Raw genomic sequence first — 72,089 nt, forward strand, 5'->3', positions numbered from 1 at the left:
GTTATCATAAGCAGAGCTGTCTCCAAGTCTGTCCGAAAGAAATAATTTATCCTCTGTGGGAAAAAAAAAAACAAACAAACCAACAGATATTGAACAGAAATCTGAGCCTTCTTCCAGATTATTCTGGACTGAAGTCTTTGGTCATGTGCCTTATGTAGCTGCTCTGGGTCATTTGCAGCTTCACAAAGAGTGGTCCAGCATTAACCTGCTAAGCAGAAATGCAGATAAGGTTGGGTCCAGCTATCAGAACGATTAATCTGCACACTTGCCTGCTAGAGAGTCTCACCTTCTGATTTTCAAATCTTGAATACAATGAAGGAAGAGATTTTTTTTAAAATCCTCCCCAGCCTTCCCTTGTTTATGAGGCTAGCTAGACTCTACAGAAAACAAGTGAAAAAGCAAATTTCCTCTCTATTTTTAAATACAAGTAGCTAAACCAGTTGAGTCCTGGGATGGAGTCGTCCACGAAGAAAGGATTGGGCCAGATGCCTGTTTGGGAGCTGTTGGGGGGTTGTGCTGAGGGGCACTGGGTGCTCACAGCCTTGACTTTGTTTAGAGAGCACATGCAGTCCTTATGGGTTGACTTAAAAACAAATAAAATACAAAACGCAACATCACAGGACCAGACACAAGAAAGTCTGGGTAGTTTAGCCACAACTTACAGGTCAGGTCATAACTGACCATAGCAAACCCAACAAATTCTTTAATGCTGTTACGTGTTACTTAAATTAATTAAACACTGGGAAACCTAAATCATAGCCCAGGTCTCTCCTGGGGTAGTAATTACAAAAACTGCTTTGGCAGGGCCATATGTAGCTATAAATGGTTGTTGGTTGTTTTTCTTTCTTTTTCTTTTTTCCTCTTTCCTTTTCTTTTTCCTTTTCTAACTTTTTTCTTTTTTTTTTTTTTCCCCAGTGAGAAAAGTTTTGTAAATTATTATTTCCTTTCAAAAATTTTTGAAGAAAAAATAAAAGGGCTTGGCATTTTCCCACCCACCCATCTTGGATTTCATTCGGAAATGCTGTGATCATGATAGTATTTTGGCTTTGACAAGTGGGAAGCTTTTGGACGCCAGTATGGAATATAGGCGTGCCTTGTCTCTTCCTTCTGCTAAGGACGTGCCCTATGTTTTTTTGCTAATGGTGTTGTTCCTGTTTCGGGCTTTTCTGGTGTCCTATTAGCAATACACCACGGAATGTTTTAACTAACAGTGTTAGTTACAGGCGGTATGCAAACATACTGTTTCTCAGGCTCCTAAAAGCGTTGCTTCTAATATATAACAAAAAAAATATATTAAATGGATAAAAACTCCCAATTCCTGCAGCATGCAAACTAAACCCCGGGTGCTTACTTTACAGCAGGAACTTTACCCTATATGTCATTCCAACAGCAACAGTGCAGTTGAAAAGGAATGGAAATTTCAGCTTTATTTGCTTATATGATATAGGGAAAACTCGTGTGGCATCACCAGTTTGAATTTAATAGCATGGGCTTGGTTGATGGGGTGTTTCATTGCTCTTTACTGACCTCTGAGCAGGCGTTTCCTCCATCTCTCCACTCTCAGAGAAAGGAAAAGCATTTGCCAAGGTGACCTGCTCTTAGAAAAAAATGCACTTGTGAAATTAGCCTCTCTTTGGGAACATCTTTGGTACAAATGTAACCCTTATTTTTAGTGGAGAAGGTACATTGCCCCAAGTTACATGAAAGCAGGACAACATGCAGATCCTTACACTTCCTGGGGACTCTGCATAAGCTGCATCAGCAACTTTATTGCATTTTTCCATGCTTTCCCATGAAGTTGTGGCTGAGTGCCCCTGGCACCCCAGCTGCCTCTGAGGTCATGAGATGTTCTGGAGGGATGGGTGGTCACTAGGTGAACAGACTGCAAATAAATATATAAATAAATGCCTGGAGGGCATATCAGGTTCAGGTCGCCTTGTGTGACAGGGAAGAGCACGATGTCCAGAATGGATGGGAACAGATTTTGTTTAAATTTAGCAGCAGTGTTGTGGCTGGAAAACGCTGATGGGAACTTGGCACCTAACTCCTCACCTCACACTGCTCCCCACGGTGGGGTTGTTGGCCTCCAAACAGAGCATTGCTGTGCATAGCCTGGGCAAGCACACTTTAAATAGCCTGTTCCCTTCTGTGGACTGTTTTGCTGAGCCATTCTCATTTCTTAGTGTCCTCAACAGCCTTTATGTGCCAGTGCTCCAGTGTGCGGAGGGGTCTCAGTCCCACACCAGGAGCAAGTGAATCACGAACCAGTGCGAACCCCCCCCATCAGGCCACCATCACCTGCATTTTTGAGTATGTGCCATGACCCCTCTCCCACCTCGTGGTCCAGGTAGCAGATACATCTGGTTGGGCTGATCTGTCACCTCTTGAAGTCAATACCTCCAGGTACCACAAGGCCACTCTGTGATGCAGAGGAGTTGGTCCCACCTTCCTCTTCTCCTCGCTCTCCCACAGCCTTCTCCCTGAACGAGGCAGGTGGGATCTGGGCTTATTGTCTCCATCTGTTCATCAGCCCAACACCACTTCTAGACTCATCCCTCCCATACCAAGCCCCACCGTTTGTCCTCTGGGATGTGGTGCCTCCAAGCTGCCCTAGTGCAACCATAGGTCAGGGGACAGATCCCATGCAGGTCTGTGAACTTTCTTAACTCAGAGCAGGTAAGGGAGCTCACTGGACATTTTGCTGCCATCAGCTTCCTCTCTGTAGGGAAATTGGATGGGTATTTTGCCAGAAAGTTACAATGAAAATGGTTTTCCCTTCCCCAAAACTAGGAGAGTGCCATGCTTGCTGGTAGGTCCTGCTAGGCAGCTGGGAAGCCAGTAAAGAGAAAAACTTTATGCCCCATCCATCCTTCCCACCCCAAAGGAAATAGTCCTGTGCATTTTCTTATGTTGGCACGTCATGAAAACCAATGCTGTCATGTTTTCTAGTTGCATCTTGAGACTCGGACTTTCCACCATGAAGACACCAGAGCTGTCCTTGTCACCAGCTCCTGGTGCTGTGAACATGCTGAATATGGCTGATGTCCCCATTGCTAGGGTGGGCATGGGGGTATCCACATTATATAGCCCTACAGAAAACACATGCTCTCTTCAGTGAAAACAAGAAATAGGTTTCACTGGGGAGTTCTGCAGACTCTGTCAGCTCATCACAGGTCTTTTCAGTGCTGCTATGTTTGCTTTATTTTGGGTGGCAGAGTTAATGACCCCTTAAATGATCATTTACCGCTGCCTTAATTGGAAAAAAAAGAAGTCTTTTCAAAAAGCTGAGTGCCCCTGTGTGAAGCAACAACCTGGCTTTCCCTCCGCGCCCCCCCGCCCCATCCTTCCAGATTACATACACCAGGCTCAATGTTTGTTTTCTACCCTTGGGATTTAATTGCAGAGTGTGTTAAGCACGCTGAAAAAAGAACCCTCGCTCAGTATCCATCTGCTTAGCTCAGGTCAGCAGGGCTTGTAATTGAGATGGACTTTGAATGCCCTTAGTGCTGCAGGTATCTTTGGACTCTTTTCCAAGAATAGAAAGAGAAAGCTTGGTCTCTCTGTGCTAATACAAAATCAAAATGGTGTGCTGAAAAACCCAGAGAGGCTTCCAGACAGAAGTTTTCAGAAGGCTCATGCTGAAAATATGACTGTTCTGGCCAGTGTTTTTCTGCACACTGCAGTGGCCAGGAACTGTGTCCCCACTGAGGCTGCAGGACTGAACACCAGTAAAGTGTGTGCTATGGGCGTTGGATGGAGCTGGGTATGTTTCTACACTCGTGTTTTAAGGTCCTTTTCTCTGTCCTCCTCCCTACACAAGAGACAAGGCCAGGCTGCCTGGGGAGACCACCTTTGTCAACTCACAGTCAAATGAAAGCCCCCTGCACTGAGATTAGGAGGGACTTTCTGGTTAAAGGAACCTTTAGACAAGGTTCTATGAGCCTCCTGCTCCTGCCCTGACAGTCACCCCAGCTCCAATCCCAGTCCTGCAGTGTGCAACCATGACTGGGGCAGCTGTGACTCCTCTTGGCCTTGGAGCTCAGAGGCCATAAGGGCAAAATGTAAGGATGGGGTTCCCTTGTGTGGTGGCCTTGGGGAACGTAAGGTGAACATAAGCATAAGTGCTTGATGAACAAAGCTGCTGGAGCATACTCATGCCATGTGTCTGTCAAGGAGCAGCATCATGGTGCAGTGCCTTGGCGTGTTGGGGAATGGAGTCAAGACCTGTTGGCCACCAGAAAGGGGACAAACAAAAGGTGGCCTTCCAGCAGCAGGCTACAAAAATGAGTAGGGGCCTAGAGCACCTTTCTTATGAGGAGATACTGAGAGAGCTGGATCTGTTCAGCCTGGAGAAGAGAAGCTGAGAGGGGGTCTCATCAATGTTTATAAATATCTTCAGGGTGGGTGTCAAGAGGATGGACCAGACTCCTTTCAGTGGTGCCCACCGATAGGATAGGATGGGGGGCAATGGGCACAGATTGAAACGTAAGAGGTTACATCTGAATATGAGGAAAAACTTTACTTTGAGAGTACCCGAGCCCTGGAACAGGTTGCCCAGAGAGGTTGTGGAGTCTCCTTCTCTGGAGACATTCAAACCTGCCTGTACACATTCCTGTGCAATCTACTCTAGGTGTACCTGCTTCAGCAGGTGGGTTGGACTAGATGATCTCCAGAGGTCCCTTACAACCCTGACCATTCTGTGATTCTGACATGAAGTGTGTTGCCACTGCCTGGGGAGCTGCCTTGGAAAGCGGTGTGGTATGTGTGTGTGGGGAGACAAAAAAAAAGGCAAAAATAATAGCATAATTGGCTTGCTGGCAGGCGAAAACTTCAGCAGAGGCTGTGATTATACTTGTCACTCTCTGCTAACCTCCAAAACAGGTGTTGTGGGTTTGAAGTGCCAAAATGCTGCTCAGGCTGCAATCTGTGTGTGTACAGATTGGGGCGACAGGAGCAGGGGCTGGGGGAAGGGCCAGGGGAGTCCTTGCCAAATGGGCATGGGCACAGAAAAGGGACGGTCCTGGGAAAGCAGCGCGTGTGACGCGAATGGACTTGGCCGGGTGTGAAAGGGGGAGCAGCTCCCGGCGGTGCTGGGACCCAGCAGGACATGTCCTCGGCTGATGGCAGACGGTGCTCCAGTGAGGAGCCCGGGGAAGGGACTCCTTTTGTAGGCTAATTTAACTGCTGAAGGGTTTGGTCCAGGTTTATTAAAGGTCTCAGGTTACTGAAATCCAACTGGAGTAACCTCGACTCCTGCCAAGATCCTGAATTTTTACTTGATTTTTGGAATTAGGACTATAATGCTTTGTTGCACTCTTGGTCCGTCTCAGTGCCTTTCATATATTTAGGGTTTGTTTCCTTTCTATAAAAGTCATTAAAAGTGTAAAACTTTTGGTTTTAATAACTGTTTTGGGTAATAAAGTAAGCATGTAATATTTCAGTGGGTGGAAATTAAAAAAAAAGTGCTTTCTGTTTTCTTCCAGGGAGTTTTTACATTATCAAACATTGCGACGACAAGTGTCTTGGGATCTTGCAAGGCTGAATTGTTAAGTAAGTCAACAGGCAATGTAACACTTGGCATGTGTGGAAGGTGAGTGAACCATGTTCAAATGGGAAGATTAGGCAGAGCTCTGAAGAATACCTAAAAATCTGAAATAAATGGCTTTGGAGAAAAACGTCAGGGGTGAAGATCAGAAGATTGTAAGGTGCTAATAATCAGCAACTCGCATGTTGCAAAGCAAAAAGACTGTCAGCACAGTTAAAAATCTCCTCTTTTTGTCTAACTAAATGTAATTGGCTTTACAATCCAAACTCAAACTGGGGTGAAAATGTGCTTATACCATATGTATGAATAAGATAATGTCACATCTGAGTTCCACTGTGAAATTTCTTTTATGCAATCCATAATTTAGACTATCTGATTACTTTTTAAAATTAGTATACACCTTTATCGTGGCCTTGTCCCAAATGAGCACAGCTGAGAAACACATCTCATCTGGATGTGCGTGACAGTCATCAAGCAGAAATAGCTGATTGTTGACATACTAACAGGTTTTCTATACTTGTTGATGAAACTGCGGAGTCAGTATTTTTTTCTCCACCTAGTGTTTGTTAAACAGATGTTGGTTTGGGTGTGAAATTGGCAGGTGTGGAAAATTTATTTCTATCATCAGAGGTGGTGCTGCAGGGTATGTCTCGGTTTGGGCTCTTTGTTGTTTTTTTTTTACATATACTTTGGAATATTGCAAATCATGATGTGATAGCGCAGTACCTGTAAACAGTCCCTTGGCAGCATATCTTGATTATCAGAGATGTGATGCAAATGTATCTCCATACCATAGGCGTTCTCACAATGTGTGCCTCCCAACATATTCCTGCAAGTGGGGGATTTTGTACCAAAGGTTGTGGCCTAGAATGACCTGAGCAAAATTGCTGGTCGTTTCTTAGAGACAGAGATGGGGAGGACAGGCTTGGCACGAGGGATTTAGATCCCCTGCAAGCCTGGCTTGGATGCAGTGTTATTTCCCAGCTGGGGCTGGAAGGACACACACAGTATTTGGGAAAATGCTGTTATTTTCCTTCCCTCAGAAGAGTCAACAGGCGCATCCAGAAGTGAGGAAGAATAAATTCTCAAAGAAAACAAAATCAAAGAGAAATCAATGCAAAGCTTTGGTTTGTACTTATTCTTGAAAACAGGCATGGTGTTTGTGAAAATCTGAGGGTAGCTGCACCTTCAGACATTGTCCATTATGAGGACAGAGCTGTGAAGCAGAAAAGTTTCCATAAAGTTGAGCAACAATGGGGTCTTTGAAAGAACATTTGCTTTAAATCAGTAAGCAGTGCTTTCTGTATAGTCCTGAGGAGAAATTTTATTACAGAGAGAAATGTGTATTGAAGTATTTCATTGGAAAAAAGAGCTCTGTTTTCCTGCTGCAAAGCATTGGATCCATTTCTCTGAAAAAAAAAGATGTTAAAGGGGTTTGTGTGGGGTTTAACCTGCTGATCAAAGTGGGTGTCTTCTTCAGGGAAATTGCTCTCCAGATCTCACTGACTGCCTAGACTGCGTTTGCACTGACCTCAGCGGGAATCTGGACACCTCCTGTGTCCTAATTTGGAATTGCAGTCCCACCTCTCAAATAACGGACAATTTTAAAGCAAGAGTGACGCTTTGGGGATTGAAAGTGAGTTTTGTCTCCATATGGTAAAAGGGCTGTTGGAAAATGCAGAAATAACTGCACAAAGCAACCAGCAACGTGAACCCCCGTCATTGCCTGAACTCGGTAACCTGCCATTGCCTGCTCCATCTGGGAGTGGTGAATTATTTCAGAAAGTGGGATTATTTCAGAAAGTTCCGGGCTAAAAGGGAATTTGTCTCTTCACCCAAAGGAATTTGATGTGCCTCATTTCAGCAAAAAAATGACAGATTTTTTTAAAAAATGCTTCATTTATTGACAGAGACCATGCTTCATGCCTGTTTCTGACTTGGGTGGAGACTAGATGAAGTTGCTGTTACTCTTCTTTCACATATACTTTATTTCTTTACATTGGAGGTTAGCTACTGAAGTGTATATAAAAACAGAGGGGAGAAGAGTATGTCATATAATCTATGGATTCCTGCAGCTGTTCTGGATCACACTGCTATGAAGCTTTATACCATTGCTAAAATATGACACTTACAAAAGACTATTACTAGATCACCACAACTCACTAAAAAATTTACAGCTTTCAGCCGGTAATTTTCAATGAAAAATTATATCAAATTGTACCAGCCTAATTAGGACCTCCTCTATCCTTCTACGTTTGATAACAAATGTGTTTTTGAGGAATATAAGTCTGAATTTTGTGTCATGTTTTCCTAACCCCCAAATATTTCTTACCTGGAGGATAAAGTGAATATTTTGCATCTTTTGTGGAGTGGGAACAATTGAGAGCAGTGAGTCCTTTTTGTCTTTGTCTTTCACAGTGATTACATTAGTAACTTCAGAAGCTATGTTTTCTATAAATTCTTGCAAAATGTTATTATTTAGAGTACTTGCTTGGATTCTTTAGCAGTCAAATCTTGTATCAAATTTGCTGTTATTGTTACCCTCAGTAAGTGTCAGGCTAACAGACTTATTTGATCGTTTTCTTTGCTGTGTCCAAACATTGCTGTAATATTTACTTCCTCTAAAGCTTCTGCCCCTTCTGGACCTGCATTACTAAAGTCAGCATCTAGAGGAGCTTCCTAACCTGCTCTTTTAGTAATCCTGGTGCAAGGTATCTGCTTGTACTGACATTGAATAGTTACTTTGGTAGTGACTGTTTGATTTTAGTTTGATTATGGCTAGAGTAAAAAATAGACATCCTTTCCTTATGATATGAACACAATGTCTGGTTTACTCCTGGCAAGGAATGGATATTTTTGTTAAATACTTCTGACTTTCTGCATTATTACTGGCTATTCTCATGGTCTTACTATTTATGGGTTTATAGTATTGGTAGGGTTACTCTTGGTCCCAATGGACTCAAACATCTGCTTCTTGCTGTCCTTTTCTCTGGCCATATGTATTTCCTTGCAGCCCTTTTCTTATTAATTTTATATAGCTTCAGGATGTATTTTCAATGTTTACAACATCTGCCTTCTAAACATCCATCCATTCATCATTATTATTGTTTGTCTTCTCTAACCTGGATTGTTTTTTGAACAATGCTTTCTTACTTACTATTCTAGTTTGGTTTTTTTGTTGTTCTTTGGTTCTTTTTACATCTAGCTAGATAATTTTAAACTATTCATTACATGCATCACATTTAGTCTTCAGTCCTTCTTTATAGCTGGCTTGTACTTGATTCAGCTTTGTGAAACTGGCTGTCTTGACATACCATGTGTTTTTAACTGGCTTGGACAGGAATCAAACATAATCACTTCCACCTTAGTCACCGTTAACTTTTACTTCTTTGTTAGAAAACTGTCATCCATGATTTGTAGAAATTCCAGAGAAGTTAGTACTGCTAGCAGGAGATTTTTATATATATCATTCAGAGTTACGTTTCCCATGACAGTCCTGCACCCATGGTAGATAAATGGCTTTTGAGCTGCCCCACCTGATTTTCAGGGTGGTTTAGTGTTTTGGGGCAGGCAGCTATTAAAACCTCATTTTGTACTTTACCAATCTGAACAAAATCCATACACAGTCAAAATAATTTGCTCCAGAGCCATCACTGCTATGGAAGAAATTAAAGCCAGCCTAGGTCTTTTCACACCTGATACGCCTCTGGAAGGTTATGGCCACTACCCCCACCCCACTCATGAAAGCAGATGTTTTCTCTGGGTTTCACTAGCACAAATCAAAAGTAGCAATTTGACAATTAATTTTGAGAAATATTTCACAAATGTAGATGAACATTTTAAATTGTTCTTCAAAGGTTAAAGTTTTGAACCTAAACCCTATGTTTCCCCATCCCCAAAACATCACTTTGTTCTCTCACCAGCTTTAGTTATAAGGCCTGCAAAATGCCTTATCTAATGTAAGTTTTCTTTTAAAAGTTGTGAATGAGGGAAATAAAAGTCCATTGCTTTCAGAAGGCTATTTTCTGAACTGCGCTCTTGCAGACCTCAACAAAAACACATGGTAAAAATGGAAGCAATGATAAGAACTTCAGAGGCTAAGTCACTGTTGGTGTGACTTTTGTGTTCATCAGCAAGGGCAAGAAAAAACTCCCTCTGTAATCAGAAAAATTGTATTAAGAAATTCAAATGATCCAGAACACATCCTCATACGTTCTGTCTGTGGTTATTTGTGAACTTAGGCTCTTGCAGTCTTGGGGTTCAGTAGACCTCACACAGAAGAATTCCCAGCATTTCGGTGTCAATTATCAGCACTGAAAACTGCTGGTCCAGAAGGGGATACATGGGAGAGCGGGGACATCCTTGGGGTAGGAGGCCCCATGGAGACAGCGCTGCCGTCAGGGTGGTCTCTCCCAAGTCAGTGCAGGGCCTACATGTGCCTGAAAGACAAATATTGACCTCTGACAGAGTCTGAACAAATTCATTTGGGTGTTTCTGAGAGTTTATGAAATAGCCAGAAATGGAGATAAGTCCAAGGTTATCTATTTCATCAGCTAAGAAACTGTTGACTGAAGCCTAGCGTGAGCCAAGTACCTACATGTGCAGTGTTTGAAAGAATTAATCATGTCTTCAGATGTGGAACCTGGTAGTTAGTTTAATTACTGTCCTCTTTTTTTTTCCTTTCAGTAGCTAAATGGATCCAGTGACAATGAATCTTATTTTATTTTTTAATAGACGAAAGAGAAGCAAGCTTCAAAACAGATAATGAATTTCTTCTAACTCATCTGGAGACTGAGAGCCATAATTCTGATTGATCAGATATGGCCTGCTTTGGAGAGGCACCAGATGTGATCCAGATTTTAAATAGATGCTGCTACTGTCAAAATGCATTTGCTCCCTCCTGGTATAACAAAGTAAAGTCCATCTGTCTGGAGTTGTGCACTTTTTTTAGTGGTAATAACAGTTAACATCAACAATAAGCTTTGTTTCATTAGTATCACATAATCCCTACTACCAAGTCCCCAGTTTCTGGTCCTCATATTATCTGCCATGGAAAAAATAAAGACCACAGCAGGAGCTAAGAAGGTCAGTGCATTCTCAGGGTAATCAGCTGTAGTAAATTCAATTCTGACAAGACAAGACTTGCAAATGTCTGGGGAATTAAGGGATCATCTATAATTTCATATGTTGAGTGGGAAAGTGTCCTTCCAAACATTTATTAATTACAGATGAGGATGCTTATAGTGGTCATCCTCAGAGAGACTTCATCTGAAGCAAAGCAAGAAAATAGATTTAACTGTTTGATGCTGCTTCTAAAGAAAAACTACTGATCTTAACAATTGGCCTTGCAATAGTTTCAGTCAGTATTCTTTCTCTCCCAGTTTTTATTGCTCTGTCTTAGCAACTGGTGCCTGTCACCCTTTTTGAAACTTCTTGCATAACAGTTACACGCTGTAATTGATGGGGAAGCACTGGCTTTAGTCTGGGACAGTGTCATCTCTCCAGGCTTTGCACTCCTTAAGAAGTAACAAGTAGAGAACAACAGACAAAAGAGCTTTTCATTTAGAATTGAACTCTTCACTTGAATATCTTGGGCATTTTAGAAACCTTAATTACTCCTCTCTGAGGTCTGTATTGTCCTTTCTGTTTTATAGATGAGGAAATTAAAGCACGGGAAGGTTAAAAGCTAATGTTTTCCAGCTTGAACAACTGGAGGTAAGAGCTTACATCCACACCTTTCTTCCTCAAGAGGAAGTCCTCAACAATTTAAAACTATTTTTTACACCTTTTTTTAGCACGTGGGCTACAAGCTTCCCAAGCTCACCAAAAGCCACCAAAATTGCTGACAAGGCCATTAAAATGTCTTAAGAAAAAGAGAGATCCAAAGTGTGTGGCTTTTTTATTTCCCTTAGTGAAACCAAGGCTGAGGAGGAGAAATGAATGCTAAATTTATCACGGGGCTAAACATCCATGGAAGAAAAGAGCTATTTAAGACAAAGAATAAAACTGGTGTGAAAGAAGATTTATTTCAATTAATCAGAAACAAGCATGGGTTGGAAATTAGAAGGAGGTTTGTAACCATCAGAGGAGTAATATCTGGGGAAAAATGGGGGCAAATACTGTCACTGGGGTTGAGATGGAGTTGGATCAGTGTCCAGAAGCGATAAGGGGATGCTGTACCAGCACCTCAAAGGGACTGGATTTGGTGGTCCAGTGTGTCCTTCCCTATGTTGTGCTCACAGGATTGCAAATCAGTTTCCTAACCCCTGGACACATATAAATGTGGGGAAAAACTGGTCTTCCTCCCTGCAGGAGACCCTGGGTAATTCTTGTTGACCGTTTGGGTCATTTGGGTGGGAAAACGCTATTGCTGCTACAGGAAGAAAATTAATACCTGGTAATACCAAATACCGCTCTCCTTTTTAGACCTACAGTGCCTCGCATGCCAGATTGCAGCTATTGTATGAAGAATTTTCAGTTCCTTTTTGTGTCTGATGGCTGATTGAAAGTTCATATTATTTATGGCAGAAAACAGCAGTGTACTTTTGAGTCAGAGGAAGCTGGGAAAGTGCAGTGAGTGTCAATCAATTAAGCCATTCAACTTATTTATGAAACATGACAAAACAATGTCTAGGATATGAATTCCCATCTCAATAGGATCTTCCCTGATATAAAATGTCAGAGCTCAAAAAGGGTCATCTTGTGACCCCTGAATATTCTTTTAAACTATTTGCAAATCAATACCTCTTCTCTGGGTTTGTTCAGGGACCATCGTTCCCTTTTATTGTAAGTCACAGGGCATAGACGGCTTATCAGCAAGTATGGAGACAGATCATTGCACTAAAGGAGCAGCTGGCTTTGGAGACTGGGTCTGACTCTCATTTATAAGTTGGGCTCAGTTCACACCATTCTGGCAGCGCAAAGAGTTTTAAAGTTAGTATAATTATGTTTTTTGCTGACTCTTGGGCTCCTTTATATCTGCTGAAAGAGCAAAGAAGTCCTTCACTGCGCACAGGATTCATTTAGGATTATCTCTGTTTTACTGGTGCCTTTATCAGCCATGAACATCATCTCCCATTTTCTCTTCCACATGCTTCATGTCAGAAGGTCCTTCTGTGTCCCCATGTAGCTGGGTTTTGGGTTTGCAGTCCCCTCTCTCTCTCAACAGTTCTGCTAGCCATAACCTGTTTGGTACAGGTAGGGCTTGAGTAGACAGATGGCCTGCTCCTCAGCTGAGCATCTGGCCTATTAAGCTGTCTAAAAATGCATCATCTTTACAAATCCTGGTCTTAATCTCATTGCCCACTGTGTGACCCGTGGGGGTTTCAGATCAGTGCCAAAGAGGGGAAGAGAAGGAGGAGGAGGGTGGCAGCTGGAGGATCCACCAAGTCAGGGGAGGGAGGTGCTTGCAGGGCAATTTGGCTGGGCTGAGTGTTGGGGACGTGCTTGATTCTTATGATGAGGAGATGGAGAGGGACAACAGTTCTGGCTGGACCAAAGAGTCTACCTCAAGCTCTCCTGCAACAAGGACATACACAAAAAACATCTTTGAAATAACTGGGCCAGGCCTTTGGGTAGGTTTGTCTAAGGGTCATAGCATTGCATCTCCTTGTGATATCTTCTTTCTCCATGTGAAAATGTGGCATCATCCTAATACTTTCCGGTAGTGTTTGGGCAAGCTCAAGTCCTAGCAGGTGAACTGAGGATAGAACAGAAGAAATGCTCAGTTGTCTACTGAGTTAGATCAATAAGAAGAGAACTTTTTGCAAAAGGGAGGCAAGGAAGACAATGGTTTGTAAGGAAGCGAGTTGTTCACATCAGTGGTCCTGTCTAACAGCATGGCATTCCTCAGAGAAAACCAAGGTTACATATTTTTTGGCTAGATGGCCAGCAATGTGGTATACCCATAAAACACCTGTGAGAAAGGGACTTTTCCTCTCATTTATCCCTGTTATAAAGTGAATTTTGAGACAGATATTTGGTAAAGGTAATCACTTGAGAAGTGAAGAATTAAGAAAAAAATAAAATTAAACTTGCATAGTGCTGAGTGACCTGGAAAAAGTCTTGAATTTGGCTCTGATCCCTCCAGCTATGGACTGATTTTGAGGTAGATCCAAATTTTATGGATTTGTGATGGACTACCCCAAAAGCCCAGCCCCAAATATAAAATAATTTGAAGTGGGCTTCGATCAGATAATTTTTGAATTAAATCTATTAAGTTGACTGTGTTCCCTGAGATTTTCCCTCACAAAATTCAAAAGGATTCTTTAAAAATAAATAAACACAGATAAATTAAGTTCTTTATGGTAAAAAAGTGTAGAGATGGTCCCCTTTCTGATTTTCAAATATGAAATATTTTTTAAAATGTATCTTTAAAAAGTCAAGCTAGAAGTCTTTTTTTTTCTTCAACTCACTTCAATATGTGAAAAGGTGAGTAGTTCTGATGCGTGGAATTTGTGCTGCTGGAAAGAAAGTATCAGTGAAAGTCTCCCCCGTGTTTGTAAAAGAAAACTTGGACACAGCTTCATGTGCAAATTTGTTCACACTCATTAATTTTGGTGCAGGCCTGTACTGATGTCTGCACAGGTAGAAAATGTGAAACAACCCCCCCGCCAGGGTTTTACAGGGTTTTCCCTTAATTAGGGAATCTTGGAGAAATTGCTGTTCACTTGAATGTAAGATGTGCAACGAATTCTTACATCAAGACGAAAGGGTCAAAAGCAAAATGAACCCCTAAGCATGAGGCGGACTGTAGCACACGCTTTCTGTAGTTGTTGTAGAGAACCACTCTTCTAACTTTAAGACAGTGTGCCAGATTTTTGGTTCAAGCCTCCACCTAGTAAAGTTATTCAGGGACATTCTTAATTTTATGCACATAGAGTACTACAAAATACCATTCAAAAAGGACTGTGCACAGATACAGCATAAATTTGATACGTGTAGGGAGGTGTTACAAACATTATGTTTGCCCCTAAGTAATCAATCGAAAATGTTTACGATCACAATAAAAGCCAAGCAGCTCATGTGCTGCCAATTTGCAGCGAAGGTAAAGAAGGGCAGTCAGAAACCAAGAAAGAAACATCTAATTTCTAATTATAGGCATGAAAGAAATATATTTAATACAGCATTTACCAGAAAACTTTCTAGACAGCTCTGTCATTGAATAGTGAAAAAAAAAAGGGTAAAAACTTTTTGAAGAATGAAATATGAATGTTGAAAAAGGAAACTTCCAGTCAGCTCAAGGTTTGTTATTAAGAGACTTTTGCTGCACAGGGCTTCTTAGAAATAGATTTGGAGTTGGAAGTTCACCATGAATGTGGCTATAACAACAACAACAAAAAAGTCGCAGTTGCTTCCCTCTATATAAAGAGTAACTAAGCGAGGAACCATCTGTCGGTGTATGATTACCAACTTTCTTTTTGTCTTTCAAAACAGCCTGAGAAATCAAGGGCACTGGGAGTGAAGTGGAGAGCACACACATGCGGCAGCCTCGCCAGCAGCCAGACCCACAGGATCCAATCCCATCCCTGCCTTTTTCTCTTGGCGTACTGATTTCTTTCTGCTGGTTTTCATCTGGCATGCCTGGATATTTCAAATACAGGCTAAACATTAAAGGGGTTATTCTGCAGTAAATGTGGCTAGTTTTGGTACAGCTGAGACTTGGAAAGCAAAACTTTTCTAAGAGAGGGAAACCCTTAAGTCTTCTCTCTTAGTTTGTGAAACCAACAGAATAATATTAATTCATTTTTCCCCCCCTTCTATTGAACAGTAAAAAGCCCGGGATACCCTGGGAAAACATTTTCTTAATGGTTTTCTTAAGGCTGAATGCCCTACTAGCAGTAAGAAAGACAAAGCAGTAAGATCTAAGGCGTCTTAGTCCCTAGAAAACTGCAGAGGTTTTTATGCTGGAAAAATGAGGGATTTATTCCTTTTTTTCGGTCAAATGAGTTCAGGGTCAATGTACAATTTCTCTTTTTGTTTCTATTCCAATGGCCACTTATTTTGGGGCATTTTATTCCCCCAAACTCTGTCTGACTCTGATCAAACTCTGTTGCTCAAGGGGCTTTGCCGTGTCTGTAGCCACGTACCCACAGCTCACATGAAATCCAGAATAATGATGGACACCAAGAGATTTGCCAGTGAAAACCTGCTCACATCCTAGCCAAAATCATATATTCTATGGTATATTTTTACAGTTTCCCCACCTCTGCCCATGACTCCATCCCTTGCTCTGCCTCATCTCCTCCAGCACTGCTGCCCTGGGATCCCCTCTCAGCTTTTCTCCTCACTGCATTTCCCCTTGTCCCCAGCCCTTAATCCACTCTTCCCACCTCTGGTCCAGTGACTGAGAGCAGGTGGAAAGACAGATGACAGTATAAATATTTATGTCAGGAAGGCTGCACCTGGAAGTGTTTCCTGATGAAGCTGTCACCCTAAAAAAAAAACAAATTAAAAAATCCTATCCATCCCAAAATGCAATCCGCGGAGGTGTCTTTCATTGGCATGGCCACCAGAGCAATATGTATAATTATTAGTAAACCCTGGGTGTATGAAATTAAACAGACCTGAAGTTGCCAGGATCAGATTCTTGATATGTTTCTAAAGGACAGTTACGATAGGAAGCCAGATGACTACACGAGTAAAGCAACCATTTAAGTATATAATACATCTTGTCAGTTTGATATGTTGGTTTCTGACTCTGGTGAAGTGTAAATGGGAAAACTCCCACTGAAATTTCTATTTTTTTACCTAATATACTGATTTCCATGTTAGTCTTGCAGCAGCCAGTACAGCATCCAGGTGCCAGTAAATATCTTATGGGCACAGAATTAAGCAAATAAAACAATTTGCAAGCGGCTCTAATAAGCACCATCCCAGTGCATGCCTGGAAATTCTTTAAGATTCATTAAGCAGTCAGCAAATAAGACACATTTGTCTCCCATTGAAGAGTAAATTGGAAATACTGAAATGAAACCTATGCGTGGCTATGATTTGTCAGAGAGCATATTAGCAGGAACAGCCACAGTATGTTTAGCAGTTGGATATGAGTTAAAGCAGGAACTGGAGTGAGAGGAACTATTTTAAGTCATACTCTGAAAGTACATTTAAAAGCATCTGCAGTTACAGCCATCTTTGACTCTTCCAGGAGGAAGTTGCCATTTGTTGCAGAGCTGCTGTTGCTTTAGTTTGACACTCAATATGTGTTTTCCCCACAGTATTAGATATCTTGGGCTCTATCCAGGACACATTTGGAAATGAACTGATCCCTATAGTTCCTATGCAACGATGAGATTTACTACTTAGGCTGACACGTATCTTTGGTGAGTCAAACAAACATAAGGGGCATTAATTAGGGCTGCTTGTTGAATTCAGATTGCGTTCACAGAACCTGATATGGTAGCTGGTACAGGCAGCGATGAGGGCCTGGATCAGCTGTGGGCTGAAAAATAAACCAGCCCAGCTGAGCTCTGACCCAGGCTCTAGGCTGACTTTGGAAAACTCCTTGGAGTTTACCTGAAATGAAATAATTAAGGCATTTAAAAAACCAAACCAAAACAAACAACTTTTCCTGGATAAAGAGAAGTTTGAGATCATTACGGGCCATGTCAGCAGGAGAGTGCTTCTGTGATATTGTAACTGGTGCTTTCGCACACCACAGTAATCAGATATATATGTGAGTAAATTAGTGTTACAGGTGTTAAAAATGCAGCTTTAAAATATTTTAAAGTCAGGTTTTCATGTAGGAAGTTTGGAAGAGGGGTTCATGAGTGTTGTTGATATCTGTTCTCAGCCTTGCATGAACTGTGGTCTCTAACCATGGAGATAACACTCTCTCGAGCTGTTTGCCTCCAGTTGCACTGAAATAAATCACAACAGCTTTTTCTTTAGCTTTTGAGTGCCAGTTGTAGTCTCAGAAGGGAAAAATTTTGAGGATTAAGGCACTGCTCAAAAAAATCATGCTTAGCCAGCAGAGCTAGCATATTTGAATGCAACTGCAAGCATTTTGCAAATTATTTGACATCTTGTGCTGAGGAGGAAAGCGACCTGGTGATACCAAGTCAAGTCTTAGAGGAATCACTCTAGTTTTCAACAAGCCCAAGCTGGACAGGGGAAGTCTTTGGTGTCCTGCCTGGAGGATTGTGATCACCTCTCCTTGGTGTCCTACCTGAACTGGGGTCGTGATCAGCTCTTTGACTGCCTTTTTTTTTTCAATTGTTCCCCTACCAGTGGTTCCTAGGGTCACTTTTGGTGAGGTTACATGAAGTGGGGCCGGAGCCCACTGTGACTCAGTTGTTGTTTCAGCCTGAGTATGGCAGAGCACTGCAGGGACCTCAGCGTGGGAATTGCGTTGTTGAGCATCATGGAGGGAACAGGTAAGGTTGCAACTCACTCATGTGTTTGGGAAGTCAAACATGGGTGAAGCTCTCTTGCTGAGACATCCTCCTTTTGCAGCGTGCACAGGGACTAGCAGGAGAGACTGAACATGTATAAAGCTCCTAGTATTTCTGTTTGAGTTATCTTTACTGCGATTGCTTTTGCTTTTTATGTCAGATGTTTTTTGCCAAACATTTTAAAAGTAGAAATATTTTTCACAGCTTTACTTTTGCCAGTGTCATGTTAATTCACTGCAGACTTCACAGAGGTGGCTTTGGAAGTGTTGGTTCCTGTGTGCAACAGGGAGGAGGATCAGAGCAAGGCAGACCTGCATCCTTTTAACCTTACCACAGAGGGTCTGCCCAGGAAAACGCTCATCCCTGCTGCAGGAAAATAAACAAATAAGTCTCTAGCCAATGCTAAAGTCTCCAGCAGAGTTGAAAACTGGGGGCCGATTACTATGGCTTTTCCTCACTAATGGGGGGCAGAGACATTTCTGTAGTGTCCTGTTCCCCTCTCTCTGGATGCTCCCTTGTCCTTTGCTGGTGGAAATAGGGTATGGGATTGAGTCCCACCATTTCCCATCCATTGCTATCACAGTGTCTCAGTGACATGGGATGTGGATAAGATTTCACCTGGCTTATCCCTGATATGGGACATATCCTCTGTTCGTGGGTGCTGGAAGGACTGGGAGTAACTTAAATGCTGTGTGGTTCATAAAGACTTGCTGTTCAAGGGAGGTCCCATATCTTGGCAGGTTCGCTCAGCATGGCCAGAGATGAGGAGATGCACTCTGCTCACAGGCGGCAAGCACCTGAACCAGGCCACATCGCTCATGGTAGAAGATCCAGCTTTACCCACTGCGGATAGCCAGAGGGTAGGATAAGGATAGGAGAGTCCCAGAAGAATAGTTTTAAAAAGGAGAATGAGGTCGCATTACTGAGGATGAGATCAAGGAATAAAATAAGCATGTAGGGCAGAAAGGTTGCTGTGCTAAATGAATTACAACCACTGAGGAGTGAGTGTTAGGAAACAAGGAGAAAGGTGCTATAAATACAGTAAAGTAAAAGAAAGACAGCAGCAAGCAGAAGCCCATTACCTAATTGGGAACAGGAGAGGCACAGATGACCTAGAGAAGGCCAACATATTTAATGCCTTTTTGCTTCAGTTTTCTCCAACAAAAAAAATGCTTCACTGTGATATAAAGATGGCGAGACACAAGAGAGAAGAGGAAAAGAACATGGTAAAACTGAATTTATTCACTAGAGGGTACAAAGGTAAGCAGGCAGCTTTGGCATACAAACAGAATGTCTGTCCTCAAAGGAGTGAGAAATGTGGACCTGGGGTTATATACAGCAGTCAGCACCAACACTTATCCAGAAAGGCACTGGAATAAAAGTAATCAAACTGTACACACCTAGAGATGAACGCTGTTATAAGAAACAGACAGTTGGATTGATTGAGGAGCAAATATTGTCCAACTGATCTTGCATGTGTCTGTAAGAGGGCAGGTGGCTCAGAGAGGCAGGCAACGCAGCCGCACATCTCGACGTGTATGGGTCCAGGTGTAATAAGGCTTTTGGTGCAATGCCATCCCTGAGAAATGTTTGTTTGAAGCAGGTCTGGATGGGAACCGAGGGCACCTGTGCTTATCCAGTGGCTCTGTCACAGCTTCTCACATGGCTTTGGGTAAATGGAGCAAACATCTTGCTCTTTGTCGGAAAAGTGGGATAGTTAGCATCCCATATTATATCAGGGAACAAAGAGATTTTGTCTGCTTTGACTGTAAACTGGGTCTGTTTTGTGTCTGCAAACAGGACCATCACTGGATTTTTAGACGCCTCCAAGAGCAATTAATAGGGAGGGGTGTCCCCACGAGGAAATTGCTGGATACACTCACATGAAGGATCTCCTTGTGGAGTGCTTTCAGTCTGCTACTATGAGCTGTATAAGGGAGAAGAAGGGGATGGGTCAATTAGATTTATCTGGCTTTTATGCATGGTAGGTGTTTCAAAACACTGAAAAAGTAAAAGAAGGCTGAAAGGCATGGATAACTTGGTGGGAGGTGATTTTGCTGGTATATTTGAGTGAGAAGAAGCAAGGGAGAGGGAGACCTGTCAGGTCCTTTGAAGACAAAGGAAAAGGAGATCATTTTTAGGATTTCCACTTCCTAGCACTTCTTCCATCAGTACCTTCTGATCCTAAAAACAGCCTTCTATTTGTAGGTTAAAAAAAGTTCAGAAATTCTCAGATTTTTTTTCCAAGGGCAGAGCGTTGTTTGAGGATTATGCAACAGGAGGTACACACCACAGAAGGACAAGAACCTGCACATTCAATCCTGCACAGGATTAACATGCACATGGCAGCACATATGAGTTTCGTGCGTTGCAAAAGCTTCGGTGTACTGATCAGAACCTGATATATTCAGCTTATGGGCTGGTATTACTCTTCTATTTATGTGGTCTAAGAAAAGGAAAAGAGAGAAGCAAGCCTTCAGGGGCAGTGACCCTTTCTTTATGCAAACCTGAACAGAAGGAGGGTCTTTACTTCCAAGAACTCATTTTTTCTTTCTTCTTGCCACACAATGAGAGCTCTGAAAGAAAAGGTCCTTGGAACTAACAAGGCTGATCATCAAGGAAACCTCTGTGCCTTCTGAATCCTTGGGCTGTGGAAAAGATTTAGTGCTATACTGAACCAACCTTCAGAAGCAGAAGTTACGAAAGCCCAATTTAATGGTTGATTTTAAAACTGGCTCTGCACAGACATTTTCTGCTCTTCCCTGAAACAACACAGCATGGACCTATGCATTCATCTCCCAAAGAGCCAAATAATGCCCTATATTTCACATATGATTGCAGCAGATGCCTTCAGCAGTCAATAGTGGGCCCAAGGTTAATGTTTAACATTGAGGTGGGAGGAGAAATACAATGGCATTAAATTATGGTCATTATAATGGTAGGTTAAAACCCGTGTTGCTGCAGAGAGGTCCTGGTGGGAATTATCTTCTTAGAGGGTGTTAAGTAGAACAGCCTGCTGGAAAGGACAGCATGAAGAAATATAAATAACTGCACACAGGAGGACAGGATGTGCTTCAGAGGAAAGAGCAGTGCAAGGGTAGGGCTGTGCTTTGAATAATGTTAATCTGATGGTTTTATGCCTGCTTGTTTTTCACACATGTAACATGGTGGCAAGAGCAAGGAAAAAGGCTGTTGGGAGAACTGCTGGTCCTGGCCTTCAAACCTCTGGGTGACAGTAGCTATGCTGTGGCACTGAGTTAATCCTGTCTGGAAAAATACATAAAGACACTCAAAAATAGATAAAAGTACTCACATGATGCTGTGTTTTAACCATCAAATTCAGTTCTTCCTATGGTCCTTTCTCAGCACACCAGCTGCCCTCATGATGCTCTTGAATGTGTCTACCAAAAGTGTAGCTCCAGCACTGCAGAGTTATCTGCTTGGACACTGGTGGAAATGCTACCAGGAGCCAAAGTAGACTGCCTTAGGAAGAATGTCATTGAGAACGGCTTTAGTAAGTTTTCTGGATTCTTGTGTTTCTGTTGCCAGCCTGATTTCTTGCTGCCCAGGTGTACCACTGCTGTTTGAACTGCATAGCCAGGCACTTGGTGTATCTGAAAATAGCAACCTAGCCTTGTGCTCTGCTACAGGAGTGCAAATCACAAAAGGAGCAGGCCCATAGCCTCTGTCTTGCACAAGAGTGCTGACAAATGCAAGAGACAGTTAATGTAAAATGAGTGATGCAGTTGCTGATTTTGTTGCAGACCCAGGAAAGACATCACTGACATCCCTGGAGAGTCAACAGAATAAAATTGATGTGAGAAGATAATAAGTTTTGTCAGGCGTTCTAGTTGTACTTATTAGTTTTAATTTTTAAATTTGGCCTCTGCTAAGACCCTGACTCCTGTTGATCCAGCTGGAAGAGGCAAGGTGAAGTTGGTTGACATCAGGCTATTGCAGTGTCCATCCTCACTGGCAATGGTCAATACACCACCACAGGTATGTTGGGATGCCAAGTATGTGCCAAGATGTACCAAAAAGATGTAGCATTGGGATTAGCATGGCAGGGAGGTGCCCAGGACACTATGTGTTAGCCACACTAACTCTGGTGTTAGCCAGGCTTGGTGGTGACCCACTGTTCCAGAGCTGATGTACCCTGGATATTCTCTTCCTCTTCTGCTGGACCATATTTCACAAGTCTCATCTTCCCCCTTCCATGCAACATCTCTGACTCTGTCCTGTGGAGAGAAAGGATGGCGCTGACCTCAAGTAGAAGCCATTATTGAGCACACTGATGTCTGGTGACCACTGACCCCAAAGGCCAAGGGCAGGAGCTGAGTTTCACATCCTTTGGGATCCTCTTAACAGCAGAGCTGCTATGCTGATGCTCACACAGAGAAGAAGAAAAGCAGGGGTCATCAGTACTGTGTGTAGATAGATACTAATGACATTAGATGGGCACTGAGCAACAGATTTGGTGGAGGCTGCAATAACACACACCTCCCCGGAAAGGTCAGTGGTCCATGGGGCTTGACCCCACATTCCTTGTGCATCCTCGACCCCCACTGAGGCCAATCAGACCTATTCTGTGGCACCATTAACTTAGAAGATTTATGTGCTTCAGGCAGTGGGAGGAGAACTTGATTTAATTTCCAGCATAGTTTTTTGCTTTCCTACCCTCACTCATGTTAATGATAACAGACGTGAATTCAGCTCAAGTAGCCAGGGAAACAGCTGAAGTTTGACTCTGTTCTCAAGCAGATGTGAACCACTGGCTTATTATTTAACTAAGTTGTTGACAACTAATGGTCTAATTGGGGGAGCAATTGATTTTGGAAAACATTTTAAAAGTGCAAACTCAGCTCAACAATTTATAACCCAAGTGGTGGTTTATTGCTTTGGCAGAGTTAAGTGGATTGGTTGGTCATAAACTTTCATTGGTTTCTTGTTACCACGAACCACATTTGATGCTTTGTATTTATCACTTTCTGAAAATGTGAGTTTTCTTTAAAAAAGAAAGCCCCTACAGCCCTGGATGTTATAAAGAATGGTGTCCTGTAGCATGCACATGCAGTTTAGCTTCAGGAAATGATGGTTCTCATCACACCTGGCCTATTTTTGGATAATGTTTAGTTGTTATGCAGTTTATTAAGCTGAGCACACTTCATTCCTCCCGCAGCAGGAACAGGACGTGTTTAGCGCTGGATGAGCATGAGCCCGCACTTTTAATCCAGAAACTGTTTGGAGAGTTTTGAAAGGCATGAAACAAGGGTGTGAGCGTGAGAACTGACTGTCATGTGAGAGTTGCAGCAAGAGGGCAACCTGTGGTCTAAATCCCCTTTCCTGAAGCCAGACTGATCCGAAGGCATCCCTTCTTTCAGCTGACTTCCAATTAAGCCCTTTATTTTAGAATAGGTCGGATTTTCAGCACCACTAAGAAGAGCTAAAGGAGAAATATTCTCTGTGGCGAAAGACAAGTCACCCAACTTTGCTGCCTGAGCTCTTCCCTTCTGCAAAACAAGGACAATAAAATCCAGCTGCTTCAACATGTTGTGAGGATTAATGGATTAAACAGGCCTGATCTTGCATGAATTGAAGGTTACCAGTTGCCAACTGTGTTGAACATGGCAACCCTATGTGCTGGTAAATATCTAGTCATTAATCCTTAATTATTATTCTGGATAGTCAGGTTCTTCTAAGTATCTCCCAGGATTCACCCTGCAGTCCATGGGACTGGGCACATAAAAGGAAACAGGGCAAATGTAGTCCACCCCTTCTGCCATGTGAAAACAGTCAGCACTTCAAACATTTGGTTGCGTGAATCATCTTCACCACCCTACACCAGCAGTAAGGTCTCTGGCAAAGGACATTGTTGAGGTCCATGTCTGGGCAGGTGGCCGGGTCCTTCCTCAGTGGCTCTTGACACAACTGCAAAATAATCATCTACCCAGAGCAACCTGGGATGCAGGCAGGGAGGAAAGGCAGGTGGACCAGCACGAGGCAGCGAGGTTGTGGGCTGCTCGCACACCGTGAAATTTAACACCCTGAAACCCAAAGAAACAACATGAGGAGAAACAAGGTGGGCTATGAATGAACTGACTCAGAGCCATCGTGATCTTTGGTCATGGTGAATGAAGCGAAAGAAATGCTGTGAAATCTGTACCTCTGTGCAATACCTTTCCTGGCTAATCCTGCTCTAGCAGTGACTCCAGAAAGCTGATTTCCTGGGAGCTTTAGCTCATGTCACAGTCAGATCTGGTACCTGATACAGAGCCCAAGACAGAAGCATGCACACCTAGCACACCAAGGGATTATCCAAACACTAAATCGCATCAGGCAGAAAATGGCAGGGCAACTGTTTTGGGGGTCACTTGTATAACTTTTCTAATGTGTATTTTTTGGTGGGTTTTTTTGGTGTATTTTAATTTTAAAGTGCTTGGCATCGTTGAGACTGGATGTTTTGGATTAACAATTATACAACTCAAGTGCAAAAGCGAACAGGCCTGCTAAACTAAGTGAGGGCTTTACTTTGAAGTATATTGGAAAAAGAGCCACGTCTATAGGGTCTAAGGATATAGTCCTGCAATACTGGTTTATTGTGGAGAGTGCACAAGAAGAAACAATGAAATCAATGAGGCTTTACAGAGATCTTGGCAAATCTTGTATTATCTTGTTTTAAAATGCACTTTTCTGGGGCAAAAAGAGAACATATACATAATAGTGGGTCTTTTTCTAATTTGGATATGAAGTGTAATCCTAGTCATCCTTGTGTTCAGAAAGATAGAGGAGAACTGGCACAAAGAAAGGCAAAAAGGATGGAGAAGAACGCAAACAACTTTGGTGCACAGACTGTGACCCTTCAGCTTAGAAGTGAGGTGGCTGAAAGCAGTGCAGTGGAGACACATAAAATCCTGAGCATCGTGGAGAAGGCGGATACAACCCAAAAAGTCAAGGACACCCAGTCAAACTATGAGGTTTAAAAATAAATTATACCAAAGGACTAATTTTCCAGCCAGTGGAATTGTGGAACACATTGCTAGAGATGATGTGGAGGCTGAAATCCTAAATTAGTTCAAAAAGGCATTTTCAAGGAGGAGGAGTCCATGAAGAGTTATTAAATGTTCTTCCTGCTTGGTAAATCCCCAGATGAATGCACTTCGAGAGGGTACATCATGGAAATAATTGACCTACATGTGCCGTGTTTCCTTTTGCTAAGGCATTGATACTGGTGAGGAAGGACTAGGTGGGGTATTGCCCTAACTTGGGGTGGTCTCTTTTGGTCTTACACCACATTTTTGCCCAGAAATGTCTGTTCAGAATGAGAAATGAATGATTGTATGTATTTTAATCTTAAAATACAGTGTCCTGATAGTAAGTTTTAACTGCCTTAGACCAGCTTATACTTTACCCAGACATTCAGGATTGGTTTCACGTCTTAAGCAGAAGCAGGGCTCCCATTAGTGGTGCCCTTATTTGCCTCCTAAAAAGAATGCAAAATTAAGATCCCTTTTCCATTATGCCCTCTAGAAATATAAACAATTTCTTCTTTAAAAGAACTAAATGTGGTCGTCAGTGCATCTTTGAGCTATGACCTATAGTTATCTGGAGGATTTTCAGATGTGCTGCTCCATCTTGCCACAGTCTCCTTGGGTTTTTAGGTCAGGGAGCCCAACTCCAAACACATGCCCACTTCTTTTCCCAAAGATCTGAAGCTTTTCATGAGTAGGACAGATCTTCATCTTGTGCAACTGGCAGAGACCCACTGCCTGCAGGAAAGCTACAGTGCTTTGTAAAGTATTGCTGAATACTTACATTCACGACTCTTTACATCCACCTCAACCATACCCTGGAGTTCCTGTGTGCAAATGTAGCCAACATCTGTTGCAAAAGTGATATTAAACAGCTCTGGGTTAGCATATTTACCAATGAAAACCTGCTTTTACATGGTGGAAGCAGTTATCCTTCAAAAATTATTTTCTTCTGCCAGTGATCTTAAAACTCTGGGGTGATAAATGGCTTTTCTTCAGCTGTTTCAGACTTTTGTTCTCTGACCTTTTGAAGTTATGCTTCTTCATCTTTCCCAGTGTTATATTCTCCTGGAGCTGGTTCTGATATCTGAGGCACTTGCGAAGATTTTTCTTTCCCCTTACCTTTACTGACAAAGTCTAGATAGACTGTTGAAACCAAGTTTCTTTGAAGCCAAGGATTTAGCAAGGTTCAACTAGGAATTGGACATTTTTTATTGATAGCAAGTGCAGAGAGAACTATAACTCTAAAGCTAACAAAACTAGAGACTTGGAAATATTATCAGACCTCATTCTTCAGGGTTTAAATGTTTCAGTATAAAGATTTAGGATTAAATTCTCCTAGCAGGCAGATTATCCCACAGCTGCATGAATTTTCTCTAAAGCATCTGATACTGGCTTACATGTTAAAAAATGTCTTCCATGGTTGTACATTAGGTCTGGTCCAGGGTGTCCCTGTTGACTACTGCCCGATTCACTATTTTAAGCTTCTTTGTAGGAGCTTGTGGAAAATCACAGTGGGACTTTCTTATAATCTGAGACAGACCTCTCTTTTTAAGGGATTCCTCCAAGATTTTTTAGTAGGGATTTTATCTTTTTTTCATCTTTTAAGGTTATTAAAACTCTGCTAGAACAAACATCAGGCAATTTATTATGGTGTGATCTCAGCAAAAACCCCTTTCTACCTGGAGCCATAATAGAGCTTGCTCATCTTTTGTAAAAGCCAGTACAAACTGGTCTGAGATAGTTAAACCTGAGATCCATACACTAGATACTGCTGATCTGAAATGTGTAGAACAAGTGACAATATGAAAGAAAGATCAAAAAATATTTTTTCAAGTTAGGAAACCTCCTTTGTATGCAGTTCTGCCTTAGAGATGCTTACCTTTATTTTCTCACATTTGAGATGAAATTAAGATTAACAATGAGTATTGCAGAGTCTCCATTACCGTAGATTTGGCAGAATAGTTCAGAGAGATGGACAGACATTGGGAATGGTCTAGGCAGATGGATTATCTGATTTCTGCCCACAGGACCTTCAGTCCTTGGAAAAACTGGGGCCATTCCTTCCATGGAAAAGCAATGTCAAATAGAGGTACATTCCTTAAAGATATTTATTTACACGTTTTAAAAAAAGTTTAATAAAGAAAGAGGTGTCATAGTGAAAGCAATAGTTGTGGATAACTCGTATTTCCAATATTTTCATGAATTGGATCTGTAATCCTCAGGGAGATCAGCCTAAATCCCTATGCTGTACCTCCCGTGTCACCATGTGAGTGACCCCATTGAAGTTTCAGGCCTCCTGGCTCTGTATGGATATATTTGTGGTGTAAAGGACTTGCTGCCAAGGCTTCTAGCACATGCTAAAATGGTTGTTTGGGGCTTTTATCTTAGTAATAGATTCTCTACTTCTTTGTTAAAGCACTGAAATTGCTAACAGTAACTCAGAGACCATCCCACTATAGGAAGGATTTACCAGGCAGGGAAGGAAAGGAAGGAACATAGGGACAAACATGTATATAAAAACATAATAAAAGAAGTTATCTTTACAGGTTTTCTCTATATAATCCCATTCCACCGTGCTGTACCTACTTTCCTGCTGTAGGAGCATTAGGTGTTTGTTTCCCATTTGCAAAAATCTCCCCCGTGGCTTAATTTCACAACAAGCTTCACTCACTTTCTCTTATACTTTCCCTACACTAGTAATAAAAGTTGCTGTAAGATTTATTTGGCTGTAGTTGCATGTCTAGGGGCAGATACTGAACTGGCAAAACCTTGGTACCCATCAGGCAACTCTGGCAATGCCCGTGATTGAGCCTCTGAGCACCATTGTGGCTCCATCCCATGCTGGGACTGTGCCAGAGACATGGCAGCTTGGCCTTGCGTGCATACAGTGGTGGTCTTCTAATGCTGACAAGCAGTGGCAATGTAAAAGTGTACCTAAAACAAGGGGTTTCAGTAGGTCATGGGTGTCCCAGGGTAAATGGTGTTCCTGCCACCAGGGAGCAGCCCATGAGCTCTGTCCCGAATGCAGAAGCATCTTTCCTGATGCTCTTCTGCTTCCTTTTCCAGGAATGAGCAATTTCTAACAAAAAAGTTTTCACTGAGAAATTTCTACAAAGGGAGCATTTATCTCCCTACTTTCTTTAAGAACTTGTGGAGATTTTATTTTTTAGATGTAGGTAAGAATCCATATTTATATAGCCATCATCACCAGGTCATTTGCATGTTGGGCTATGTAAAGGCCTCGTTCATCTTTGACTTGAAAAGTTCCTCTACTTTCATTAACTGAATTTTGCGCAGGCAGAGATTTTCAGTCCTGCAAGACTTGGCTTAAAATTCCCCAGTGTTGTGCCTATTTTCTACCAGTTCATACACTCCTCCTCACTAGTCTTTACCTTTATGACAATTATGTGTTTTTGCCAAAGGGTCTTGGCACTGAGTTCTTGCCAGCCCTCTCTTCTCAACATTAACAGCTTCCTTCTGCAGGCTGCTAAAAACCTTCCTGCTCAGGGCTGATGTAAGGCAAAGCCACTACAGGCTCGTGCCCAAGGCCACTTCTCCGGCACTGATGTGACTGCATAATCTTTCAGCTCTCATTTATTAGGAAAAACAACTGTCTAGCCCTTATGTTTGTAAAGAAAGGCTTAAATGTACTCTGAATGAATTTACTGTCATTAAATCTTGATCTGTTTGTTCACTGCTAGGGATAGGCTTGGTCACAAGAGTCATGGGGCTTAGCAACTCTTCTGGGATATTGCAGGGTACAAGGACCAAAACCATTCTGTGCCTCATCTAGTCTGACCGCTGCCTCCCCTCTCCTGTGCCACTCTCTCCCCCTCAGGCACAACCCTCTTTTTCCTGAGCTTTATTTTAAAATCTCCACCCACTTTCTTTTATCTGAAACCTGGACCTTTATGAGGCTTCTCAGGACAATTTCCATGGGAAATATTTGTCTCACAATGGAGTCCTTTCCTATAGTTTTGGGAGCAGAGGGGCAATTTTTTTCTCATAAACTGGACTATGCACCATTGTGCATACTGTAAACCTCTGTCAGAGGCCTAAAGAAGGATCAGTTGCCTCCAGCTAACAATACCACTGGGCTAATTGGTAGAAATAATTATCCCAAACGCTGGAAAAACTCAATTAGAAGAAAAACACATTAAAATATTTTTCCCAGATACTCTATCTTCATTATAACAGACCACCCATGTGAGTCCAGTCCTCCCACAGTTATACAGAGGTGTTATTATTTTTTTTAAAGTAGCAAATTTCAGGCAGAGTAGGGAAGGAGTCTAGGGGAGTGTTTGGGAGAGACACAAATCACCCTGTTATTCTGCACTGAAGAGACAGTGTTAGAGGAGTAACAAGCCATTAATGAAAGCCAAGTGCCTAGACTTCATCTTTTTTAATAATGTGTGGTCCAAAGCCATTGTATTAAACGTAAATGGAGAAGGAAATTATATTCCATATAGTCCACATTGTATTGTAGTCGCGCAGACAGCTGGTTGCAGGACACACAGCCTGAACCACCTCTCCGGCGGTACATGCCATCCTCACTGAGGTCAGTATTATTTCTTGTCCTGACAAGGATTCTCTGCTCAAAAGACTTTAATTTTTTTTGTCTGCTTCAAGCACCAGCGGGGGGTATGAGCAGGGCATTTTTCTCAAGTGATGAAGCCTGTTCCCACGGCTGTGGGAAGGAAGATGGAGGGAGAGGGAGCGGGAGGCAGGAGCAGGCGGAGGAGAGGGATATGCAGGGACATCCGACCTTTGCCAGGAAGATTTGGGCAAAAACACTGAAAGGAAGTTTAAACCAGTTTTTTGAGAGCCAGGAGGCAACCTCCTCTGCAATAGGTCTGCAGTCAGCAGAGAGTTTGCTCTGGCCTGTGCCTGAGACACAGCTGAGGAATTATTTCTCCAATATTCCTAAACTTGCATGCCCAAATAGAAGCAATGATGAAAACCTGCCTCACCCTCTTTGTATTGGGTCAGCAGCATCTGTGTCTCTGTCTGTTCTGTGAATATCACTAGGAGAGATATTTAGGAGCCCTGATGTGCACGGTGTGAGCCAGACAAGAGGCAGGGCTGCTGCCTGCCCTGACCGCTCACCACGGCTAATCATCCGTATTGTTGTTGTGCCGGGAGGCCCTGGCTGGGTTGGGGGCTCCCACTGTGAGCTCTTATCTGCAAAGCTCCAGCCCGATGAAATCCCTGTCCAAGTGCTTAAGTAGCCTAGACAGTCCAGGCGTGGGAGAAAAGAAATGTTATTCCCTCTTTATAGAGGGAGTGTTTCTGGCACAGAGGGTTTCCTGATCACAGAACCATAGAATAGTTTGGGTTGGAAGGGACCTTCAAAGGTCATCTAGTCCAAAACCCCTGCAATGAGCAGGGACACCTTCACCCAGATCAGGTTGCTCAGAGCCCCGTCCAGCCTGGCCTGGGATGTCTCCAGGGTTGAGGCATCCACCACCTCTCTGGGCAACCTGTGCCAGTATTTTAGCACCCTCATTATAAAAAAAAAAAATTTCCTTATGTTGTGGCACAGCTGGGAGAAACATTCAGGTCAACACCTGCTCATTTCTGTTTAGTAGGACAACTTGACTTTGTATGCTGGGCTGGTCTCAGTAAGATGGTTGCATTTCTTCATCACATGCAGTTAACCTAGGCAGGAGAAACACCTGAAGATGCTACTGGTTCTCACACTCCTGGGGCTGTGGGGATACTCTGCTCCCAGGAGCCTGCTTGCTGCTAAAATCCAGATTCTGGCCTCCAGGAGAAGCATCATCCCTGCATGTGAAGGATGGTTGTTTCTTCTGCTCTGACCAGACTGAGCCAGAAATGGGCAAAAGATGCTTCTGATCTATGCCTCTTCCCTTAACTTCAGAGTCCAGGTTAACTTCCAACATCACCACCTTTGAGTGCAGCTTCCCATTCCTCTCCTGTACATCCTTCATCAGATAGATCTGGCATCCAAAACTGCAAATAGCAGTGTCCTTAGGTAGTAGATAACATCTGACTGCTCCTCCTTGCTCTCAAGGGTCATAAAAGTTCCTTGTTAGCTAAACACTTCACTTTTTTTTTCTCTTGGTGCAACTTGCAGTCTCAAAGTGCAACTTGCCTGTGGAAAGACCAGCCAAAGCTCTGGCCAAAAACCATGTTGGATAAGGTTGCAGTCATATATTCAGTAATATATGCATAGCTGGAAATGAAAGAGGTAGCAACAATGGGCATTTTGGAGACACAAGTCAGAATTTAAGAAGCAAGAATACTTTCCTCATGCTTAAATTTGAACTGGATCCACATTTTGGATCGCCATATTTGCAGATAGAGCAGCTGCAGTCATGTAATTGCCTCGCTTTGTGACCAGGAATGATATATTGCTATTGCAGTACAGAGCAGAGGTGTTGAAAGACATTTTACAGCTTAGAAATGGGAAAATTCTTCTCCTCTTCCTCCACACATATATGCCATAATGTGAGCAAATATGGCAAAGTGCAACTATGTGGCACATGTTGAAACTGAAATCTGCCTGGTCTTCTCCTCTGGGACTGAATTTGACAAGGCCTTACTATTTCAGGAGTGCTAAAATGAAACAGTAATATACTGCTGAGTTTCATCCAAACCCAGTTTTATTATATGAGCTACTTTCATCTACTGCCTATGCCTCTTCCCATCCAAATATGGACAGAATAAACAAAGCAAACCCACAAACCCTGCTCAGAGCACACATCAGCTCTCCAGTACGCTCATGAAAAAATGAAGTTATCTCACCTCTGGATAGGAATGTTCGTCTGTGGTCCTCAGCCTGGTTTATAAAGGAGATAAAGGCAGTGTCTGTTTTACTGCTGAAAATGTAGGATGAATAAAAGTAAACCCAAATTCTTTGGAAGTTTGAATCTTGGCTCTAGATAGGAAGATGTAAGTGGCTGTAGGGAAAATATAAAGATATACTAATATATTCAAATATGTCCTGTGCTGGGAATCTTCAATGGACATGGCTCAGCCTCTCACTGGGTGGGAATGCTGCAATTTCACTTTTCCAGCTCTGGAGAGAAAAGTGCCTCTTCACTCAGAAACTGGGAATTTTGTTTTAGTGGGGCTGGTAGGAAGACTGGCAGGGCTCAGCAACACCCCCAGGCCTGCTGAATTCAGTGGGACTCCTTCTGACCAGACAAGGCCTTAGTCGTAAAACAACTCCTAGGTTACTTTGAAAAGAATAATCAAAAAGCTCCCAGTTTAGGGATTTCTAGATCTCCTTCTTTTTTCATGATCCTTCTGTAGGACAGTTCTCCTGATACCCAGGTGGAGAGCAGCCAGCTGAGCTGGTGGCTTTACAGCAAAAGGACAAATATGCTCACAAAAAAGTTGTAGTAGTGGCTGATGAACAGTATAAATAAATAGGATGCAACTAACAGCAATATTATACAGGCATGCATTGTAGTCATTTTAGCTGGATGAGCTCATTCAGTACCATGAAATTAAGTTTTATAATTGCCAGGGGGACACAGTGGATGACTTTAAGGGACAAATGATATTAATTATGTTTTTCAAAAAGATTAATGCCATCGTATCACAGAGTCCCCCATGATTCCAAAGAGCACATCTATTAATGAACTTACTTATGATTAAAACATGCTGAGCGAAACAATAGTTAATTGAGCAATGGAAAAAAATACAAGGGAAGATTTTATCTTTCATGAAAGCAGATTTATACAATTTAGCCTGTGACTAAAATTGTCTCTGAGGTGCGTAGGATCATGTTTGCAATCAGAGAATGTCATCGCTTGTTGGACAGGACACAGGAACTGGCCACTGTGGGCTTCTTGCCATCCCAAATTAACCACTGCACATCTGGCATGAAAGAGCTTCAACACTTTCCACCATTTTACTGTTGTAACATCTACACTATTGCTTTGACAGGCCTGCTGAGGGCTACTGAAGCAAAAAGACCAAGACAAAGCGTATGGATACCAAATGTCTGTGGTTTTGGAGAACGGCCACAGTGAGAAATCCAGAGAGTGGTTAAGTGGTGTTGCAGGGCATTTGCTGAGTGTGATAACTGCTGGTGTGCCTGCTCCTGCTCTGTGGGGGGAGGCAGGGAGCGCTGGCCATGCCATGAGGGTCTCTGCAGACCAGAGGGACCGATCCCAGGAGGAGCTCAGAGCTGTGGACCTTGGTCTTGCAGAGGGACCTGCTGCAGGGTTGCCAGGAGGTATCTGAGGTGGGGAAAGGGACATTTCAGGCAAGGTCCTTGCCAGTGTCCCCTTGACAGCAGACATAGAAGGATCTGGCTTGTGGAGGCCCATCCTAAGGGACACACATCTCCATCTGCACTTGAAGTCCTGGATGAAAGGTCTTGGAGATCCCCAGGGTCTGTTTGGGTCTAGGTCCATTACACATTTTTTCTTGTACACATACAGTGTTATGTGTATAAAAGATACTGCTGGGAGTTAGTCATGGACTCCTCCTACAGTAGGCAGCTGAAGCTGTGAAAATGTTGGATGACCTGACTTTATGCAAACTGTTTTCTAGGCAAGACCTTTTTCTGGGATCTTTCAACTCTTTTTATGAGTAACAGCCTGGCAAGATCTCCACTTCAACAAGCTACCTCAAGAAGCAGTTGGAGATTTTACTGAAACCTGAAATCTCCAGACCTGTCCTAACCTGCAGCTTCTCAAGTGGTTTCGATTATTTCAAGAGCCACATGGCTGTACTGAAATTTTTCTTTCACTTCCTCAGGCTTAATTCCCCCAAATCACCAGAGACATCTTGATCAAAGCATGGCTCTGGCCCTCTCACCTCTGGGAACCTGCTGCCAGAGTATGCTGCCCTCTGCCTTGCCCAACCCCATGGCCAGAGGTGGGATGTCCACACAGGACAAGGGATAATGGTTTTAAACTAAAAGAGGGGAGATTCAGGCTGGACATGGTGCAACAGTGGCCCAGGTTGCCAGAGAGGTGGTGGATGCCCCATCCCTGGAGACATCCCAGGCCGGGCTGGATGGGGCTCTGAGCAACCTGAGCTGGGTAAAGATGTTCCTGCTCATGGCAGGGGTTGGACTGGATGGGCTTTGAAGGTCCCTTCCAACCCAAACTATTCTATGATCTCGGGGTGTCCATCCCTGCAAGGGGAATGGTGTTTCCTGGGAGCGGAGCAGGGATGCTGGTCTCTGAACCTCTTGCTGACTCTTTTCCTGGCCATCTGCCGTGGTCTCAGCTGGAGATTGCCCTTTCTCCATGCCCTCTGCTGGATGAAACCTCTGCCACCTCTCATACGCTTTGATGCAAACTCCTCCATCTTCACTCGAGCACTCAGGGCTTGTGGGCCAGCAAAATGCACCCTGTTCTTCTTTATAAGCAAACAGCTGCAGTTCATTTTCCATCTCATATCCTCTTTTCCCTTACAGGCTACACTGTACATGGCTTTTGCTTTAAAAAATACCGCTCCCCCCCCACGCACATATCCCTTCTTCCACCCTCTGTACGTGCCAAACTCCGCATGCGCTCAGTGTGCTTGGCAAGCCCTGCCTTGGCACCGCGGTGGGGGTCTTCGTTCTGGGGCAGCCAGTGTGATCTCACCCTGGACACAGGCACTTTCCTTCTGCTGGAAAAAGAACATTTGGGCTATTAGCAGAGAGGAAGCTCACAGTGTCATGCAAGTTTATATCAAACAATTGTTGTACCAAAGGAGCTGGAAAAACAACTTTTTTAAGCACCACTGTATCATTTCCCCGTTTTTTTTTTTTAAACAAAAGTTCAAATATTTCAGCTATAAAAAAGTGGACAGTGTATTAACACTTTATGTTGCTTACATACAAAACCAAAGTATCTGTAGGTTTAAGCCCAGAACACTGTATCTCTAATCCTTCATGCTGGATCCTTATCTTGAAGTTGTGATTCAAAATAAGCTCTAACAAAAATTATGCACCAGCCAAGGCAGGAAATACAATACTTGCCCTACCCTTTCTATCTTGTTCCCCATGATTACGGACCTATTTAATGTGCCATAAGGAAACACACAATAGAATGAGATCAAATAATAAATGGAAGCAATACATCAGCCATATACTCCTTTAGCTCAAAACAACTTTCACCTCCAGTTGCAGTCTATAAGGCCATGAACAGAAGAGCACGTATTACCCTTTGTGGAAAATAAGCATATTATGGGTAAAGGAAAAAAAAATCACTTGATTTTTCTGGTGATCATACAACAGAGTTTCCTAAAAGAAACCTAAGCTGAAATGATGTGTGGATTTAAGTTCCATATCAAAATATTGACTTTTTTTTTTAGTAATTTATTTCAAAAGATAGGTATTTTATTGGTATCTGTGAACTTTTTTTAGTTGGGGATGTGAAAAGCTGTAGTTCCCTGAACCGAGTATGTTTTCTCATCTCTAGGGACACTTAAGTCTCTGAGTATTTGCTCAGAATTGGAGAGAAGCAAAACATCCTCTCATGTTTTTTACCCTGACTAAGCTTTGATGAAATTGGTTTGCATGAACTCAGTTCATGGTCTGTACTGGTCTCCAAGATATAAGAATTGCTCTGTCTTGCTACACAAAGTCTGGGTTAACCCAAATTTTATCATAGCTTTATTTACTATAATATAGTGACATGTTGCCTGTTGTTTGTAAAACTTTGCAGGGAACTGAATTATATGGTGTAAGCAAAGTTACACTATATGCTGTTGATAAACAAATTATGTCTTACAATAATCTTCCATGATAAACAACTCAAAAAGTTACAGAAGGCTATGCTATGAAATTGTTCATCTATTTGTGAAGCTGCAGTACTGTAATACAACTTTAGCATTCAAAATACACTTTTACTGCTAATACCTTATTAGATTTTGCAACCTGAAAGGCATTATCATAGAGAGAGTGAAGCTCCATTTTGTCCGTAAAAGGTTTAGCAAAGGTTATATATCCTTAAATTACACTCATGGCAGTATAAATGTTTTGAGTTCTTTTGCAATCACAGTTTTGTTAAGCAGCAGAATTACTTTTGTTGAACTTGTAAACTTTCCAGTACAAACTTGCTTTTGTTGACAGTATGTTTTTTGTAGCATTTTCAAGATAAAAAACTATTTTCATGATCAGAAGAACCTGGCACTTACTTATAAGAAAAATAGGAACAAATGTTGACATTACTTTTTTGTTCTGTTGTGATAGGCACTTACAGAGGACAAAATCCCTTAATGCATGGGAGCTAATGAGACATAATGTTAATAAGAATGATGCAAATACATAAGTAGATAATTGTCTGGACAGCTGAATGGACTTAAGAGTTTTAAGCATTTATCTGTGTCTGTTAACTAGTCCATAAGCCTCTGGGCCTGCTACCTGACGAGCATTACTAGCTAGGAGAGGTGAAAAGCTGCTGAGAAATGGTGATTCAGGGAACTGCTGAAAGCTGTGACAAAGGGCTGTTCCAGTGAGCTTCGACTTTGAATTAGAGCTGGGGTAACCCTGATGGGTTGCAAAGGGAAGACCTGTCTGACTTGATTTCCAGCCGTGTCTTTACTCTGATACTTCATGAACCAAAACTTTTGCTATCACCATTCCTTAGCAAAAGCCACCCCAGTGTGGCTTCTTGTTTGCAAAGCGGCTGTGAGCGCAGCTGCTGGGGCACGTAGCGGTTGGTAGCCCTTTGCTGCATGTGTTGGGGAGGATGAACTAAATACTCACAGCCTGTGTGCAGGAGGAGAAAACGATACTAATGCCTGTGAAAAAAAAAAAAGGAGACAGGCAGGAAATAAATGAAAAAAATCCATGAGAAAATGGATTTTGTGGTGTATTTAACCATGGCTGGGAGGGGAGTGCCTATGAAATGAGAAAGTTTGCTTGCTTGCCTGTGGGGTTTATTTGTTTTTTAAAGTTTCCTTTAAAAAGAGCAGGAAAATTCGAGCAAAAAGTCAAGTTTCTCATCAGCTGGTGACTCAGACAGCTCAAGCTGTGAGCAGCTCTGCGATTTCTCACTAAACAGCATGTGGTTCTCTCAGCCTTGGTGCAGAGACCCCCTCGAAAGACCCATTTGGACAAGCTACAATTTATGCTGGTGTCTAAAGCTAGACAAGCAGATGGATTTTTATTGGAAGAAGAATGCTCTGAATGAAAGCAGGATTAGCTTTGTGGAAAATCACCTGTGCTAAATACTAGTTTGGGCCAGTGACTGATTTAGTGGTAGCAGATAGAAGAAGCCAAACATCTGTTTCCCTCGATCCTTTTTAAATGTTTCCCTCATCCTTTCATAGCATCAAGCCTGCAAGTATTTCAAGATCAAAGGGTTCAGCTTCCTGAGCCTTTCCTATATTTAGCGAATACCTGAATGAGGCAATGACCTTTCTCAGTAAGAGATGAGCTGGTAACTGAGATGTGATTTCTACATATGTGCACAACTTTCTTCCCTGGAGCCAGCATGGTCACAAGTGCCACAGTTACATGTCCCCATAGTGTCAAGCTCAACAGGAATAAGGTCTCATATCATGTTGATCAATGATGGGCAGCACCAGGATCTCCTTTACTATATGCCATTGATCTGGGACGTGTAATATTACAGGAGGGCTAGACTTGGGTTTCTATCCCATGTAAATTGCCAAAATATTGACATTTTTTTACTTGAATCCCTTCTTTAGCATTTAATGCAGACCACTTGAAATCTTCAACTTCAATCATTTCCAAGTATTTTTGTAATTTTTGCCTTTAATGGTTCCTTACAACCCAAACTATTCTATGATTCCATGATTCTATGATTTTATATATGAGTCAAGTTACTACTAATTTGCTATATATTGTATAGATACATATTGTAAAATATATGTGCATGTATCAACATCTACTAATTTTTTTCTTTCATTGAAAAGGTTAAAATGGGGCATTCTGACAATCTTGAATCTGAAATTCTTTTTTCCAGTTTCACTGGAGAATTTCCCACCAGCCCTATAATGAAGCCATTCAAAATAGACTAAACAGGCAAAGTATTTAAATGACAATATTCCAAATGGCATACACTTCAGAGAGAGGCATTGGTACATGTGATGTGTTTTTTGACACATCTTGGTTCTTCGGTACAGTATGTATTAAAAAACCTTTCCGTTCTTCCATGATGCTCTTTGAGGAGGGTGAGCTTCTTGGAGCAAACTTGCTATCCAAATGCACTCAGGATGAGGGCTATTACAGTTGTACAAGCTGTATAATTGGCCTTTTGTTAATTAATGGCAATATACCATGCATTTGTTAATAGTTATGCTATGGGTTGTTTTATTTTTGTTAAAGAACAAGAAACACAAAGCTATCTGTACCCATGCGCAGCTCCCAGGAGAGCTTAGATACATTGAAAAAGCATTTCCAAGAGCTAACTGAAATGGGTAATTTTTGTTTTCCAGATTTCTTCTCTCTTTTTCCCATCTCATCCATACTGACATGACTGTCATTTTAGTTACATAATATTACACTTGTTCAAATTGCATTTCCCTGTTGCTGATGGAATAGCAGTTCTCCCATCAAGATGCATGAAAGCGTATACAGTTGTGGGTGGGGGAAGGAATTTAATATATTTTTATGCAGAGTTCATCTATACTCCAAAAACGAGCCCATTTCCATGTGGAAACAGATTTGGCCTCCTTTAAAAACTGGCTGACTTCCCTGGAAAATGTATCCGTTTCGGCCAACAGCTCCCTAAACTAACAGAATTTTCTTTGCGAACATTTTGAACCCAAAACGCAGTACAGAAAACTTTTCAGGATGAGTTTGTTTGCTGTTTTATACTTCTTCGGTTGTCACCCAGCTATGAAATTGGCTTGGTCTCATGGTGAGCAGCTTCAGTCTTTCCAGAAGCGCAAAACAGCAACTGCAGCCACAAGTAATTGAAAACCTGAGTTTTATCCTCTCATCGGGAGCGTGGTATGGACCACAGCATAGAGCTCCCTGGTGCCATGCTGGGATGTTCATTCTGCATTCATGGAGAGGGAAGGTCAGCCCAAGCCAGTCCCAAAAAACCTACACCAAATGCTACCTCAGGGTCTGAAACAGCCTGGTGTTTGTCATTTGTCTTATTCTATAAATGATGTACTATTCTTATTGCCTCTCTATCATCCCAGTCCTGCTGGATCTCTGAGTGGTTGGCTTTTGGTGGCAGCATTTATTTTGCACATCCCAACCAGCACAAACTGGTGAGGCCTCTACAAAGTACCCAACTGAAGGAAGCTGCCATAGGAGCCCCATGTTCTAGCACCAGTGCCCTGTCCCTGTTAGCTGGCCCACCACATCCATCCCTGATGTGACCCACTGCTCCAGGTGTGTCACCTGCCACCAAAGAGGACACAATGAAGAGGACACTCATCAGACTGATGAGTCCAAACGCAGCTCAAGAGGGAGAAAAGCTGCAGACTTTCGCTTGATCTGAGAGCCAGGAGACTCCATCATCATGAGAGCAATGAGTTCAAGTAGTTTGCTGTAGGACAGGCAGAAAATGAATGGGAAAACCTGTTTTACAACAGGTTCCTCTCAGCATTAAAGCACACAGTTCAAAACCCACTCACTAGCTGCTTAAACAGGTAAAGAAAATACTCTCTGAGGATTTCTGCATTCACAGTGGGGTTTAACATGTGATCTTATCTTTCCTTTGTGAAAACGTATATTGAAAACTCCAACACCATTTCTTTTCTTGCCAATGTCGATGTGATAGGAGGAATAATATTGTCATTTGAGTTACTAATGTGCTATTCTGGGTTGTCATAGCAATAAAATATGATTATTCTGTTCATTTTTTATTTAGGAATTGTCTTTAAGCTTTGGAATTAAACAGAATTAACCAATTTTCTCAAGGAATCGGTGTCAAACTTTGGACAAGAAGGTGCTTAAATGGAAAAGAATGGCCAGATCAGGTACTTTTTCATCTTTCTGATGATTTTACATCTCTTCTTAACTTTACTGTCCTTTAATAGAGACATCCTGAAGCCAGTACAGCTAATCAATGTATTTATGCAACAGTCAGGAGCTGCCATATGGTGACATTCTCCTCTGAGCCTGTTCCCGACTCCTGGCTGGGTCTATTCCTGGCTTTACTGAGAATCCTCTGAGAATAACAGCTGGGTGTAAAATGATAGCCCGAGGGTGCTGTCCAACACACACTTCAGATTTCGGATTATTTATATATTTAGGCAGAGTGATGAAGTGGAGCTCACTCTCCTTATGGCTTCTGATTATAGAAAGCAGGTTTCTGCACAGGCCCACCACATGGTCTGTGACTGAGGGAGTGCAACGGCTTCCTGGAGGAACGTGGTCTTGGTAGAGGCACGTCTACAAATTGAACCCAATGAAACACATAACTGTTGGCTTAAGGAAGTGCTTGTCTTTGGTGCCGGTTGCTATAAATACCAGGACTGCTGGAAAGTCCTGAAATCTTTAATGGTGGATTGAATTTTTGGGCTTATCCAAGGGAAATTTCTGGAAGAGGTGGTGGAAGTGAGCTCCCTGACCTCGAATTATATCTACTTGGGCTTCTCAGGTTTATCGATGTGTAGTTTTGGTCTATTGTATTGGCTCCATAGCCATTTCTGCATGTGCACAGAGCAGGGAAGTACAAACTAATCCACTCTATGTTCGGCTGCACCTGGAAACCACCAATTTCCAGACATTCTTAGAGCTGTTTGTGTCACTACCCTTCAGCACACACTGTTCAGAACTGTGGCCAAAGGCAGCTAAAGTCTTCCCCATTGGAGATTTTCCCCTCTCAGCATTCCAAGGCAAGTGAACTGGTTTGCAGTTCACTCGAGATGCAACTCAGTCAGGGGATTTGTTCCCAGCCTGTGTGCATTTCCACAGCATGTCCAGTCTCAGCACTGGAGGTCCACAGCACATACGAACCAACAGTCCCAAACATTTGTCTTTGTTTTGGAAAGGAGGTGTCTGTGTGGGAAGAGCTGCATGCAACTTAATCTGCAAAAGGCTTCAAATGACCCCAAACTACCTTTGGAAAAATTTTAAAAGACCCTGCAATTTAGACCAGTCTTTTTTAAGTGGATGGATAGTATGGAGTGTGAGGGCATGAAATGATGAGGAACAAAAATATTCAGGTTTTACAGATAGAGTAGTTAGTCTAGATGACAGGTCACCACAGGTTGTTCAGTGCTTGGTGGTTGAACAGCTCACACCTCCTCTGTGAGGATGCAAACTGCTCTGGGCACCTGAGATAAACAAGGTGGTGCTGGCACGGCTGGATTTCTGCCCTCCAATGAATGTGTGCCTAGCACAGTGACCATTACTTGATGTGCTTTGTTTTAGTTACACACTAACCCCATTTCAATCCAGGACCTTCTTACACTTGTAATTGTTTTCAAGATTGAAGCTGTAGGCACCACTCCTAAATGATCCACGTTTCGAGAGGTAATTGTTCCCATAAAAGACTTTGTTTTATTTTGTACATAGGAGTGAATGACCCTATGGAGAGTAGAATATTTTCCTAGCCAGTTTATTTCTATGCTGGAAAACACTATCCTAAGATTAACTCATCCAAGGATTTCCAGATACAACTTCCAATTGACTTTAAAAGTAAGATGGATTTTCCAGGCAGACAGAAGCCAAAGGACATTTTTACCTGACTAGTCACTGGCAACAGCAAGATGTGCATTAACTGATTAGAAAAAAACCTTTGGTATGTCATGATAGGACCTCTCAGTTTAGTTCTGTGTTCTACCATTAGTGGAAAAAAATGCCCTAAGTTCTGTACCATCTACTGCTATTTCTCTTTCTTAGTACAGAAGGCAGAAAGAGAGAAGAGACAGTTTTAAACACAATTTCATGCAGACCTTTGAAGATTTATGCTGGAAAGTGTTTTGACATTTATAAGGCACATTTAATCACCACAGGTGGTGTAGGGTAGATTGATACTTTACTGCTGACATTGAGAAATTGCAGGAAATATTTCAATGTGGTCATGGTATAATGGGAGGTGTTGGTATCTCTTGAGGCTATGCAGTGCATTTAGTAGTTCATGGATGAATTCCTGGTAATATTCATAGAACACAGACATGAGGTTTGACCTGGGTATTTTATTTTAGCCCTCTGTCGCCATCACCCCCTGGAATCCAATTTCTGCCTTGACTTGGATGTTGTTTCCTGTCCCAGCAAATAACACAGCCATAAGGGAGTGCAGGTCGTGGCCAGACTGAGCATCTGGATAATATGGTGATCACAGTTCCCAGAGAACGTTATGTTCTATACCTTATTCATCTATATGACCCAGAAATTATGCTTCCTACACATGTAAATGAGCTATCAGAATAAAACCCAGCAGCATGCAGTTGGTTCAAAGAACAAAAACAATTCAAAACATAATTTTAAAAAACTGTTTCATATTTTAGGTAGCCTCTTATAAACGCAGAAAACACTAAACTTCTTGAATGACCAAGGCCTGCCCATACTTGGAACAAAATAGGCACCTTCTGCATATGGGGAGAGGGAGCCCAAGGCGGATGAAGTCCAAGGTCCACCCAGGAGTCCAGTCAGGAGCAAAAGAAGATGGGGCTGGACACAGGACTACCTATGCCATAACTAAGGCTGATACTGATAGGCCTGGGCTGAGCTGAAATGGGGTTCTGGACCATGGGCAAGGGTGTATATGGGGGTCTCGGGGGAAGCTGGGCAGGCACATTAACACCCAGTGATGCCCTTAGGACCTGGACACTCTGTGCTGTTTCCTTTACGTTTCTTAAATTATCTTCACAGGACCAAAGGATAGGGACCAGCAGCTTGGCAAGGTAAGCAGGAATGTGCATTCGGAGGTGTCAGCTTGTTAAAGACTTCTCTGAGCTTAGCAGCCCTTGAGGGGGGTGAATCAAGGAAGAGAAATTATTGAATTGAGCCAGTGTCCGAGGAGCTCTCTGCTATGCATAAAAGTTTATAGGCCTCAAGTAACCTCGACGAAAGTAACCTGTAAGTTCTGTAATTGATTTCAGCAAGAGTAAGGTTAAGGCTGTATGTTCAGAGACTCCTGTTAGGAAAAAGATTTTGAAATTCCCTTTGAAAACAGCAGCTTGGTGTGATGAGGACTTTAATCGTTGTTGGATGTTTATTCAGAACAAGAACAACAGTTACGTACTATTTGAGTATGGCTGAACCACATGAGAGGGTCTGTCCATAGCTGTTTCATGGCTACAATCCAAATATAGCTTCATCCCATATAAATGCCCATATAAACACAGGCACCTTGCTAACATGCATGAGTTAGGAATGAATTTGCCATAGGCTCTTTTTATAATAAATGGAGTTAGAGACGAATCTATGACTAAGATCTCGGTGAGATGAACTAATATCTTGAGAGAGAAAAAGGCTTCACTTTGCTCAGATTACTGCTTTTTATGGGGACAGGCAGACTGCCGTCTGTGTATCTCCTACACCTAAACCAAGGTCAGATGAATCCAGGCTACAGAGCTTTCTCTTGTTTTTCTTGTCTTGTCTTTCTCCCTCGCCTGTTAAACTACATATATTGAGGTCTTCTCTGTGCAGCCATATCTTATTCTGGGAGGGAAGGTTTGATTAATGCCCAAATACCTGTGCTGCTCTTCTGCCCATGAGGCCAGCATGTGGCCAACATGTGGCACCTACAGTTTTAAGTTAGTTTTCTCCCTTAAAATGGAATCCTAAACCCATGTTTCTCTAGCTCGGGTAGTGAGGAAAGTGTGCCTTAAGTGTATCTACCAAAGTTCATCCCCTTTCTGGGACACTTACTGGGGCAGCCACTGTTCAGAAAGAGACACGTGCCTTGGAAATATTCACTGGATATGTTAAGAGACATCATGTGTCAGAGCCTTTTTAGAAGCCGGCTTATTTTCTCATTAGTACATACTAGTTCTTAATAAGCCAAATAAAAGGTGAACTTAGAGCCAGGAGAATCAACATAGCATTAATTTATTTTCTGTTTGCTCATTCACAGCACTTTTCCAATAAATCCCTTAGGGTCCAACTATTGCCCAAAGGGCTTCAATTTGGGCATGGTTAAGGACCCTCCAGGCCACAAAGCAGAACTGCAGCAACTGGCTCTCCTGATGTGACTGCATTAATGGCATCGATAGAAAACTAATCCAGGAGAAATGTGAGCAGTATGTGGGGAAAAAAAGCCAGAGTGATATAGTTGGTATAAGTGTAGGTGTTCAGCCTAGATAAAAATGTAGAAGTGTGTATCTGATGCTTTTGAGTATAGGACCCTACTGTGGAGTCCTAAGTGAAACACCACACACCTTTGCTCAGTGCCTAAGTTACTGCACTTCAACATTAATGAGACAAAAATATTATTCCCCCCAAAAAGGTGTGTTTTGTTTTCTGACAGTTAATGCAATGAAGCAGATTTCCCAATTGGCAGGAAAGTGAGATGCTGTAATTTCCGAAGTGTATGGGTAGTTTGGAGGGCTAGGCAGACAGTGGAAACTTTTTCAAGAGCTGGAGGCCAGAAAGTTGTTTGGCCAAATAAAAGCCTCCCCCTGCACCCCCACGTGCTCCCCACATCTGACCTTGCACCCAGGGAAGATGGTGGAGGTCTGGCCCTTGTCCTCATGGGGAAAGTAGCAGCCAGAAGTGGAAAAACACCTGCATTGAGCCCAGCCAAACAGGGCTGCCAGTCTGAATTAGTCCAGTTAGGAATGAAAGACCCAGCTGACACCCTGTGTTGCCAGTAATATTTCTTTTTAGTCAGACTTTTTATATAGACTTCACTGGGCCTACTAATTTACACCGACATGTTGTGTGAGTATTTAATTTGCTATATGTTTCTGTGAATAAAAGAAAACTGCATTGGGTCCAGCAATTTCCATCAGTATGCTCTCTGGGTGTTTAACTTTGATACACACTTTTGTGAATGAAATCTGAGCAGAACGCTGATTCTAGTGTCCTTGAATGTCAACACTGCTTATGACTTGTATCTGAATTTAGTCCCAGTCCAGACCTGGCACGTCACCTTTGCCTTGAGCGAAAACACAGATCCAAGCACTTTTTGTTCTTGCAGTGTTAGATTTCTTGACCCAGCTTCTTAGCTCAAGAGTTCCTTTTTCTCTTTCGCTTTCGCTTTCACTTCTTGATTTCTTTTTTTCTTCTCCCTCTAAGTTACATGGGGATTATTTCTGATTTCTGACAATGTAACTTACAGATGAGAAGCAAAGGCAGTCTCAGCTGTCACATGCCCTCCTTATTATATACTTGGTTTCTGACCCTTATGGCCTAGTTTTGCCATAGTATCACCAATATTCTTCAGGAAAGGTTATGAAATAAAGCAAGTCACATAGCCGAAGACTTCCTAATAGATTTACTAGCATTTTCATACTGTTATGACTGGTACAAGTAATGCCAGTATTGCTGTCTGTTGTGGGCTGTCTAAAATTAGCACTGGTTTTCCAAAGAGCAGTACTGATAAGTAATCTGTGAACCTGAAAGCAGCCTTCATCTATCAGATCTTTAGCACTGATAGGTTGTTCAGGCTGTCTCTGGGCTGGCATGCAGCTGGAAAGTGAGTAATTATCTAATTGCAGTCATGCGTCTTTGGTTAGAGTTGCATCTCATATTATAGACAAAGCCATACTTGAAAGTGGAGGAATCTGTGGTCTACCAAACAGCCACTGAGAAACTGTTACATGCAAAAAGGAAGAGAAAAGGATCCCAGTGGCCTATTTTTCACTAGGAAGGGGCCTGTTGGATCACTTCTGGCATTGTCCTTTTTTAAGTGTCACTAGGAATTATGGTACACCTTGCCAAGGTGGCAAAAAGTTTGGCATGGGGTGGCACGCAGATGTGTGATGACTTTTTTTTTACTCCTCATTCTAACATCTCCACCTGGTTCACATAGCTCATTTGAAGTTAACTGATTAGAAGTCAATGAGGCTGCACAGATTTCTGTCAACTGAAGATACGGCAAGTAGTTTCTTCTGCCAACTGGAAACAAATGAATCTGTCTTATGCTGGGCTTCCAAGTTTGGAAGCTGCTGTAAACCTCACTGATCCCTTCAGTTCAGTGTGATATTTCTGTTACCTTGTGCATAGCATGCTAGAAAAGTATCTGCTGCCTGAGCAGATGTGAGTAATCCAGTGTTCATGTACAACCAGGGATTCAGACTAGATTACAGCTTGCAAATGTGAAAAAAATGAATCACTGAGTAGCACAGCCTTTATTCAGTAATTAATCAGTTGACAAAGTGCCTCAAGGAAGGAAATCAACCAGACTATGTGTGTACATGTATATATGCACATTTCTTTCTCTCTCTCATTATACATATGTTGTCATGGATGAGTGGAATGCAGCTCACTTGAAAGAGAGAAGCAGCAATATGTTTTATTGAGGTAAAATAATAATATGAGAGAGTTCAATGAATTTTATGGAATTTAGCAAAGTTAACAGTTGTTTGACAAGATTCAACAAGTTTGATGGCAAGATTCACCTTCTTAATTACTCTGTAAAGGGACTATACAGAGGAAAATTTAATTAGCCTTGAGTCAGAATGATTTACAGAAAGATTGGGGATGCAAAATGTAAGGAAAACCCTCCCATTGAGTCAGAAAATTCAGAATGAATCCCCTTACTCTCTAAACTCCTTCTCAGAGAGGACTCCAGGTGCAGCTGGATCCAGACATAGTCTCAGACTTGGTCAATGGTTTATATCTAAGGGCAGAGATACAGGGAACAAGGATAAGGAATACAGAGGTTATAATGATTAATATTGGATGGCCACATGGATTGGTAACATTTCATTAGTATCAATTTAGCATGCAAAATCAAAGTTACTATACTACAAGGTTATACACAATATCAGTCACTTAGGAAAGATCTGCCATTGGTAAAAGGTCTCTCTGCCTGGAGGAGAAACCTTGAGAGGGGTCCCAACTCAAGGGGAGGTCACTGCCATATGGCCACACTGCCTAGTAGGGAAAGCTCAAAGAAGGCTCACCTAGGCTGTTATGTTTTTGGAATAAAGTGGTTGGCTTGTAGTCAAATCACACGTGACAGGAAAGGTAGGATTGAGACTCCTTGTGTCCATAACTTTGTTCCTCGATAAATGAGTCTCAGAAAAGCCACCTGTTGTTCATACATCTCTCCCATGATTGGCGTTCCAAGCTCATACGCACCAGGGCTCGCTGTACCATTCTCCTCCTTTGTGGGGAAGATGGAGGAGCTCATGGCCTGATTACAGCTCAGGCCTTTGCCTCATTTGGAGCCTACCAAACCACTGCCAGTCTGGTCAAGGGGTTGAGCACACCCATCACACTCCATCCCATGTCTACATTCAGTCCATTATATTGACTCATAGAGTGGTAGTACAGTTACCTCTTGTCCCTCTGTCATAAATATGTAGTGTGGCAAGAGTCCAATTATTTGACAAGATGTTTAGTTTAACCATAATTAATGTTAGTTTTATACCATTTCACATACAGAATCAATAGATTGTACATGTTTTACACGCTCAATAGATGCAGTTGGTTTCATTTTTTTGCTAAATTTTGATATATAGAATTATTATAAGCAATAAACATAATAAGGTCAAAACTAACAAAACTGCAATTGGATGTAGAATCAAATTCAAAGTTCCAGTTGCTGTTGGTGACCATCCAAAAATACTTTTCCTTTAGTGGTGTTGTCGATCTTTATTCACTCTTTGGGGGACATGGTGTATCTTCTCTGCATCAGCTATTTTAGTCATATAAGCCATATATACAGCTAAATTTATCCTTCTGTGAGTCTGGTTTGCTCCCTCAGCAGATAGAAGATCTCAGATTATGGAGAACTGGAACATCTACAGCCTCATTTCCTTGGCGCTCTGCCAGATGGCCTGGGGTAAATAGATACAGCCCAGAGGCTGCTTTTGGCACCCAAGAAAAAGTGGATCCCAGACACGTAAAAGCTGCAGTGAATTGTAATGTTTCCAGAACAACTTCCCCAGTAAAGCTTTGTTGGGACTCCATAAGAGGGCAACAGCATGGGTGCTAATGTTGTCAGCTGCTCCCAGAGGAGAACCTTCACATAAGGAATGAAACACCAACCATGGACTGTCCAAAAGAGCACAATGGTATGGCAAGCCTTGGGTTACTTTATTGAAAGCCAGTGAATGTAATCTTTACAGAAAGGAAGGACTACGCAGAACATATTTGTTCATAGAATGGTGCTGCTCCCATTGTTAAGGCATGCACGATGACATTTTGCAAGGATCTAAAAAATGTAAAAAATGGTTATTGCCAATTAAACAAAAATTACTAGGAAAAGTATGCTAAAAATCCTGAAAGCCTTAGTTATTGTTCATGCTTAGCAACCAGACTTTACAATCAGGTCACGGAGTTGGGCAATGTGTTTTTAATATCCAACAGAATTGTTAATATATTTCTTTGACATTGTCCTGAGGACCAGGTTGAGGATCTCATTTTCCACTGGGATCACTGAGAGTTATGGGCATGCAGTAGTCAGAGCACTTCATAGAGTATAAAAACCATCTCATGCTGACAGTTCCCCAAAAGCTGTTGTCAGTGGGGGATTACTGAACAGGGTTTTTTCTGGAAGGGAGACATAGCAATAAGAACCATATGAGTATTTGTAAGGATTTTTTTAATGAGTGAAACGAAAGGAAAAAAATATGTTGCTGATAAGATTTAGGGAAAACTCTGAAATTGGTAGTGTAGCCATGAAGGAGAACTGGATGGTCATCTAGAAGCAGAAATGTGTTGATAAAACATATTGCAATGCAGCCAAATGCAGTACATCCAAGAACGAAGAGAGCAAAAATGAATTCAGAATTATTCAGTGGCCATACTTGAAAAATTAATGAGCCTGAGTTCTCCTGTCATGGTTTAGCCAAGGGGTTGGTATGAACCAAGAAACACTTTGAGTTTATTATGGATTTGGCCTAAACAATGAAAAGCCATACTCAGTTCTGGTGCCTACAATTGACAGAAATACCATTACAATGATTTGAAGATTAAAGAAAATGCTTTCACAGGCAAAACATTTGGGACTTATAGAGTTCTATTTGTACAGCAAGCCCAAAGGAAGTGAAGTAGTTGAATTAGTTACACCATCTATGTACCTTCACATAGAAAAAGAAACAGCATTTAAAATGTTTTTTCAGCTTGTGAAGAAAGTTGTAATAAGAATGAGGGTCTAAGCACGAAAGCCAGGCAGTTTCAAGTTGACAACGAAGCATGAGTTTTAGCAGTGACAATCATTAAGCTTTGAAACAAAAACTGGCAAAAGAAACAGCCATCTCTCCATCCCATATTGTCTTCAGATCAAGATTGGTGGCCTCGCTAGAGAGACGGATGTACTTTAGAGTTATAAGACTGAAAATTCTTAGCCTGGTATCAGATAACTGGGAGAAATGTAGTGCCCTGTGAGAAAAGTTATGCAAATTGATTTGAAAGCCCTTTATTTTCAGTTAAAAATCTATGAGCAAAATTGCACGTTGATCTGTCTCAAGGTGAACTCCCTGAATAGGGAGTTCTATCTGGTTCCCGATTGGACTATTTCTGTCTAGTTATCCATTTCAGTTTCAAAATATATCATTTGCATGTAATGTTTTGAGCACTGCGTTTTACAAGCTTATAAGAAGACAGTGTCCCTATTGCAAAGAGCACTTTCTGTGTCATCAGTGAAGAGCTGAAACAACTTATTTATTTCAGGCATCCGACTCAAGTCAAAGGTGATCTCTCTCTGCTTTCCAAGAAAGATCCATCTTCTTGGCCAACCAGTCAGCCTGGGTTGGCCAGCAAAGCAGCATGTGCTCCTCCTGGCTCAGCAACAAGTAAAACAACACTGGGACATTGCAGAAGGTGAGGGGACACGGGAGATCAGAGTGGTGGTGCTGGAAGTGTCCTGGAGGGAGACACAGCAAGCATGCAGGCTGTAACAAGAGGAGGGGGGGATGAGATGTGGGACGTGGTGGAGCTGTTGGTTTTGCAGTGGGACAGTTATAAGGGACAAGGCAGACGCAACCGTAACATCTGCTGCCCACTGAGATCAGGTGGAGGCTGGATGGTAATGCTTGAAATGAGGGCAGTGAGTATTTAGCACCTTCCCTTGCTGAGGCCCTCACCGCTCATCCTTGAATGTCTTTTCTACCCAGCCAAGCCAGCTTGTGCTTGGGAGAGATTTAATATCAAACGCGGTGTGAAATTCAATCTCTCCTGTTAGACGAGCTTTGACAATGGAGCTGCCATGTGCTTGGTGGGTCATGTCAGCATTAATTTACTGCCCCTGGGTGCTGTGGAAATGTCTCAAGACTGTCACACTCCCACACTGCTGAGCTCTTGGCTTGTACACAGCAACTGGGCAGAAAATAATCACAGAGATGGGGCCTTTTAGAGGCCAAAAAAAAACCCCTTTAAAAGCAACCACAGGCACCCTCCAGTATTATTAGACCTGTTTAAATTTATGTGGACTGGAACAGTATTGACAACGCAGAAAAACACCAAATGACAAAAATCAGTTGGTGACAGAGGAATGTGTAGGACATTCGAGGAAAAGAGGGGGGAGGGAAGAAGCATTATCTTTATAATCAGGGGAGACTGAGAGTTAAAAAAGTGTCAGACGACCTACTCCTTTAGTGTCAAATCCACTTAGACTGCAACAGAGGAGGTTAACTTCTTTTGCCATACGTAAAGCATACACAAAACTTCAATTTTTTTAGTGGGAATAATAATAAAAAGGGGAAATAATCAATAGCATCTTTCAGCTGAGCCAGCTTCAATGTCTTTCTCATGCCCTAACCCAGACGTTACTGCTGTTGTTCAATTGACGCTGTTCTTCCCACAGTGTACAGAGTTACAGCACATATGAGGTTAATTCTCCAACTTTAATTCCATTTCCCACTGAACATTTTTTTTCCTGTATTTCAAACATGCAAGCAACAGACATTGTTTTACTTCTAGAAACTGAGAATGAAAAAAACGGAGCCATAATAGCAGGACACCCTCATTAAAGATGAAATATAGATATTGTATGGTGCTGTTTAGTAGCCAGACTGTGCAGAGTTAAACTCTCTAACACTGTATGAGCTCAAGGGCCCAAGTGGATTTGCCTGTCCCCACACTGCCCCTCTCCGCTATTCAGATACCTTGTTTTGTGCTCAGTTCTTCAGCGTTTTGTGGCAGTCCATGTACTACTTTAGCTCAGATTAGTGATCTGCATGGGAAGCCACATTTAAATAAAGACAGAGGAAATATTTCTTTCTAAAGAAATAAAGCCAAATATTCATTAAAATACTGGTTTTCTAGGAAATAATCCAGTAAAATCATGCATTGCATGAAGGTGATGAGCCACACCGTAAGCTTGTTGTCTGACCTAGAGCCCTCTGATACAGCTTGTGGAGGCTTCCTCAGCAACAGCCAGCAAGACTTTCTTTGGCAACATTAGTTTGGGGAATGAAGCTATGGATTTTGTGATGGATGCCCCTGATGGGTCTGCCAGAAATCCAGCTTTCATTCTCTGCTATTGATCAAGATAGTGAGGTGTAGCTCAAAGTGGATCTGGTTGGTATATTGTGAGGGTCGCCCTTTCCCCTGCTCCCAGGACTTGAATGCAAAATATGTGGGTGACCCCTTGGACACAGGTTCTTTGTCCTCTCCCCCAGAAAAATACCCTGATCCCAATGCTACAGGATCTATCTGGCCATGTGAATTTTGCAGTCCCTTGTTACACATTAGCACAAGGTCCATGGAAGAGATCCTGTAGTTCTCCAGGGATGCAGGATCTGAATTGCCTCAAGCAGAGCTGAGAATTGAACCCAGGACCTCTACAATCTGCTTTGCCTGCTGTTTCCCAAGGGAAAACACAATCTTACTGCTTCTGGAAATGACAGAGACAGGTCCTGTAAAGTCAAGACACCCTTGAGGAGCATGTGCTGCTGTGTCTCAGAGGAGTAGCGGTATTCTTCAGCTCACTGACGGTAACTCCATACTGCAAGGTGGTTGAAGTTGAGCCCATCTGCTTGTGAGCCTATCTGGTGTTTTCCTAAAAATCACAATAAAGTGACATTTCCAAGTTTGTGAGAAAAACCTGTGGCTATTGGGGCTCCATTTTTGGGTGGAGTCTTACATCAGCCTTTGTGTTCCTTGAAACCTCGTCAAAAATCATGCAGCAACCTTATCAGTCCTGGCATGAAGTTACACTGGTACAGCCTTAGGTTGGAAATTACCTCACTGGCCTTTATCCATCTACACATTTGGCCTTCAACCAAACCTATTCATGCATGCTCCTGCTATGGCCAGTGAAGACAGACACCTCCAGATGGCAAATCATCCTCTCCTAAGAGAAACATCTAAGCCTGCCTTTCCCCATGGACTACAGGCAGACTGGACGACTGGTTCAAGCTAGATGGCTCAGGACAAATGAACTGAATCCCAGCTTAAGCCACAGAGTCTTAGTCTTCACAGAAAAGCTGCTTTGGCTAAGTGAAACCAGCATTTTCTCTAGTGCATGTGCTCACGGCTGCCCTCAGGATAGCCCTGAGACATGCTTCTGGCTTCTCTGAGCTGGAGCTACCTTTAGGTTTAAAGGTTACATCAAAATTTCCAAATTTCCATTTCTGCCACAAACAGAGCTGTACAGTGATAAGAGGCTGTACTTTTTGTTATGAGATGGTGTTATTCTTGTTTTATGGGCTCCATTACTGGGGCAAAGGTTTATGGAAGAGGTGCACCTATCGCTCATTTGGTATCCGGTGCTGTCAGACTTGGGAATGATCTGATCTTTATTATCAAACTGTTCCCTGGCCTCACAAATTACTGGCTAAAATCCTGTAGCTCATTAAGAAAGTGACACTGAACAATCATAATGGTTCCTTTTGGCTGTTCAAGATCTTTCTGGTCCCTACATTAGTCTTATTCCTGTTTGATTCCTCTAACTTTATGTAATTTTGAAGGAAAATTGGACTTTCTGAAATCATGCCTTTAAAACTGTCTCTGAGACAGCTGTGCAAAAACTAGGACTCCCTTCTGACGAGGATTTACTCAGAGGATCAAGGTGCAATGTGTACAAGTTCTTCCTGTACAGTAGCAAGGAAGTTATGGAAAAATTAACTTGTCCTAAATCTAGTAGGGATTGTTGTGCCTTATACCGTGTTTAAAATCACTTCTTCATGCAAGTGCCACAGCCCTCTAGTTTTCCACTGATCTTATACAGGCATTTTTTTTCCTAATTTTGTTGTTACTGTTGTTCAAATCCCACCACCCCGAGCAGCACTTTCTAAGTATGTAATCTGCAGTCGAATGGGAGGTGAGGTCAGAATCCAGATCATGGAGAGCTGACTGACAAATGTCTCTACATCTCTCCAAACACCTTCTCCCTCTTCCGGTCCCCTCCTGGCTTGCAACACATGGAAAGGTTTTGTCATAGAGGACACTCATGGGCAGGAAGGAAGTGAGGACCATGGGCTGAGCACCATTGCGGGCACCTGCTTGAATGTTCACCTCAAAGGGCAACCAACCAACAACCCCAATGGGCAACCAGCCAAGCTGAGCACATCCAGATGCAGAGTTTGCCCACTCTCTGGGGTTGTGGGATACAAGACCTTTGCCTGGACTACATCTGATCCGGGATCCTCAAACAACAGCAGCAATAGAATGGTGCCAATGAGAGCTGAGCCAACATTGTGCTGGATGTGCTCTGTGCTGTATTACGTCTGAGGGATGCCATTCTTCCCACATACATTGCTGTACCCACCCAATTATGAAAGAGGCCTTGGCTGCCTGCCCTGCTGCTCCAACATTTGCATCTTTATCCTGAATTAAACTCCAGTCCAAACTCTGCTAATATTCCTTTCCACTATTGCCGTTTGGAAGAAGAGGACTATGATGGTTTAACACCCTGGAAAGGCTCCTAAACAAGTGCTGCCAAAGCAAGAGGAAGGTGGGCTTGTTGTTCCTGGTTTAGACTAGCTTGTGTAGGTTAGGACCAGCAATGAAAATCTTACTAGAGAGACATTAACTGATGATAACAACCCCACTACTAAGCTGGGCTCTCTGGAAGATTTATTTCCTGCCTACATCCATGTGCTGATGTCCAGGCCATCCATGTCATGGTGCAAAATAATATTTTCTGAAGAAAAGGGTCATTCACAAGGAGGAGGGAGGAAAGTTTGCTTATGGAGGAGTGGAATAGCAAAGGGGTGGAGGATCCTGGGTCCTCTTTGGAAAATGGCAAAAGGGTCTCTGTCTCTCCTGGAGAAAGGCAGCGTGACTTGACCTCCTAAGGTTAAATGAGCAGCCAGACACTAGTCACGTCTTCCTTTTGCACACACATATATTTTCTTCACAGCTGATTTCTTTGCAGTTGCCCTTATTGTCTTTGCATGCAGAGTGTGACATAACACTGGGACCTGGCTCAACATCCTGCCCATTGTGAATGGACCATTGCACACAGTGCCTTTTTGGACGTGACTTCACGTGGTTCTATGGTGAAGCTGTATTATTAAATGAAAGCAGAAGGAAAAGAGAAATGGAAAACAAACAAAAACATGTAAATGTTAACTCCTACAGAGGTTCAAAAACCAAGAGAAGTATGGCTGTTGCCAGTCTTTGTACACATTTATTCAAAATAGGGCAAAATGTCACTGAAAATGTGGTTCTTTGTGTTTTTAACTGGAGGAGATTGTCCCAACACCAAAATTAAATAGTGTACTCCTGAAAGACCATCTCCTGGGATGTGTTGAGTAGTTCTACTCATCACAGTAACTGCTGCTCACCATGGTCTAGAGTGACAGAAACAGGTGGTCGAGGTGCATAATGTGGACATGACCTTTTCTCAATACATTTGGAAGCAAAATTTATTCGAAACTGAATTAAAGTGTTGAGTAAGACCCATATGGTACACCAGGGGCTGGTGAATGCCACATGAAGAGAGGGTGAAGGGCCTGGCACGTCTAGTGAATCATGAATCATGTCATCACGAATTTGTGAGAGTCTGTTTGTATTAGCTGACTGTGTTTGAATTATAAGATGCAGCATTTGGCTCCATATCGAAAGGTAATTGTTTATCGCATATTTTATGACTGTTTACAAAAGCGGTTTGAAGAAAATAATGAAATATGTAACACATTGTCTTTCCCGAGGCCTTTAATCCATTAACTTCATATTACCTTAAGTGGCTAGACTAGAAATTTAAGTCATTGTTATTTATATTAGAGACGTAACTAAGGATTCAGTTGAGCTCTAGGTTGCATTATGAAAATTGCTGTGTCAGGGTTTGAAAATGAGACAGGTATTGTCTTGATCTGAAATACAAAGGGATCAGGACAGGTTGGTTCAACCTGCAATTAGAGCTACCCACAAACCTTGTAAGAACAGGCCTCCACTCCTGAGCTTCCTGAAAATTCCTTCTTGCATGACCATGGTCAGTCTTTCAGGGTTAATGTTTAAAAGGAATTTATTAAAATAAAATAAAAAAGAAAAGAAAAAAAGGATTTAAAAAAAAAGTATAACCATTTAGCCATTTAGGATCTTGGCGTTAAGGGAGACCTAGATACCATGGTAGATTTAAATGCTATAATGCTGAGCTTAATTTTTAGTTATTTTCTACCGTATATTGTGTACCACTATGAAATGACCCTCAGGAGTTCAGCTAGGTCAGCGTATGCCTCCATCCCATGTTAGTTCAGGTTGTCCTATACAGCACGCACTGCCTTGTAGGGATAAACCTCAGCAATTCCCATCTGCTGAGATCTGTAGTCTCCAATTAGTCTTCCTAGTTCACTGTGAGAGATTTTGCCAAGGTCTGTAATGACTGAAGGATGTTGTTCGACTGATGTTCAATGGCTTATTAGGTAACAATTACTACTGAAATAGCACTCATAAGCAAAAATAGAAAAGAGAGGTGTTTGTGTTTAATGAACAAGAGAGGGCTGCAGAAATTGTGGACGTTGCTCCCAGCTGTCCTGCAGACTTGCTGAGTGATAGGGAGGGAACCTGCCATAATCTCTTCCTATGTCAATTCACCACTTAATAATAATCCCTCCTTCTTCCTACTGTCTCTTTAGCTTGTCAAGTGTCCAAGGCAGGAAACATCCTCATGATATTCCTTGGCTGGCATCACAAGGCCATTGTCAGGTGAGGAACTTTTTTGGGGAGAGTGTGTTGAAATAGTTCACATAATGTGATAACCAGAACCTTTGTGGAGCAAAGAGGAGAGAGACGCCAAACCTGGAATAGGCAGGAAGACTAAACTCATCATGCTGAGAAGTGCTGCCCTAAGGCAAGACAGGGATTTGTAGAGGAGCTTGCCTTGCCAATGCTCACACTTTACCTGTTCACAGAAGATCATGTACCATGCTCTAGGGCTGGCAAGCCAGGACATATCTGCTTAAGAACAAATTCTGATAGAGACTGGATGTCGTTTCTATGCCTCAGGTTGGTGTAAGCAATTCTTCTTCTGCAACAATTCTCATAGAATCCAAATCCAAGGTAGGGTTCTAGCTATCCTGAAATATAGGATCCATTGCAAAATCTGCAGGCAATGGTGCTGGTAACTTAGGAGTTGCCTCTGGGCCTGGCATGTTCTTAAACTACTCATGAGATATCTGGGCTTCTCAGCTTGATTTCCATCCTTGTTTGACTCATACTTTATTTCAAGGATTGTTTGCATTTTTATGCCTCTGAGACTAGGTCCCGTGGGAATCCTTCCCAAACTCTCTACCTTGACCTCCTATACTTGCAGCACATACCCCCTTGTCAGAACAGGTCATTTGATCCTACACCCTAAATACATGAATCAACACTTTATGCTTTTATGAGACTTTTCTTGACTTTGCTAGTTTCCTAGCACCTCTGAAGAGTTTGCTTTGACCATGAAAGTCTCACAAGACCTTACTTTGCCTGTAGTACTGTATAAGGGTCACAGCACGAAGTGATTTGCCTGCACACGAGGGACTGACTGTGAGCAAATTGAACTCAGTAACCAGTCAATTGGCTTCTCTTGATATTGCAAGATTCCTTCAGGCTGCCTGGCTAACACCAAGAGACATATTGTACATCAGACCACTGTGCTATAGCGGAATTAGATGGAAGAGATCAGAGAAGCATTTTGAGAAAGCTTAGCTAGTTCTCCAGTTAAATCATCAGGCAGTTAGTTACAGGTGTTAAATTAGTCACACCCAGTTAATTAGATCAACACCATTTATCTAAAAGACATCTCATCTAACCAAGTAGTCTATGGATATGGGTACCTCAGAGATGGATAACATGACGGGCTGAAGGTACTGCTATAGCTCTCTTCTGACCCTCTGGGGAGGCGAAACTCCTCTCTTGAGTGTTTATTTGTACATGACAGAAATAAGTTAAATCCCACCTTCACTACAGAGGGCAGGCTGTGGAAGCCATGCCTATGTATTCTTAGAAGACTGCCCGTAATAAAAAAAAAATTTGTATGCATAAGAATTCATAACCAGTACCTACCAAAGCTCATTCTGACTTATCTGAGATTTCAAAATAAACAATACATCTGTACCTGTGTACTCATGCTAGTAACCAGACCTAGTTTTTCAATAGGAACCCATAACATCACAGGCTGTTCAGTGGAAAGGTCAGTGCAAGTTGCTCAGAGCCTTAGTTCATTACACTTTCTGGGCAGATGTTACTTCCTATGGCTATTGACCAGGGCAGAGTTAGCAATACCCATAGGTGCATAACTAATTTATAGATACCAGAGGCCTTTTTGCTTGTATGTGGCCCATTAGCTGCCTGTATGACGATATGCCTGGGCATGTATTTGATGTTACCTGGTTAATTATCAAAGAATGTACGTGCCGCTGAATATAAACCAAAGAAATTGTATCTTCCACTAAAATGAGATGAATGTGTTGACCAAAGCCAGAGTACTCCTCCTGTGCCTCTGATCCATGCAACAAGCACCTTCATCTGTGAAATATATAAAAGAATACACACAATGCTGGGATAATACATGGGTAAATGAACAGGTTTGCAAAGGCATATGGAAAAATCCTCCAGGGTGGTGAAAGAAGAGTTGCTGGGAAAGTCCGGAGCCAAATATCTGCCCTGGCCTCCCTGTTTCCCCCCTGCTCCACGAGCTACCAGGCACCTACATCTGCCTCACACCAGTGAGGAAGAGGAGGCACTGGAAGGACTTGGGCACCAGCCCCAGCCTTGCACACCTTTCAGTGCTCTGTGACTTCAGGAGTGGAGTGGCTTGGGTGGGAAAGGATGGCTGCTCTGTGCTGGGAAATGAATGGATGGGGCAACACCTCCCAGCTCCCTGGCTAAAACTGGGGTGTCTCATTCTCCTCTTTGATGTGGTTTGCACTTCACAGAAATGTTGCAGCTGACAGACCCAAAGAACAGTGAGCTCTAGAAGTCAGGGCAAGGAAACATCACTGAGTCTTGCTAATTTACAATAATGTTGCTCCATCCTTGGTGTTATCCTGAGAAACTTAAATTCCTCAGTTCCTTAGGGCTTGTGGTAAAGTGAATGGCAGAGCCTCAATCACTTCAAGAGCAAAAAAAATTGGGCTTTTATTCAGGTAAGTGTTTTCTCCCCTCCCAGAAATGCTGTGAGGCCATATCCTCTACTGTAATCAAACAGTACTTGTACTTGTCAATCACAGTTTCCCTGCTGTAGTATGCAAACTAACACACACACACACACACACATATGCACAAAGTCCAATTAAATAATAAACAAAACAAAATTAACAAAAAAAAAAAGGCAAAAAGAAAAACAAAAACAAAAAAACCCCAACTTTCTCTGAAATAATTTTGGCCAGACTCCCTTTATTTAATAGGAAAGTTGTGATACAGTGCAACAATACCTCATGCATGCCAGAACAAGAAGAATGCCACTTTTATGCAGGTAGGGAAATAGTTTTGATGTATAAAAGATATGTCATTTTTCCACCACTTTGGCCAAACTTTACACTTAGCTTCTCGTGTCGGGAGAAGGTGTGACAGTAGATAGGATGTAGCCTTTGAAACTCCAGCTCCGCAGAGAAAAGACAGATGGAATCCAGCTGGCGGATATCACACACGTTTTCTGTTCTCCTTGCTATCGCAGATCTGATAAACACGGAAGAATAACAAGCCTTTATAGAATGCAGATGAACTGGGGAGCCTATCTGTATGTAAAAGAGAAGGGCCTCAGTTGGCAGAATACTTATTTCTGCTAAATGAAAGTTAACTCCCACGACCTCATAAAGCGAGAATCTACCTGTTCAAGGCACATATTTGATTATATACCATACGAATTTATTGACCTCCCATGGTTGTTGTTATCCTGATCTCATTTAACATTGTGCCATGTCAGACTCATATTAATAGCAAGGAAAAGCAATGCAGAGGGGGGAGGATGTTCAGCAAGAGTTCATCAGATTGTGTTAATCTTTATCTCGGTGAGTGTGATTGGTATTCTGTGATCATCCGAAGTCTGCACTCTAGCTTTTAAAATAAAATCTTAGAAACCTGGGAATGATGTGCTAAGACAAGTGCTGTCTAGTGATGGGAACCAGGAAATGGTAGCTGCGAATACCTGAGTGTGAATGACTCATCCAGTGACCTCCTTTGGCTTCACCGTGTCCTCCTGTAACCTCCCCATCTTTCCTGCTTCAGACGGAGCTGCAAGGCTTTGTTACCCAGAGGAGTTTGTGATGTGATTTTTGTGCTTCCCAGCAAACCTGCTGAAATTAATGAGAGAAGAGGCCTAAATTGAGATCTGTTGTTGCATAGGCTATTACTGTGCATTTCACCTGTGCATATACTAGGTCACATTCTAATATGTTTTTGATTAACACAGGGTGAATTTTGATCTCCTTTTACCAAGTAAGGCAACACTGTCTTAATGGAAAGTGTACCCATGACAGAAGGTGGCATCATGTTTGTTTAGGTTTCCTCCTTATATAAAGGAGCTGATGTTGACACAAGTTCCACAAAAACATTAATTTTAATTGTATGTTCATTTAATTCAGTCCTTTAGTGAGGTGGTACTCACACATCTTTCTGTTTTCTCCTGTGCAAGTTACAATGAAGTATTCCCTTCCAGTGCTGCTATTACCTTATGTATGGAGGAATTGGTGTCATACAAAGAAAATCCCAGAGGATGGACACTCTATTGGGATCAGCAAAAGTCTAAATTGCATCTTAGATCTCAGGTCTGAGCTTGGCTGACTGCTTATGTTTAAATCTATTAATAATTTGTGAGGTCATGGCCACAAGTGTTTCTTTTATTTCTCCTCAAAGAGAGCACTGAAACCTACTTTCAAAGGACTTCTGGATTCTTGAAAGACACTGAAATGCTATGAGATCACAGGTTGTTACAGGAATGTAGATTATTGGACCTTAAACTCCTGTCTCCACCAGTGGATACATCTGCTGCTTCAGAACACGTTCCCATCTTGTCTGACTCTGAAATCCTATGGAGTCCCTCTGCTTTTGACTGCTGGATTTCAAACCAAGAATATAAACCCACCATAGTGAGATACCTATAACCAAAGACACTTTTAAGAAGATTTACCCAAAGCCAATTGTACTGAGGAGGCAAAATCTACTCATAACTTTTACTAAATGACTTTACTTACTCCTCATGTATTTTTTACCTCATCCCTTCATACTGAAATTCTGGGGTTTTTTACAACCCTCGATCCTGCACCCTCAGAAAGGTACTTATATCTATGCCCATTTTAAAGCATGAGAGTAGTCTTACTGAAGTCAAAATTTTGCTTGAAGTTAAGCATGTGACGTGTCCTGTTGAATCTGAGGTTGAGTCCCCTGAGCCTTTGCCTCCTGTGCACTCTGCTGTGCACTGGAAACACCTCCTCTGTTCCAGTGCTCGTTTTCCCATTCAGGGCAGCAAGCATCTGCTGTATTTTCCACCTGATGTCTGAAAAACAAAGATCAGGAGAGAACTACTGCTCCCTTGAAGAACAAACAGGCTTTTGCAGGTGATAGCTTTCATCTGTCTGATAACAAGATAACCACAGAAGCAGAAACTGAATTATAACTGCATTTTTTAGGGGAATCGTTTCCTGTGCCAATTAAATTTTGTTTTCTGCTTCCTGAAGTCAGTGTAGTGACTTTCCTAACATTATTTATCTATTTTCAGCCAATAAAAATAATGCAGGTTATAGTATTAATAGATAATACAATATACCAAGGGCTTTGGGAACATTCTGGAGCTGTGGATGCTTTCAACATTTTCATATTAAGTTTTCAAGGGTCCTTGGTTTATCTGCCCTTTTACCTCTTACTTTTGCCCAAATTTGATTTAGATTCACAAGGTTCTGGGAAAGAAAATAGCACAAAAAAGCCCCCATTAGTAACATCTCCCAATATGTGGAATGGTTTTCCAGCAACATACACTTTATAGAGGATTTTCTGTTTTGTTGCTTTAAATAGATGTTGTGTATCATTTGGGAAGGCTGAATTCTAAATGTCCTTTCTATAAGAGTACACAGTAGAGGGAAAAGGAAAACCTAAGCTAAGCCTGTAAGAAGTAAATTTGGCACTTAAGAAGAACAAAGACCAAGTGGTGACCAGTTTTGTAGTAGTCATGTACAATGGAGAAGCTCTTCTTGTGCAATGGGGTATAAGTTTATCAGTTCCTAAGCTAGCTGATTTGAAAATTTCATTAGACCACATTTCACGTAGTACTGGTTTCAAGTACTGATACTTTCAATTTGAAATCACAAAGGTAATGCCACGCTGCTGCAGCCAATAGTTGTCCTGTTTCCCTGAGGAAACAAGGGGTCAAGGTTTTGCTTTACGGCTTGCTTTCTCTGGGATTCACTTTTTGCACTTGCAGCTGTAACACACATTACGTATCTTCTGAGAAACCTGCCCTGCAGTCTGAATTTTGTCCAAGGCTCAAAACTGCCAAGAACATACATCCTTTGCCATAACCTGTAAACAGAGATCAAAAAGTGCAATGGAGTGAAAATAAAACACACTGTAGTCCTGAATAGCTGTACGAAAAGAAGTTTCTCTTGTTCTTGTGCGGCACACAAGGTTGTAGACTCACCATTCATGTCACCTTGAACTATAATGGTTGTTGACAGTGAAAATAACGGGCTCTACCACCAACACTTGAGAAGAAAAATCAAGGAAATTAGTGAATGCAAGGGAACTTCACCTCCTACATTTCATGCCTTTCTCTCTATAGACTTTGTGTCTTTCTGTTGCTGCTGCATAGCTGCTGTGCTGTTCTTCTGGCTGGGCCCAGCTGAGATGTATTGGGCTGAATCACATACCAACCAAACCGGAGTTGGGGTCAGTGAGCTGAGAGCACTTGTGTTAGCAAAGACTAATGATAAGTGATATTTCTGCTCCGTAAAGGCAGAAAACATGAGCCTTATGAAAAATGGTTCTTAAGGTTTGGCTGAATAAAATAGGGGCATTTACCCTATTTCACTTCACCAGGGATGTTAAATAACCCTCAAGTCTTTGTGTCACTTTTCTTTGTGTGCCTTTCACTGGCCTTAATAGCACTACGCAACTCACAAGCACAAAATCGATATTTATTGCCAAAACAGGGAGTAATGGATGGGGACTAACCTTCTAGTAGGCTAAGCATTAATAACATTTAGCATGTACTATTGCACTGCATTCCCCCCAGCGAGTCTCTGCTGGATGGGCAGCTGTCAGTCGCTTGTCCTTTTGCTCCTTGGGATAAGTTAAACCTTGTTCTTGATGAGCTCTGCTTCTTCTGCCTTTCTGCTCTTTCTCTTCATATTTTATGTCTTCTGATGTTTCTAGCTTTTCCTCTGAAGGTTTGATGACATCCTATCTTTGTTTTTAACTGGGGTTAATTGTTATTCTCTCATTTCTCACTGTTGTGTTCTGCTTTCACACTTTGCATGTGTCAGTGGTCTATGTACTCACATGCACACTAAGGGACTCTGGGTCACAGATAGAACAGAGGTTTTTCTTGAAAGCTATAGATCTGAGCTGTTTTCTGGACAGAGTAGAATGTCCTGAGTTGAAAGGGACCCACAAGGATCATCGAGTCCAACTCCTGTCCCTGCATGTGACAACCCCACAGCTTACACCATGTGTCTGAGGATGTTGTCCCGTCTCTTCTTGAACACTGTCAGGCTTGGGGCTGTGACACCTCCCTGGGGAGCCTGTTCCAGTGTCCAGCACCCTCTGGATGAAGAACCTTTTCCTCATGTCCAACCTAAACCTCCCCTGGCACATCTTCCTGCCATTCCCTCAGGTTCTGTCATTGGTCACTGAAAAAGAAGAGTTCGGCACCTGCCCTTCTTCCTCTCCTTGTGATGAAGCTGTAGACCATGATAAGGTCTGCTCTTAGTCTCCTCTTCTCCAAGCTGAACAAACCAAGTGACTTTAGCTGCTCCTTATATGGCTTCCTCTCCAAACTCTTCACCAACTTTGTAGCCTCTTCTGGACACTTTCTAGCAGTTTAATATCTTTTTTATACTGTGGTGCCCAGAACTGCACACAGTGCTCCAGGTGAGGCCACACTTGTTCACCTGACTGCATTTCCCAGCACATGAAAAAATTGCATCTGAAGAGGAAGAAAACAGATAGTGAAGGGTCCTTTAATCTAGCAGTAAAGAAGCATCAGAGGAACCAAATTAAAGTCAGACTCATTCATATGAAAAATAAATAGCAAAGATGAGTAACCATTGGAACAGAGTACAGAGGCAAGTTATAAAATTATTCCCTCTATCTTGGTGCCTTCAAATCAAGACTGTATTCTGTCCTGTAAAATATGCTTTGGTCAAAGAAATTATTGGACCTGACACAGAGGAGGTTAGATTAGATAAGATGATCATTCCTCTGACCTTAAAACTCTACCAGTATGTACCTTTAGAGAGAAAGGCCAGACCGTGGTTGTGCTCTGGCACAGGGACACCAGAAATTTGGGTTCGAGGCCTGGCTCTGTTACAGATTTCCAGAACAACCATGAGCAAGTTGTGTAGTTTATCTGTGCCTCTGTTCATCATCTGTAAATCTGGAGAATAAACCTTCTCCTGTTTAGCTTGTTAACTATTTGGGGTATGGAAAGCAACTTATTAGGTGAGGGTTCAGACCTTCCCTAAGGTCTGCAAAAGAAAGTCTGCAAGCATCTTTGCAAGGCACACGTATCCACAAGGAAACCTTGGTGATACAGAAGGAAAATATATTGGTAGGGAGGGAGGAGGGAAATGCTTTGCTTTCATCAATAGCCTCCTGAGTGCAGTTAAAAGACAACACATCAGACTGCAGGGATGGTCACTCAGCCAGAGAATTATGATTTCATCTCAGGATGCTTCTGGATACAAATAGCATCCAAGGCCTCCTCATGAGGGAGCCTCTCACTTCCTCCAGTGGCATTTGCAACATTGCACCCATTTATGTTCTCAGCAACAATAATCAAATGGCCAGTGTCTGTCTTTATCCATGCACAATGAAGACTTGTGCTCTCTTTGCTTAGCTAAGAAACTTTGTGAGCTTCTGCCAAGAAGTGAAAGATCATTTTGAATGGTTGGAAGAAATTCAAACCATGTTCCAGAGAGCTGGAAGTCTCACAGCCTTGTCCACTGCCCAGCTGCTCCTCCCTTCCTTACATCTTCATTGTGTCTATCAGTCTATATCACTGCTGGAGCTAAATTAGCTGACGGCTCCACCTGGTAGCTGGACACGCTTCCAGCTTTGCCCTTTGCCTGTCACCAGGGCTGAAATGTGAATAGCCTTTCACAGCATGTAGGAAGTAGGTTTTAGGAAATAAGCTGAGCATGAGCTGGGCTTCTACTCAGCCACAGAGAAAAGGACTGCATCCCAGCTGGAACATCTCAATGAGTCCTTATGTGAGCCGCTGTTACTTACATCTACTCCAGAGAGAATGGGAGCTTATGCAGAAGTCTACTGCTAAACTTGCAAGGGCACATAAGATGCTCTTCATTCCAGAAACTTCTGGTTCAGTCCCTGATGGTGGCTGACATGGACTTGCATATATAGCACCATATATAGGTGTATATATAAAAAACATGTCATATATATGACATACTTAACAACAGCACTTTGCATTTGTGAAGGAAAGCATGAACTCCTTTATCTATGAAGATAACTACCTCAGCAGTGAGTTACAGCCCTACTAAGGCATGTCCTTTAAAGAGAGAAAACAGCTAACAAAAGAAAGCAATAGCCACCAAAACACAGATTTTCTAGGGCTACTCTAAGGGTTGCAAGGAGAATAATAGTGACCATTGTTTCCAGTTCCCCACTACTCCTAACAAACCTCATCAAGCTACAAGCGTGACCAGTGTCAGAATAAGGCACTGAAAGATATATGAAAGGTTGGAGAAGGAAAGGAAAAGACAGCTGCTGGGATGAGTGGAGAACCATATCAGAAATACAGTAAGACACAGCTCCACAGAACTAAAAGATGCACTTATGTTATCCTGCCAATCCCCCCTTGGCACAATGTCTCTGTATGTGATCCTCTTAGTCTATCACTGGTTCTCTGTGATATGTGTCTATCTGGTTTCTCATGGCTGCAATAAACCCTTCTACTGCACTAATCTCATTTAACAGTTCCACTGACTTGAAAAGAACCTGAGTAAAATTGCTGTGCAATTTCTGTTGGCATTATTATGGCTGTATCCCTTGTCAGCTTTCATAAACAAGATAAATATAGTTAAACTTAAAGCATCAGATATGAAGAAATCTGGCGTGTTATAGCAGCCCATCAGAAATATTTTTTGACAGGTACCTTACAAAAAAGGAAACAAGAGGATGCCAGAGAGGATGATAACTGTAAGTTTTCCTTTTGCAAAATTCTTTTGCCCAAGGAGGCTGTAAGAACTTAATGTTCGCTGCCCTACCTTTTCAGCACCATTAGCTAATACCGCTCTCACATACGCAGGGTGTACCTGGACTGACTCTTCGAAAGCAGTGATTTTTTTATATCAACCCTGGTATCTCACAGAACCTCTCACCTTGGAGTGCACCACTGGAATCCAGCTACCTGGAGCCTGGAGGACAAAAAGCAGGAGGCATGCAAAGCTGGAAGGGAGGCGGGGGAAATGTTTCTGACAGGGCACAGGGAAAACCCCTGTGCACAATTGATTTCTAACGTGTTTGCACAGCAAGAGGATGTCCCTTGTGAAGGGCCTGTGTGAAAGATCATCCCCCACTCTTCCCCACACAAGTGGTTGGTTTGTGCCTGCAGCTACTCTGTGCTCCAAAGAAGACAAGGATCTCCCCTCTAGCACCTGCATGAAAAGACCAAGCCCAACGAACTTCCCCACACCCAGGAAGTACCCACGCTCCCTTATCACCTCTGGGAGCAAGGTGATGGAGAGATGGGATGGTAAGCCCACAGTCCCACACTGTGCTGACTAGGGAGGAAGAACACCAGCAGCACGGTGCACCAAGGGCTGCCGCAGCAAGAGGCACGGGGAGATAGGCGCTCAAAAACTGTCAATGGGGTAAGCCTTGCTGTCGAGCCCCATTTCAGATTGTGCAGAGGTCAGACCAATGGAAAACATGAGTCAGCTGAGCTGAGTCCTGAGCCCATGGCCTCAGAGAAAGTAGGCGCTTCCTAGCCTGAGGCTGGGACATCTTCTGGAAGGGATTCAGAGATCATGGGAGAGGCTGCATTAGCTCCCAGCCAGAGAGGAAAAAACAGCCCTAAAAATAACTGAATTATAAAGACCAGTGACAGAGGTCAAGCCATTGATGCTCAGTAGATAAAGTGGCTGGTTTCTACCATTGTCTAAGTGCTATACAGTCAACAAAGAACTTCAGTAACAATATACAGCTCTTGTCTCTCCTTCAACCATAAAATATAATGGGACAGATTTTCAGCATTAAGAGAGTTTGGGACTTTTATGATGTCACCTTATTTTTCTTTTCAGCAAACACGGAAATACTGGACATCAAAGTATTGACAGAGACGCTTGTGCAGAGAAGTGTTGAGATTTGACAGTGGCAGACTGGGCAGATAGGTCAGGATGGTATGATCAAATAAAGAGCTCTTTGCTTTACGACATCTTGCTTTTGAGGAAATAAAATTCCCATCTCTCCACACTTCTGGAGAGAGAGAGTTTTCAAATTGCCTCTCCTCTTGTGGTGATGAGTGAAAAAAATGAAGTATTTCTGGTGGAAGCTGATGGGAAAATATTTTCCTGCTTAGACTGAGGTAAAGCAGCTGATTATGTTGTCTTTAAAAATTTCCCTCCAAGAAATAAAGATTTCCACTAGAGTTGTAAGTATCTAAACTGTTTGACATGTATGAATTTGAGCCTCATTCTGGACTTATGCTGAAGGTCACATTCAGTTAATCCACACATAAATAGGCATGTTCTCCGCCAAGATAGGAAGATACAGTCAGTCAAGGGTGATGCCAGCTTCTTCTGGGATACAGGCTATGAAGCCCCTGCACCTTTAGTGCTGCAGATCTTACCACATTGGCTCCAGACAAGCTTTGGGCAAAAAACCATCTGCAATCTCCAATGAGTCAGGACACACACAGTTCTGGCACCCCAAATTATCTGATGCCCAGGAGCAATCAGGGAAAATAAGTGAGAAAGAAACTTCTAGCTGAAATGAGCTCACTGCTTTTCTTATTACCTTGGCTATAGCAGGCTCCACACTGACTCCTACCAGATCTGTGGTTTTAATGAGGGACATACGTAGGCAGGGAGAGTATTTTCCCACTGATTAGTTATGCTAAATTCTAGAAACATCAATAAATAATCTGGCAAAAATGCCTGCTAGTATATTTGCGTACGAAGACAGCTATGACCTTTTCGTATATCAGCCAGCCATTATTGATCAGAATATTATTTTTTTTTTTTAGTTTATGTACTTTCTGAACATTTACAGCCTTCTTTCAGCTAATTAAAAGTCACTACTGATAATAGACAATAATTCATAGAAAACATAGTATTGGGGACACCGGTGAGTAAATGGCCTCAGTCCGTCCGTGTTTATGTAGAAAGTTTTCCAGATCTTTAAGGATTAAAAAGCTGAAATGAATGAGCTGTGAGTGTATTTTGGCTGGATAAGAAAACTCTCTCTCATTCTTCTCTGGCCATTGCAATAAGTCATATGCCAAACACCTTGTCATTAAAGGAGAAAGGGAAGAAGAACTGGTACAATTCTCCCAGTAGAACAACCTTCACTACTTTCTCATACACCAGCTCAGGTCTTAGCAACGATCTTATTAACATAACTGCTACTGTTGTTCAGAGTTGTCCTGAGGCCACTGAACTGGAGCCATGGCAAGCAAACTGGATTTCAACCAGTTCTGCTTTCTTCAGCCTCTGGCCCCCCATGTGGATCACAGCTGGGCTGGACCTCAGCTGGCTCTGGTGGGACAGATTCAGCTGCTGCTGGAGTTATCACAATGTCCGTGACAAACCAATTGTGTGTGAGAGACTGAGAACTGGTGAATGTTGTATCAAAAATATATTAAAAAGTACAAGATAGAGGCTGGTGGATAAGGAAATACTTTCACGGCCATTCCACTTTAGCCCCCAACTACAACAATAAGCCATGTCTCCCTTTGTTTCTCACCTCGTGGTGTAGGAACCCTGGCAGTTGTTTTGTCCATGGTTATCAGAACAGCTCCTGAGCTGCACAGGATCCTGCTCATTCTGGTTTTCACCACCTACAGCAAGTGGATGTGAACCCACAACATCCTTAACTGCATTCCAATCCAACCAAAACACAAGCACTAATCATATGGTTACAAAGTCCTTCGGCTGCCTCAGATGGAAAGATTTATGTCCTCAAAGACTTGGCTAGCCCATTATTGCTCATTCATTGTGTTTGCCTACAAGTTATGACTGCTCTTTCCATTTAATTTTTAATGCAGCTGTAGCCTTGCCTCACTAAGCTCCAGGAAAACTGTAAAGGCACCAGCTGTAACCATGAACGTATTAATCTCCTGGCAAAAGCAGCATGTGCAAGCAGAGTCTTTCCCTGTTGCACGGCAGTTCACAATACCCTATTCTGGCTTTTATGTAAGAACCACGTTTTTCTTCAAAGCAAGTGTACAGTTTAAATTTGCTTCAGCCAGAGGCTCGAGCCAGAGAAGAGTAAAATTTCCCAGACGAGGCATATGAATTCACTGAACATGTCTGAATCACACATTATGGGTCTAGATGTGGTTTATTGCTATTCATAAAGCTCATTGCTGTTCTTATCTAGTGTTTCTCTTCTGTTTTATTTTTGCTGAGTGCTCATCATCTTGCTATCAGTAGTCTAGGTCCTGAGGGGAACTTTAATATTTTTATTCCTTAGATTTTAACCCAAATCAGATTATATTACTATGATACTGAAGTTAGTGACTCAAGATGTTTTTGATTCCAGTTGTTTCTATTTAGGTAACATATCCCAAATTGTCTCTTCTTCTAGCTTTCCAAGCATTTAGACCCTCTATGCAGGCGTATCCAAACTGTGAAGCCTGATGCCAGGTATCAGCAAACCACCTGCACAACGACCACCATCCAACCACAGATGAAATTTTCATATATAGGCAGGAGATGCTCTGTCTGCTGCCGTCGGTATGGTATACCAGCACGGCGTGTAGACGCCTCCACAGACCATCAGATTTTGTCCCTCCGAGCCCAGGTGATTCAGCCAAAATGCAGGACATTCTTGCAGGCCTCTGAACCACCAATGATTTCCAGAAGAAACTGGAGGTGCTCAACAATGCCTAAGAAAAGGCAAGAATGGAGAGAAGCTGCTGCTATTCCTCATGCTCTGGGTTCAATTTCCTTCTTTCCCAAACAGCTGCTTTAGGCCCAGCAGCTGCAGTATTTCTGGTAAAGTACAAACCACATCAGACAGGAGGATCAGACACCAGGTTTTAGCCAAAGAGCAGCAGGGGGTGTCTCACCATCCATTCATTGCCCAGGAAGCAGCCCCAGCAGCCATCTTTTCCCACGGAGGCCACTGTTCGGTGGACCCCTCAAAACAACTGCCAAACCAGGCAGCTCTGCTGACCACACTGTGAGCAAGCTGCACAGAAAGAGTGTTCTTTGCTGAGGCACCAGTATCTCATGCCATTTAATGTTGCGTGGAGGCCACAACTCGCTTCTGTTGCAGCGAATGTTGTTCCATGACAGACAATGCCTCACTGTCTGCAAGGTGCCATGGGGTTCCCCAAAGCCCTCCCAGATACCAAGGGCTGTGTCCTGCCCAAGTACATGTCTGAAGCAGAGGAGACCCCAAGGCAGACCCTGCCCTGGGTTGGAGTGTCCCTTCTATGCCTCCATTCCTGTGTCAAGGAGCTGTGTAACAGGTGACTCAGGCACTTGAGGGATCTCCATTGTGGTTGAGTCAGTGCAGGGAGTGAAGCTCCAGTGGCTTCAGCCCACGTCACCCCTGGCAGATCAGCCATGGCCATGGAGGAGAAACCCCAGGTGCTGCAGCTGGTGATTCACTCACTGTGGCTGGGGGGACCAGCAGCTCCACAAGCAAAGGAGTGCAAAAATGGCCTAGATTTGTCATTCCTCCTGCGTCACCCACCAGCACTGTGCCAACCGCACGGTGACAGGCACCGTTCTCCTGCTTCATGCATTTGTGTTCACAGCCTCTGTGGCCAGGAAAGGCTGTTGCAGTCACCTAGCCTGACACTGCCTCACAGAGCTTGTAATTAACCAACATTTTCTGCATCAAGCCTTAACTTGTGCTTTGTGCAGCAGCATGCCTTGCGTGACCCACAGGATCCATAGCCATCGCCTGGGGTTTTATAGATATTCAAAGTTCATTTGGACCTAACAGGCTTCAACATTTCCCTTTGTACTTTCTGATTTCAGTCTCTCACCATAGGCAGCAAACCAACTGAAGAATAATTACTGCAATTAACTTTCACCAGGTAACAGGAAAAAAAATCAGATGGGGTTTGTGGTTGGTAATCTGGAGGTCATAGAGAAAAATCAATGTACCCAATAAAAATGAAAGTACTGTTCCTTTGTTTATCAAACAAATTAATAAGGGATTTATGCATCAAAGAGTATGCAGTATGGCATAAACTAGAAAATCAAGTGAATTTTAGTAGCTTGCCTATGTCCACATAGTGGTGGTGAACCACACCTTTCATTCTTTATTACCTCTTACAAATTATTAGTTTGGCAGGAAAATTTCCCACGAAATAATATTCAAAGATAAAAAATACTTTTTTTTTTTTGAGTAAAAGTTTTTTTCTTACGACAACTGTGTACTTTCTGGAGGAAAAATATCACCTTTGTGTCAATAATTGACCCGTTGGAAATGTAGGTTATAGCTGAGGCTAATATTTTCAAACCTGGGTGTCCAAAACTCGGCCTCTGGATGGAAAAATGGAAAATGGCTTAAGTCAAGGGTCTAACAATTTATCTCAAATGTATGTATTGGTTTATTAAAAGGAGTCTATGCATTAAATCTGTGGATGAGAAGGCATAAGCCAGGTGATCTTTCAAAGTGCTGAGCACTCCCAGTGTTGGTTAGATAAACCGAAGCTGTAGGTACTCCAGACCTGCAAAACTAATTCACTTCTGCATAACTACTTAACTTCAGGTTTGGACATTTTTAAGATTGGCAAGGTTGGAAATATTGAGTTGACAGAAGGAAAAAGAATCATGGAAGCAAAAAATGGCCCAAGGCTTTATTATAGCTTGGCAAGCCCAAGTTGCTGTGTCATGTCATGGTCCCATGCCCATCTGGCATGGCGTTCTTCTTGGGACACAGAGCTTGCAAACCCCTGTTTAGATGGGGCTTTGGTGACTTTCAGAGTTTTCCTCATCTAGGATGTCTCCAGAGGAAATTCCCTTGCTGCACTGACAGTGGATCAGGAATAGCTGCAGAAGACATAACCCAAGGTGCCAGAGCAAGGCCCCAAAGGCAGCAAATCAGAAGGACTGTCTATCAGCAAGATCCAAGCTCCCCACTGGACATCCAAGGGCAGTCATGAGGGTGAAGAATGGGAAGGAGGCACTGTGTGTCATCCTTGCAACTGGTGAAGAAATATAACAATGTTATCACGTAGACTTAATACTTTGTTGTCCAAAGAACCTTAAACTTTTTGGTATTTCTGCAAACTGTTCCTCAATACATGCTGGCCTCTGTCTGGGGCATCATTATGCTTCCTCAGTGAGAAATTATTATGGAACAAATTAAATCTGAAGAGAGAATTTTGCCTCTGGGTTGGTTATATCCTGGGCATTAATCCTCTA

The 72,089-nt window shown here is 42.4% G+C and overlaps 1 protein-coding gene across 1 annotated transcript; it reads left to right on the forward strand.

Moving 5' to 3' along the window:
- Positions 1-5,047: 5,047 nt before the first annotated feature.
- On the forward strand, positions 5,048-49,259 carry LOC309439516 (uncharacterized protein; the record flags this gene model as incomplete). Its single annotated transcript, XM_082052183.1, has 6 exons — positions 5,048-5,167; positions 5,484-5,590; positions 39,790-39,848; positions 42,691-42,722; positions 47,702-47,836; positions 49,218-49,259. The coding sequence occupies exons 1-6, from the start codon at positions 5,108-5,110 to the stop codon at positions 49,257-49,259; spliced, it is 435 nt and encodes a 144-aa protein (XP_081908309.1). The 5' UTR covers positions 5,048-5,107.
- Positions 49,260-72,089: the final 22,830 nt, after the last annotated feature.

The sequence above is a fragment of the Streptopelia decaocto genome (genome assembly GCF_964273445.1).
Source record: "Streptopelia decaocto genome assembly, chromosome: 4".
NCBI classification, from domain to species: domain Eukaryota; kingdom Metazoa; phylum Chordata; class Aves; order Columbiformes; family Columbidae; genus Streptopelia; species Streptopelia decaocto.